At 32.1% G+C, this 58,568-nt stretch overlaps 1 protein-coding gene across 3 annotated transcripts; it reads right to left on the bottom strand.

Moving 5' to 3' along the window:
• Positions 1 to 7,389: 7,389 nt before the first annotated feature.
• Positions 7,390 to 57,280, bottom strand: LOC133335949 (kinase D-interacting substrate of 220 kDa-like). 3 transcript variants are annotated; one of them, XM_061544242.1, is made up of 12 exons: positions 33,752 to 33,889; positions 23,503 to 23,835; positions 20,834 to 23,441; positions 20,587 to 20,752; positions 19,579 to 19,757; positions 19,253 to 19,497; positions 18,786 to 18,956; positions 18,496 to 18,723; positions 17,776 to 17,805; positions 15,794 to 15,977; positions 7,684 to 7,857; positions 7,390 to 7,622 (listed from the first exon to the last, which is right to left on the bottom strand). In XM_061544242.1, the coding sequence occupies exons 1-12, from the start codon at positions 33,845 to 33,847 to the stop codon at positions 7,423 to 7,425; spliced, it is 4,614 nt and encodes a 1,537-aa protein (XP_061400226.1). In that variant the 5' UTR covers positions 33,848 to 33,889; the 3' UTR covers positions 7,390 to 7,422. The 3 variants fall into 3 exon arrangements, with proteins under 3 accessions (XP_061400226.1, XP_061400228.1, XP_061400227.1); XM_061544244.1 differs by lacking the exons at positions 17,776 to 17,805; positions 33,752 to 33,889 and adding an exon at positions 57,130 to 57,280; XM_061544243.1 differs by lacking the exon at positions 17,776 to 17,805.
• Positions 57,281 to 58,568: the final 1,288 nt, after the last annotated feature.

Below are 58,568 nucleotides of genomic sequence, written 5' to 3'. Positions count from 1 at the left end.
AGAAAACCACGCCTCCTTTAGGCCTTGAAAAATTATTCTATAAGAAAACCATGCCTCCCTTAGGCCTTGAAAAAATATTCTTTAAGAAAACCACGTCTCCTTTAGGCCTTGAAAAAGTATTTGTTAAGAAAACCACGCCTCATTTAGGCCTTGAAAAAGTATTCTTTAAGAAAACCACGCCTCCTTTTGGCCTTGAAAAAATATTCTATAAGAAAACCATGCCTCCTTTAGGCCTTGAAAAAATATTATTTAAGAAAACCACGCCTCCTTTAGGCCTTGAAAAAATATTATTTAAGAAAACCACGCCTCCTTTAGGTCTTGAAAAAATATTCTTTAAGAAATCCACGCTTGATCCACCTTGAAAAATAATCTGTTAAAAAACAACACCTCTTTAAGGCCTGGGCAAAATATTCTTTAAGAAAACCACGCCTATTTTAGGCCATGAAAAAAATTATTTAAGAAATTCACGTCCCTTTTATGCTATGACAAAATATCCTTGATGAAATCTATGTCTCTTAAGGGCTTTAACAAATATTCTTTACCACCTCAGTCCCGATTTGGATTTTTTCTACATAAAAATCAGTCGATCTTATGTGTTTATAGGAAAATATCAGAAACCCCCTTAAAATGATTTTTCCCACAACCCCCAATGGCGAACCATGTCTAATATGTTTACTTTTTATTTATTTACTAATTTTTTGTTTATTTTTAAATTATTTTCTCGTTTCATTTTTTTTTGTTTTTCCGAGATGTCAGAGACCTTTTGATGATGAGATTGCAAAATAAACAAATTGATCGAATGAACGATCGACCAATTGGTTTGGCCGATTCTCGTGACATTTGTGTTTGAAGTGTTTGCCATTAAATTAAGGAAACACTTTCAGTTTTTTTGTTTTGTTATTTCTAACAAGAATTCACATGATTCTTTTTTTGAATTTGTCTTTCTTTTTCTATTTTGTAATTTTTTGGGTGATTTTCCTATTTTTTATAGAACTGACAATTTCAACAACCGCATACCAATGCAAAAGTCAATGTACTTGTGATATTTTTATTTGAGAATTGCATAAATAAAAGTTCTACAGATGTGTGATTTCGAGGAAGCAGTATGCAGATGTAGTATAAAAAATGGTGGACAATATGTGGCTAATGAATGGGAACTTTTAGTAAAATTTGGAATTATATAAAATATAAATATTAACAAATTTAAAGAAAAATATTCTTTAAGAAATCTAAGCTTTTAAGTCGTTAAAAATCCAATCCTTTTTATGTCTTGAAAAAATATTCTTTAAAAGATCCACGCCTCTTTTAGGCCTTAAAAATATTCTTTAAAAGATCTACGCCTCTTTTAGGCCTTAAAAATATTCGTTAATAAATCCACGCCTTTTTTAGACATTGAAAAAATATTCTTTAAGAAATCCACGGCTCTTTTAGGCCTTAAAAAATATTCTTTAAGAAATCCACGCCTCTTTTAGGCCTTAAAAAATATTCTTTAAGAAATCCACGCCTCTTTTAGGCCTTAAAAATATTCTTTAAGAAATCCACGCCTCTTTTAGGCTTTAAAAAATATTCTTTAAGAAATCCACGCCTCTTTTAGGCCTTAGGCCTTTAAGAAATCCACGCCTTTTTTAGGCCTTAAAAAATATTCTTTAAGAAATCCACGCCTCTTTTAGGCCTTAAAAAATATTCTTTAAGAAATCCACGCCTCTTTTAGGCCTTAAAAATATTCTTTAAGAAATCCACGCCTCATTTGGGCCTTAAAAAATATTCTTTAAGAAATCCACGCCTCTTTAAGGCCTTAAAAATATTATTTAAGAAATCCACGCCTCTTTTAGGCCTTAAAAAATATTCTTTAAGAAATCCACGCCTCTTTTATGCCTTAAAAAATATTCTTTAAGAAATCCAAGCCGCTTTTATTCATTAAAAAAAAGATTCTTTAAGAAATCCAAGCCGCTTTTATTCATTAAAAAAAAGATTCTTTAAGAAATCCACGCCTCTTTTAGGGCTTAAAAAATATTCTTGAAAAAAATACTCTTTAAGAAATCCACACCTCTGTTAGCCCTTAAACAAATTCTTTAAGAAATACACGCCTCTTTTAATCATTAAAAAAATATGCTTTAAGAAATCCACGCCTCTTTGAGGCCTTGAAAAAATATTCTTTAAGAAATCAACGCCTCTTTGAGGGCTTGATAAATATTCTTTAAGAAATCCGCGACTTTTTTAGGCCTTAAAAATATTCTTTAAGAAATCTACCTCTCTTTTAGGCTTTCAACAAATAACAAATTCAGGCTAAAAATGTTCTATAAAATGTCGGTCTAAAAATGGCATTAAACATATTCTTAACCAGTTATCGAAAAAATGTGTAGTCCAGACTCAGACTATACTGAGTCTGGACAACACATATATTTTTGCTCTCTCTGACCAATTATAGGTCAACAGATATACTTTATAACTCTGTCATATTTTCCAAATCTTGTTCCCGAGGTTAATATTCACGCTATAAAATAAAAATGTTGGTCACTTTAGGTTTTGGTTGATTTGACCCTCGGAGTATTGATCGATCATTAACTAAACAGCCGTTCCAAGTATTTGGTCAGATCCTCTTTTCCGTATAAAATATGTGATGTTCTGCATATAGTAATGGCCTCTAGATCGACTAGAAAATCTGACAAGAATAACGTTTTCGGTTCATTGCACCCCCTAAATGTAATCTCAACAGCATCAAAAATTATATGCGTCGTCCTTGACCATACACGGAACTTCATGGCATCATCAAAGCGATCAGCGCGACATTTTCGCCCTCTAGTGGGTAATAGGACATACAACAATATAATTGATATCAATTTAAGGGTCAACCACTCCTCTTGGATACTAGAACTTCTCGGGTCTACTTCAAGAGTAAATACAAAAAAATAATTAATTTTTCACACATTTGACCCTCTAATGCCATGCTTATTCTTTGGCCAGATTCTCGTTCTGGTGTAAAATTCGTGGTGTTCGGGCCATAATTGTGGTCTCTGGAGCGACAAGAAAAAACCGACAGTTTTTGGTCCATTTATATTAGCGGGGCCTTCTTTGACCAAAAACCATCCTACATGCAAAATTTCGTGAGGATTGGTACATAACTGTGGCCTGTATCGTGTTTACAAATTATAATGGACGAACAGCCGGACTGCCAGACGGCCACATATGTCGACATCGACTCAGTTAGTGGAGACATGGCGATCGGTATACTTATAGGCGGTTGGAGGACCAACATTTCGCGGCGTTACAAACTCTTTGGGCTGCACAAAGCTACAATACCCTGACAACATAGTTGTGTAGGGTATAAAAAATAAAAAAAATCAGCACGTAAGAAAAAATTCGAAAAACATCTTTAAACAACCAACCTTTTAGGCATTGAAAAAAATGATTAAAAAAATTAAAAACCAACGCCTGGGATAGCCCTTAAAAAATATATTTCAAATAGCCAAACATGTGTGATTTTTCTTAATATGTTTTAAATAGGCAACAAAGCATAACATTTTTTAAGTAATTTTTTTTTTTAATTTTTAAAACGATTTCCATGTTTTCCGATGTATTCAAAATATATTTGTAAAGATTCATTTGTCATGTATTTTTTAAAGTACAAATGTTTTTATAAGTGATCGTGGATGTTGGAAAATCATATCCAATGCTATTTTCAATACTTTTCAATAGACCCTCTGTAGCTGTAATACAGCTTTAAAGTCCACTAAAAATGTTCCAAAAATGTTCTAAAAATTTGTGTTTTTTTTAGTTCATATAGTTCTTAGGATATTCTATAAATATAAAATAGGTCATTTATATAAATAAAATATTCTATACATATTAAAAAAAATTCAGAAAAAAATATAAAAAATATTTTAAAACATTAAAAAAAAAAAAAAAAACTGAAAACAAAAACAATCCTGTCATAAAAAAAGTTTGTTTGCTATTTATTAGCATCGACTGTTTATTTACATGTTTTGTGGAGAGTAAAGCAGATTTAATTCTCTCTCAGAACAAAACTACTCCGAAAAAGTAATCAGTCAGCATCCAGTAAATTCACAAAAAAAAATCCGACTCACAGCTCTTTAATTTCTCTGTTGCTTAGTGTAATCATAACAATTGATAAGCGATTATTGTTTATTATTATTTTTTTTGTTATTTCAAGTTCATATTCTCGCTGCATAGATAACTAGTTTGACAGTTGCATACATATGTCGTGGGAGAGTGGGTGAGAATACAACACACGCCACTCAGCTGTAGTGCACTTTTTGAATATGCTTTGACACTCTCTTTTCGTAAATAAGTAACTGCAATCGAAAATGTAAGGTTATGATCGGCTATGGATTGCACAAACCCGTTATTATCGTTAAGGTGGTGTAACATTTAAAAAGGAAAGAAAAAGAAACTGTACAGGTGGATGCATTTTATTTACGACACTTTCACAAATTTTCACATTTTGTTAGTTGAACAAACCACAGAAAATTAATCACAATATTTTATTTGAAAAACAAAATATTTTAGTCACATAAGTTTCCATTCTGTTTTTTTTTTTTTGAGATACACATTTTTCACATTTATTTTGTCATTTTGATGGTTTATTTTTGTACACTTCCAGAATTTTTGGATGGATGGTGGGTGGGTGGTAAGAAACACGATTTATTTTTGTTCAATTTTTTATTTTTCTTTAAAATTTCAAATATTTTATTTTTCATATTTTCTTTATTTGGAAATTTACCTAGACCAAAAAAACACTTTTCGAACGACTTGAAGTGGCTGCAAAGAAAAATTAAACGCACACTCTCCGAAGGAATCGCTTTATAAAAATGAACTGAAATTCTTGGCTTCGCAACTTTTCAAGGTGACCTTTCGAACAGAGGAAATAAAATGTATTGCCTCTATTCGGATGAAACACTTTTATGCTTTTGAATGGGACGCCGCGAACGACAGCCAGAATAATCAACAACCACCACTCGCACCCGACGCCGTGAATAACAAAACTACGGTCCGACCCACAGCTGTTTCGATGTTGTGGCAGCTTTCCCCCAAAAAATAAAGATTTCAATTTTTTTCCTCCTCTCTACTTTCGCTCTCTCTCTCGCTTATCGGAACAACAAAAGAGGAAAATATGCCGAACATTTGGTTGCCACACACTCACACTTTGTTTTGAATGGTTTTTTGTTTTTATTTTCACATTCGTATCTGAGGGATTGTTTTGATGACGTCACAATGTCATACATATAACGCTGACTAGCTGGTTGGCTGGCAGACAATCATATGTTTTTATTTTTTCGATAAAGCCGGCAAAGTATGTTTGTAAACAAATGCCAGATTTTTGTTCTCTATACTTTGCGGAAGCTAAAATTTTTTTGGCGGATAACCATGACCGGTTTGGATACTCACGAGAGTTTTACTTTTTTCGAGAGACAATAAAGCTTTTTATATGAAAAAGCTTACAGAGTTGTATTTCATGGGGAAAAAATAGGTGTTAACAATTAAAAAATTGAAAAATCGCGTGGATTTTTTTTTTAATAATTTTTCAAGTACAAAAATAGGCGTTGCATTCTTTAAAGGTGTGTTAAGGTCTATTAAGGCGTGGATTTTTTAAAGAATGTTTTTTTAAGGTCTAAGGTAGGCGGGATTTTTTTAAAGAATATTTTTCAAGGTCTAAAGTAGGCGTGGATTTTTAAAAAATATTTTTTTCAAGGTTTTTCAAGGTCTAAAATAATCGTAGATTTTTTAAAGAATATTCTTTCGAGGATCTACCTACACAAGGCGTGGATTTTTTAAAGATTTTTTTTTTAAGGTCTATCCAAGGTGTGGATTTTTTAAAGAATTTTTTTCAAGGTCTATCCAAGGTGTGGATTTTTAAAGAATATTTTTTCAAGGATCTACAAAAGGCGTGGATTTTTTAAAGAATATTTTTGTAAGGTCCTACAAAAGGCGTGGATTTTTATTAAATATTTTTTCAAGGTCCTACACAAGGCGTGGATTTTTTAAAGAATACTTTTTCAAGGATCTACACAAGGCGTGGATTTTTTAAAGAATATCTTTTCAAGGATCTACACAAGGCGTGGATTTTTTAAAGAATATTTTTTCAAGGATCTACACATGGCGTGGATTTTTTTTAAGAATATTTTTACAAGGTCCTACAAAAGGCGTGGATTTTTTTAAGAATATTTTTTCAAGGTTTTACAAAAGGCGTGGATTTTTTAAAGAATATTTTTCAAGGTTTTACAAAAGGCGTGGATTTTTTAAAGAATATTTTTCCAAGGATTTTTTAATGAATATTTTTTTTATAATAGGTTCTTCAAAAAGCGTGGATTTTAAAAATATTTTTTCAAGGACTATAATAGGTCCTTCAAAAGGCGTGGATTTTAAATATATTTTAAAAACTCCACGCCCTGTAGGACCTTGAAAAAATTATTTTAGGAACTCCACGCCCTGTTGGACCTTGAACAAATTATTTTAGGAACTCCACGCCTCTGTAGGTCGATTAGAGGTCAAGAGCTCATATTTCTTACCCTTGCATCTTTTCCGAATTTGGTTTCCCCAGGGGTGAACTTCTACGCCATATCATTCAATTACATATTTGAATCATGTCCATCAATAGATGGCGCTGACGATGGACCATTACCATGATTGCCAAGATGCGAACAAATCATGTAAATTTTAGATTGTTTATAACTTTTGAACTATAAAAGGTATTTTTATGATATTGGTGTCACATGAAAGGTAAAAAGATCGTCTTTCTTATAATCCATAAAGACATTTAAAATATGTAAAAAAAACTCATTTATAAAATATTTTACAAATTTCTCAGGTTACTGTGTGTGTATGAATGTATAAAAAAATGTATGTATGTATTCACGCCATTGTACGGCGATATTTCGGTAGTACCAAACAACAGGTAGGTATTTTAAATTATATTTTGGACCAATAAAACATGACTTTTTAAATTTTTTTTTTTGTAATATTATACTTACACATCTATATACATTTTACAAAGTAAATACAACAATTTAATTTTTAAAATATATAATTTATTTTTTGTAGTTTCCAACTTTATTGTACGTGTGCTTTTCAATCCCAAAATATATAAGTTGTTCATTATCATTTTTAATTTTTTTTAAGAACATTCTAAAATCATTTTTTAACAAAATATATATTTTTTTAGTATAAATTCATTTGGGCACCTTTTTGTTCATAGTATTTAGAAGAATATCTATATATTTTTAATTAGTTTGAATATTGTACTATTTTGTTTTGTTTTTTTCTTTCTTTGTTTTGTATTTGGCTAAATATATTTTGTAAACGATTCTTCTACGGGAAATTTTTTTCTCTCTATAGAATATTAACTTAAAAGTATTTTATGAAATGAAAATAAATAAATATTAAAAAAGGGAAAATAAAATCGTGTCACTTGTGGACTGTAAATACTAGGGGAGCCGATTCATCTTCCTGCAGTTGTTCCAACAGGGTGCGATTTGTGGTTTGTCTTTGAATAGTTGTGGCATGTTGGGATTCGATGTCTTCATAGTCAATGGAAGAGGAACGCACCAATTTGAAATGGGAATTGCCATCGTTTTTGGTGATAACCAATGAGGCTGGGCGGGGTCCTGTGGGGGGAACATAAAAATATTATTATTGTTTTTTAGGAAATCAATCTCAAAACCTTACCTGATGGTGGTTTCACTTGTCTTTTCTTGGCACTGCCGCCACCCGCCGCAGCAATCGAGTTATCATTGGATTTCTCGGAAATATATTCCACATTCGATGAACTGGGACTGGCCCGTATTGAAACTCGTTTGTCGGTCTTAACACTGCCCTGTTGTTTAAGTATTGAATCACGTCGTGGTTGTACCGGTGATGTTGGCTGTGGTGGCATCAGACTGCCATTGATAGTCGATGATAATACCGAACTGCAACCCTGAATTTCAGTATCTGCAAAAATATATGGTTTTGTTTTGGGGTACGCAAACAAATGCACAGGTTTTTGTTGTTGTTGTAGTGGCGAAACAATGTTAAAAGAAAAGAAAAAAGAGTGATTTTGTAAAATTAGTAGGGATAACATTAAGGGGGGTGAGTGAGTTGAGGGGGAATATTTTCGGATTGGAATTAAAAAATATAGAGTAAAACAAATATTATTATAAAGAAGAAGAAATAGTAATGATAAGAATGTAATGTGAAACAAATGTATACAACAACAAAATAGAAAAAAATATAAAACAAACCACTTTGTAGAGCAACATTAAGGAGGAAAATAAATTATGAAGATATTTTGTATAGAATATTATTTGAGGTTATATTGAAAGTTAGTTTTATATCAGCAGCGAGATCACGTCATATGTGTGATTTTCAATATTTTGCAGATTTTTTTTTTTTGTTTGGACATAATAGCTTCATGCAACATAATTGATAATTGATAGAATATGGTATAGTCAATAATTTATATCCTTTAAATAAATACATTTATTTATACATAATTTTCAAAAAAATTTACAATTTCATATAAAAATTCAATATTGCAACAACGAGTTGGTTGCACAGAATATTAAAATAAGAAATGTATTTTTTAATGAATATTTTTGAAAACAAACCACAACCAAAAAATTTTTAAAGGATATTTTGTAATCAATAAGTCAGAATTTGATAAAGAATATTTTTTGAAGGATCTACAAATACGCGACTTATCATTAAGGATTCACGAAGGCGCGAAAGGATATAAAAAGACACATTGGAATTTGTTTCGGAATCAATTGCCGTATCTTTATACTTTTATGTCTTTGGTATATTTTTTTAAAGGGCTATTAGAGGCGTATATTTCTTAAAGAATATTTTTTTAAGGGCTATCAGGGGCGTGGATTTCTTAAAGAATATTGATACAGGGACCCACAAAGATTTTGAATTTTAAAAACTTATTTTTTCAGGGATCCATTAAAGAATATAAAAAGACACAGATTTTTTTGTCAAGGACATAAAAAGAAGAATTTTTTGAAGGATCTACAAGTACTTAAAGACTATTTTTCTAGGACCTACAAAGGGGTATAGGATATTTTTGTAAAGGTGTAGCTTTTTTAAAGACTATTTTTCCAGGTCCTTTAAAGACAATTTTTAAGGAACTTTAAGAGCGTACATTTGTTAAGGATTCTTTTTCAAGGACCTAAAGACGCGGAAATTATTAAATTTTTTAAAGGACGTATAAAGGTGTAGATTTTTTAAAGAATATTTATACCCTAGACAACTATGTTGTCAGGGTATTATAGCTTTGTGCGGCCCCAAGAGTTTGTAACGCCGCAAAATATTGGTCCTAGACAAACCTTTAAGTATACCGATTGTCATATCTCGACTAGCAAAGTCGATCCAGACATGTGTGTCCGTCTGTCAGTCTGTCCATTATAATTTGTAAACACGATACAGGCCACAGTAATGGACCAATCTTCACGAAATTTTGCATGTAGGAAGACCCCTAATGCTTTTGGTAAAGATCGGCTAATATTTAGGGGATGAAATGGACCAAATACTTAATTTTTGTCGGTTTTTCTGGTCGCTCCAGAGGCCACAATTATGGTCCAAACATCTCGAATTTTTACATGGAGAAAAGAAAGAAAATGAAGATTGGTCAATATTTAGCGGGTCAAATGGACCCTGACTTTTGTGTGAAAAATTACAAAATTTGTATTCTACAGCGTATATATTTACTCCTGAAGGCCATAGACCCAAGAAGTTGATAGTTGATAGGCAACAGGAGTGGCTGACCTTTAAATTGATACCAATTATATTGTCGTATGTACTCGGATGTGGGAGTTACACTCAAATATTTACAGGTGCTTACGTATTCAGATATTATTTAGTTACCCATTACCACACTATAGGGCGGAAATGTAGCGTTGATCGCTTTAAAATTTTCCATGAAGTTTTTAATTATGGTCAAGGACAAAGCCTATAATTTTCGGAGATCATCAGATTAAAATTTTGGGATGAAGTGGAGCGAAAACTTAATTTTTTGTTTTTTTTGAATCGATCTGTAGGCCACAAACCGAACAACACAAACCACGGTGAATATTTTCCAAGCTCAGAATATAGGACCACATGAAGTTAGATTTTCGTGGAAGTTGTGTAGGGTATCAGATGGTCGGCCCCGTCCGACTATACACTGCTTCGCACACTGGTTAAAAATGTTTTTTTCAAGAGCCACAGCAAGGGAAAATATTTTTTCAGGGACCAACATCGTCACATTTTTAAAGAATATTTTTTCAAAGATCTATAAAGGTGTTGATTATTTAACGATTTTTGGAAGAATATTTTTCCTTATATTTAATGAAACACCAATTCTATGCCTAATATGCTTCAGAACTAATTGAAAATTACTGAAACAAATCATTATTGCGTCATAGGGATTTTTTCAATATTAACGCATTTGACCTCCGAAAAAAGGGTATTATCAGTTCCTGATGAGCCGCTTAACCAACGGCGAAACGCGTCGCATAATGGTGGGTCCGTAGGTTCTTCTCTTGGCTTTCCTTTTCATTGCAAAACTTAGATCATCCAGCTCGACTCGAAAGAGTATAAATTATCACTTCAAATTACTTTCAAATGATCACTGCCCTTACAAGGCAAAATTAAATTAACAGAATTTTTTTCTATTAAAATGAAGATTTTTTTAAAAGAAAATTGTCTCAATTTCAAAGATTTTTTTTGCTTCAGAAAACCCATGCAGAGTGGCTTTCTTCTGTAAAACATTGTTGAACACCAGAGGAATTTTTTCTATAGAATAAATTACAGATCTGCTGTATTTTCGGCGATTTTTTCTATAGGAAAAAAATTGGCTGTTTTTACAGAATATAATTTTAGGGATATTTTTGAGGATTTTTTTGTAAAAAAAGTTTCAATAGAAAAAATTAATTTTCAGACATTTTTTTATTGAAAAAATTTCCTATGAATTGTCTGCACCAATTTTTTTTTGGGATGACATACCTTCAGTCAAATCGAAAGAGGATTTTTTTCTACAACATTTATCCTTCAAAATCGATTTCTTTGCATTTTTATTGCAACAGTGTGGTGTAGAGTATAAAAAGGGGTTTGAACCGGAATGAAAAAAAATCACCATTTCCATCTTATCTTTCAATAATCTAATTTTTTCTGGTGAGACATATACTATTTTGATTTGTACACTAAATTAATAGATAGAAAAAAAACATTTAATATATATTTTAATTTGTTAACAAAGCCAAAAAACCTTCCCCCTATTATTCAGTTAAACCGAAACCATAAAATTATTTAAATAAAAAATAATAATAAATGTTATGATTCATTATGTAAACACACAATATTAATAAAGCAAAATTACATCATTTAAAAAAAAAAGATTATTACAAAAAAATATATATACATCTATATACACAAAAAGGTAATATAAAATCGAAATAGAAGAAACCAGAAAAACGCCAAAAAAATTTGTTAATTTTTGTTTTCATTTTGCATTGCATTACAAGAATAGCATTTATTCAATTATTTTTGTTTTTATTGCTATTAACCTTATATAATATATAGTAATATATTTAAATATATATATCTTTATATTATTATCTATATAAATAATGGTTTGTTATTTATTATTATTTCTAGTTATTAGTATGCAAATATGTATTTGTCTTTCAATTGATTTTCGGGATGGGGTTAGTTAGTTTTTTTGTTCTTAATAAAAACTTGCTATAATTGGGTTTTACATGCTTTTGATTTTTTTTTCTTTTTTTGTATAGATTTTTTTCAATTTTTTTTTTTTAATATTTTTTTTTTTTTTAATTTTTTTTTCGTAATTACTAAACTAATTAAATTGTATATATTGTTGTTAAATACCTACAATAAATATGTGGTTGTTGTTGTTGTTGGTTTATTCGGGTTTGCGGGTTAGTAACAAAAATACAATACAGAGCAAAAAAGAAGAAAGCTTAAAAATTAATCCATTAAAACAGAGATATTGATGAAATTTTGACGGGAGGCGGCGGTAGTAGATATGGTTTATGGCCCATCTTTGTAGATCTGTTCCCCCAAAGTTCTTTTTTCTCGTATCATAATTCCATTATTATTTTTTTTTTCTCATTTCTTTTTTAATTCAAATATAAGAAATTTGAATTATGGTGGGTTGTTGTTCTTGTTGTATTGCATCTGTGTGTGTGTGTGTTTTTTTCAGTTTTCGTGTAAGGGAACAGAACATTAGTTTTTTGTTGTTGTGTGTGAAAGTGTGTAAAATAAAATATAACACTTTAATAAAAAAAAAACATATTTTCTCAAAGCAATTTAACAAACATTTAAACATTTTGATATCAAATAAAAGTGCAATAAAAGCCTTAAGCCACGAACAATAAAACAATGTGAACAAATTTCAGAAACATTTTTTTAAGCCTAAACTAAAATGAAGAAAACAATTTTTAATAAATAAATATAATTTTTCGATTTTTTTGTAAATACATACATATATTGTTCGAGGGGTGGTATACAGTGTAATTATGAATAATGACATTATGTGTGATTTGAAATTTATGATTTAATAAATTAATTTTTTATATAATAAGAATTCCCCTTTTTTATGAAAGCACTTTAATCAAGTTAAATCGAAAAAAAATAAATATTTGAAAATTGAAAACAAAAAATGTTTAAGTTCAATATCAAAGCCGGAGACGGTGGACTTTTGAAAATGTTATCTGTTCCGGTATATGCACTGAAACGTAGGATCTGTGGTGCTTCATTTACATTAAATAGGAAGAAATTGTATATACGAATTATATCATATAGGAGGCACATCGAAATCTGAACCGGACTTAAATTGATGTCCATAATAAAATGCCATATTATTCGTAAGAACGTGAATCATTTGGTGCACCATTTACATGAACTCGGACGAAGTTACATAGGGGAGCTATATGAAAATCTGAATCGATTTAAAACCAAACATAACACACGTCATCCCGGAATAAAATCGATGACCAAAACACAATTTTGTGCCTATCGGACATATGTAGTGTCAATGGAGCATCATTTACTTGAAATCGGATGAATTAAAATCTGAACACATTTCGACCAAATTTGACTCACATAATACTCGACTTAAACAGATGTACAAAGCAAAAATGTTGTGTCAATTGCATCATTTACATGAAATCATATTTGGGAGCTACATGAATATCTGAACTGATTTGTAGCAAAATTGGCAAACATCAATCTATACTAAATTCGGAAGACTATGGCAAATTTCGTATTAATCGGATGGAACTTTTTATAACCTCCACAATAAGGTAAAGCTTCACAATTAAATTACGGGAAATTTATCTTTGGTGATATGTCAAAACATTCGACCTCTATCGAAATTTTTCAGCAAAAATGTTCTTCATCCTCCAAAAACCCGAAATGCCAAAATTTGTTTAAATACCGACAATAGTTAAACTCCTTTTTTAGGGGGACTATGTCAAAACAACGACCAGAATCGAACATTGCCTTGGGGCGGAGAAGACATACCCAATTTTTATTGCTTTCTGGGAAGATGCACTTCTAGCTGATTGATAAAATCCGTCACCTCCCTCACAAATTGACCTTTTATGAGGGAGGTAACGTAAGGAGTGGACTACTGGATCCCATTTTAGGACTTCATATAGGGTTGGTAAAGATAATAGGTTGTGCAAGGTTTGGTTGAAATATGACATTCCATTCGCCTGATATTGGATTTACAAATATTGACCATTTTTGTCGGAGAGGTACTAGAAGGATTGGACCAATGGGTCAGATCTTCCTACTTGATCTAGGCTTGGTAAAAATAATAGGTAGTACAAAGTTTCATTAAAATCGGATAGTCCGTTTGAATGTTATTATAAAATTAATTTTTAGCACAATTTTGTCCATTTTGGGGGGAGGTACCAGAAAGAGTGGACCCATGTGTCCCATCTTCAAACATGATCGAGGCTCGGTAAAGATAATAGGTTGTGCAAAGTTTGGTTTAAATCGGGCATTCCATTAGTTTGATATTGGTATTATAAATATTGAAAATTTTGACCCTCTGTGGGGAAGGTACCAGAAGGAGTGGACCAATGGGTCCCAACTTCAAACATGATCTAGGCTTGGTAAAGATAATATATTGTACAAAGTTTCATTTAAATCGGATAGTCCGTTTGCATGTTATAATAAAATTAATTTTAGCACATTTGTAATCATTAAATAGAATTAAAACCCATTATTCAAAACTGTTTTTCCTATTCCCCATTCTTTTGAGGTTATGACAATTTTTTAATTAAAATATAAATTATTTGGTCATATGGTCAATGACAAATCAATAACACAAGAAGTGTTACCATATTGCTCTGAGATTAACCCTTGTCTAAGAAAGACTCCTTAATTGTGATTGATAGTCTTCAAAAGGTTTCAAATTAAAGATACAATTAATCATTTCTTCATTTTGGGTTTCATAATATATTTATATAGGGTCTGAAGAGCTTAAGGATAGAAAAATGTAAAACCTAATCTTTTTTAATTAGGAAATATTATTAAACTCCATAATCTAATAGTATTTTTTATAATCCCCTTTTGAAGTTATGAAAACAAATATTTCAAATGAAATATAAACTGTTTGATAATAGTTGTTCATCTAGGATATATTAAACCAATCCTTTTTTAATTATTAAATATATTTAAATAAATAGAATACAAAAGGATTCATAACTGTTTTTTCTATTCCCCTTTTTGAGGTTATGAAAACAAAAATTTCACTGGAAATATAAACCGTTGGGTAATTGTGTTTCTGTGTGGTCTTCTAGTATACCTGCATATATTTTAGTTTTACTATTTTTTTATATAACTATTTTACATTACTAAATATTATTGAAAATATAGCACGCATATATACAGTGCCTGGTTATTTTTTTGTAAATAAAATCGTTAAGTATTGAGTTTAAGAGTTTCGTTAAATTACTTGCTTTTGTGTTTTTCATTTTATTTGTGGATTAATTTTTCGTGTAGAGGTTTTACTCATTATTATTTTTTTAATATAGTAATATAAACTGTTGTTCTATATAAATAGCTATAATAAAATTGTATTTATCTGCTTCTTCTTCTACTTAAGATATGTTTGCATATTTCAGTTTACTTAAAAAAAAGAATGTTATTTAAATTTTCAGCATACAAATAAATGTTTTTTGTGTATTAGAAAAATGAAATAAATAGAATAAATTGAAATTGAAAATAATGAAAATTGAAAACTTTTATCATAACTGAAACCAACCCTTGCCCAACCAATTTAAATTCTATAATTTGGTATCATCGACCAAATGATGTGTAACATTATCAGCACCACCGCCGGCCGCACCATTTTCATTGGGTATAACCACAACAGTGGGTATGCCACTTGTTGTGATCGAGGGTGAACGCATTTGTGGCGTCATAGAACCCACAAGGACATCATCGCTAACCGAGGGATGACGACTACTTGGAGACAAGATTAAATTGTTACCAATACCACCACCACCACCACTAGGACTAGTACTATTATTTATTATGCCATTACCCAATATTTGCATGCCACCCGATAGGCTATGTAATGAATGTGAACTGGCACTGCGATTATAATCGCTGGTGGACAGTTTGTGCTGTTGCTGTTGTTGATGATGAGGATGATGATATTGTTGTTGTTGCGGTTGTTGTGTATTGGTATTGGTGGGTGTCGTTATCATATTCGGATTGTAATTGTTATTATTAATATTGTTGTTGTTGTATGGTATTAAATTGTTATTCAATTTTTGCTCATCGGATGGCGAACCGAATTCCGATGATTCTCGTATGGGTGCTAAATGCAGTTGTGCGGCTGCAGCAATCATCTCACCTGTTGGCATACCGGATGGACTGGGTCGTTCACTGCTGGCCACATCCTCAAAGGCATCTTCATTTAATGTCTGTAGGGCGCCGCAAATCATTTGCTCCTCCAAGGTGACCTGTAAATGGGGGGAAAACAATTAAATTTTTGTATTTATTTGGGAATTTCAAAGAATTTAAAAAAACTATTAAAGATAACTAATTGAACATCAATTAAAGTAATTAGAAGAGATAGAGAGAGAAAAATGTTAACAATGAATGTAAAAAAAATAATAACAACAATTGTGGCTGGTAAGTTTGATATTTTTAATTTGGGAAATACTACAAAATAATTGAAATACAATTAGGGTTTTTTAATTTAAATGAAATCCGTTTTATTTAATTTTTGGATGGGGGTCAATCTATAAATAAGTTCCCTATATTTATATCTTATGAATATTTTCCCTATGTCGAGCTAATATGGATTGTACTATGAGGTGGGCATTCAATATGCCTTATATGAGATTTATTAAAAAATGCAAAACTTTGTAGATCCTTCAAAAATATTTTTTTTTTTAAATTAACGGCTTTATCAGACCTTGAAAAAAAATAAAATACATGCCCTTGTAGGACCTTGAAAAAATATATTTTAAAAAATAATTTAAAACAATTCACGCCTTTATAGGACATTGCAATTTTTTTAACAGACGTCGCCTGTTCGAAGGAACATAGACGTGAAATTTAAGTTAAATATGTGATCTTTATCTATATGTAAAGCGACTAACATCAATCCCTAGACATGTCATTCTGCAACCGATGTTAAAATTTGTAAATTGATTTAAAGCAAACTTGACCCACGCTATTTGGTATGCTTCACTGTTTAAAATGTAATATCAATCAGGGACCCATTCATTATTTGGTGTACAATCAACATGAATAGGTAGAAATTATGTGGAAGCTATGCTATATCTAAATCTGAACCGATTTCAAGGAGACTTGCCAGAGATTAATTTATTTTAATATCAGTACGTTGTGTCAATCGGCAGCTATGGGTCTTTAACTCAGTATACAATGCAAACTATATGGACTTTGGTGCACAATTTACATAAAATCGGACAATTTACATGAGAAAATATTTGGTTAAAAAAATGTTCTTTAAAAAATCTACGCCTGTTTTGGTCCTTTAACAAATCTACGCCTGTTTTGGTCCTTTAAAAAATCTACGACTGTTTCGGTTAAAAAAAAAACATTCTTTAAAAAAAATCTACGCCTATTTTGGTCCTTGAAAAAATATTCTTTAAAAATCCACGCCTATTTTAGACCTTGAAAAGATATTCTTAAAAAACACGCCTTTTTGAGACAGTGAAAAAATGTTCTTTAAAAATCCACGCTTTAATAGACATTGAAAAAATATTCTTTAAAAATCCACGCCTTTATAGACATTGAAAAAATATTCTTTAAAAAAATTCACGCCTTTTGTAGGACCTTGAAAAAATATTCTTTAAAAAATCTTTTTTTACGCCTTGTTTTGGTATATCCTTGGAAAATATTTTTTAAAAAATTTAAATTTTAGGTCCTTGTTTTTTTACATCTACACCAGGTGTAGGCCATAGAAAAACTATTTTTATTATATTATTATTGAAAATATCCAAAATGTCCTTGCCTTTGGAAAATGCGTTGTTTGATTAAAAAAATATATTGTTTTAAAAATATGATCCGAATTATATTAAAAATACTCTATATTAATTTAAAAAAATTAAAGAGATTTGAATGGAACTAAAGGGGAGAACCAACTACAATTACTACATAAATTAAAAAATGGAAGTTATAAAACATTTATTAGGAAATAAAACAACGAATTTTAAAAAAATCAATGATAGCAACATCGATAAAAAAGGGTTGATATATTATGTGATTGGATTTCATTTTATTTTTTACCTGTAGATAATCGTATTCATGGACTTTAGACTGAATTTGGTTTGATGCAGATAAAATGTGAATGTTTTTTTTTGTTTTGGGTTGTTGTTGAAAAATAAATAAATAAAATGTTTATTTATATAAAAAATTTGATTTCACATTAACACAATGATTGATTGTGAAGATGGTGTAAGATGTATTTGTAACAAAAAAATGAAATAAAATAATTTTGTGTGAAATTGTCTATAACCTTAAAAGCTAATTGTATTGTGCTGGGATTTTTCTCTTTAAAAAAATTAGACTTTGCTGTTTACTAAAATAAATGTTTATTTGGTGGAGTAATTTGGAAATATTTCTCTATGAAACGAATCAAAGGCTAATCAGCAATATTTTTTAAATTTATTTTAAAGCAAAAATGTAGAGCTTTCCGAATTTTAGAGACCTGCTACCAACATTTTTTATTTATATAACAAAATACTGATTTAATAATAAATGAAGATATACGCCACTCCAATTCGCTTTATAAAGACCTGAGGTCTCTATACAGACCAGTTGGTTTTTTTAAGAGCTGTGGATCTCTATACAGACCAATTGTCCTTTATTAAGACCTGCGGTCTCTTTTACAGAAATACGTTTATGCTTTCTTGATTTTTTATATACCTTTCATAGAGAAATACTCGCTTATTTTTTCTAAATTTAAATTGATTTTTGTTTTCTTTAAATTATTTCCTAATAACTTACCTGTTTCTCCATGTGCGATGTGGTAGAATTTTTCCTTGAATGTGCTGGATTTGCCACTACCACCATTGAATGCGAATCATGGGTATCCTTTGAGATTGGTACACTATTGGCGGCAATTTCCGTTAACGCCGGTGTAGCCTTAAATTTACGCTGCATTTTTTCACAGTCACGCATTGTAGTGATGAGTAAACGGAATAGTTCCCAGTGACCAAAACTTAAATTGAGTTCCTAAAAATTAAAAATATATTAATTTAAATAAATTTAAAAAAAAATATTTTCCAATTATTTACCTTTTTCAAATCATTCAGTTCGCAGTACTTTAAGACGCGCCCATTTATGGCATTTTCTCTTAGGATGGGAGCTAATTTTGCTAATGCAGGTTTCAAATCTTCAATACGTTCTATTAAGCTGATGACACCCTCAACAGTGAGGTCGGAGAGTTTTGTTTGTAGAATATCATCCTGAAAGGAGAAAAAAGTCAAAATTAAAAATTAAAGCAAAGAAGAGCGGAAGTCAGGACAAATGTTTCATGAACAATATGAAATGGGATACCATTGCATATATCTGTGGAAAGACCTAAGAACCTTTATTGCGAGTAAATAAAGGACCGTACTTATAATAGAATTTAAGCTATAGAGTGTACTAAGCAAATACAAGGTCAGGATGTCTATAAAAGGTCGTTAAATTAGTAATAGGAATTGTAGGTTCCACATGATCTCTTCTCTTTTAGCTGGTTATTTGAATACTTGGAACTTACCCCAAACGATTCGACAGGTGAATTCAATAGCGGTGTCATTGGCGGTTCACTGCTGGAACTAAAGTTACGCTGGCGCAATTCCTGTACGGCCGAATATTCATTTTGCAAGAGTTGATATGGCGGATATGGTCCCATTGGCGAAGGCATATATGTGGTTGGTGTTGGTGGCATACGAACGGGATGTTGAACACTAGGACGATTTTGTAAGACCACTGAACCTTCATCCTCAATGGATTGTTGATCCTCTGTTGGATAGATATAGAGAGAAAAAGGACGAATTAATAAAATTAACAATTTGGATAATATTTTTTATCTCCGAAACCTACCCTTTAGCACCTTTCTGAGATAGGGATCTAAATTAATAGTGAAGGGTAAGAATATGCGCAAATCTGCTACCAATAAATCAGATTTATGCAATTGTAGGAAAGCATCTAATTTGCGTTCATCACGATCCAATTCGAGAAGGGGAGCAGCTTCACGTAAGCAGGCCAATTTGGGGCGGACTCTGGAGAAGAGAAAGAAGAATTATATAAATATTAAAGATCCGAGGTTTATAAAGACCATTTGGTCTGTATAGAGACAGACAGGGCTGTATAGAGACCACAGGTCTTTATAAAGACCAATTGGTCTGTATAGAGACCACAGGTCTTTAAAAAGACCTATTGGGCTGTATAGAGACCACAGGTCTTTATAAAGACCTATTGGGCTGTATCGAGACCCACAGTCTTTATAAACACCAATTGGTCTGTATAGAGACCACAGATCTTTATAAAGACCACAGATCTTTATAAAGACCAATTGGTCTGTATAAAGACCACATGTCTTTATAAAGACCAATTGGCCTGTATAGAGACCACAGGTCTTTTTAAAGACCAATTGGTCTGTATAGAGACCACAGGTCTTTATAAAGACCAATTGGTATGTATAGAGACCACAGGTCTTTATAAAGACCAATTGGTATGTATAGAGACCACAGGTCTTTATAAAGACCAATTGGTCTGTATAGAGACCACTGGTCTTTATAAAGACCTATTGGTCTGTATAGAGACCACAGGTCTTTATAAAGACCTATTGGTCTGTATAGAGACCACAGGTCTTTATAAAGACCAATTGATCTGTATAGAGACCACGGGTCTTTATAAAGACCAATTGGTATGTATAGAGACCACAGATCTTTATAAAGACCTATTGGTCTGTATAGAGACCATGAATAGGGATATGTATAGGGACCATAGGCGTATAAATAGACCAATAGGTCTTTATACTGATCATTGGCCCTTATAAAGTAAGCCTTTCTATTGTAGATCATTAAGAGACCTCATCTCGTAACTTACTTTTCATAGACCGCTTGGAGGGGAACGCTGTCATCGAATGATTCCATAAATTGATCATGATGCAGCACAATCATACTGGCTCTCAATGGCCATTGTTCAGTCAAATTAATCCAAGAACTTAGACGATACCAGCTAAAATCAATTTGGAATGCCTTGAGGAGACGAACTGAAAACAAAAAGAAAAACATATTAAATTAAATGAAAAATTAAAAAACTGTTCCCTCCCCTTCCTCTGCCGCACACTTACCCGTAATATAAATAACATTCATCAAACGTCTCATACTACGTGGATTAACATCACTAAAGTAATCATCGGTTAACATAATTCTCGACATATCCAAGACACCTTGAGGATTTTGACCCAAACGATGTAGATTCGAACCAATTGAACTGGCCACAGATTCGGAGAGCCGTAATGACTTCTTACCCGATGCAGCACCACGCCCACCTCCTAAGGGACCACGTAATTTCTCCTGACTTGACATAATTTCCGATGCATTCGATAGCCTTCTGGCCGAGACAGAATGACCCAATGTGGGTCCATCATCAGATTGTAATTCACCATAATTGCGCTTGAATAACAATGCTGTCATTTGAGCCCGTTGTACCTTACGTAATCCGGAATTTTGCAAATACACCGGCAAGTGAACCAAATTCCTTAGGAAATCATGACCACCAATACCACCCTCGGTAAAGAGACGACGACTATTTGCCTCTGCCGCCTTGGCAATAACATGTGGATCCACAGCAATCAGCATTACGAAGGGTCGATTTGGTGAAGAGAGCAATGTCTGTATGGCATTCAAAACGGAGAGGATCCGCTCGGTATCACAGGAATCTAAGGCATCCACAACACCCACTAGGCGACTTTGTTGATTGGTGAAAGCGTCGAGGCATTTAATCATATCTGTCATTAATGCCACTTCGGTGCCCAAGGCTGTAAGCGGTGCTCCTTCACTCGAACGAATGGTTCGCTTCAAATGTCGGCCCTGCGATGTGAAGAGGGCACCAACTGCTTTAGCCAATACATGCAGATTGGTACAGATAATTGTGACCAAAATGGCACAGATGACATAAATTGACATGAGGACATTGTTACTATCTACACTGGAACCATGGGCAAAGTAAGCCACAACCAAGGAAACGCCTGCAATGAGGGTTAGCAGGCCCATTTCAAAGATTACCACAATAGGAACACAACACATGCGACGCCAGCGCCAACCAGCTGTAACTTTCAGGGGTTTGGGGCGAAAAGCTCTGTAGAGACGAGTTGATAGCCAACCATAGTGGACCTCTATGGCCTCAAACAAGGAGGCTAACATATGGGCCACAGCTCCTTCACCTGTCGGCGATGCACTACTAGCCTCGGCAAAGTGAAAACGTACTGGCTTTGCTTGGCTATCCGCCTGAGCACCGGGTGGATGACAAAAGGCCACTTGGAAAATCAGTCTTAGACGTCCAATACGTTTCTGTATGCCATGATCGATCGAGTAGGCCCAGTACATATCCATTTGGTAGTTGCAATAGCGGATAATGGCAAGCAGCAGATATGTAAAGGCCAGGAAAATGGCACCCGCCACAGGTCCCCAGGTAAATGACCAGGTGCACAGGCCGACAATGGTGCCGAGGATAAGGGCCAGATGGAAAATAACTAGGAATAGCAGACCAGCTGTTCTTATCGGAGGTTCAGCCCATTGACGGGCAAAATTTGTCATTTCTTCTCTTAACTTGGTGAGCAGGAACGATTTGCCGCTGCCCCATTTGGCATAGAGACCCACGGTAATGGGTGTGGTGAGAGTGGGTTCACTTAGAACATCAGCCAAGGCCGAGGAGTATAGCTCATAGCCCAACATGCCTTCAGAATCTTCGTTCGTGTTCAAACGTCGTGAACCAAATACTTGACCCAATATTGTCTTCTGATGGGCTGTATCAATGGCATAGGGTGTCTCTCCCGACTTATTGGCCCGATATAGCAATTGACTGTTCTTCGGGTTCCTCAGCAAAGCCTCAACAATTGCCTTGGACCTGGCACGCATTGCTATGTGCAAACATGTATCACCACGTTTATCGCTAGCACCCACTTTAGCCTTACGATCTAATAACATTTGTACTATTTCCAAGTTGCGATTGCGTACCGCCCTCAACAGAGCCGTGTCGCCATCTTTGGTCGCAGCTTCGAGATCAGGATTTGTGTGCAGGAGGATTTTGACAATCTGATTGTGACCCTTCTCTACGGCGGTATAAATGGCGGTTTTACGATCTTTACCCTGGATATCGACATCAGCATGTTTCTTGAGTAGAGCTTCGACAACACTGCGATGTCCACCCTTAACGGCGTGTATAAGGGGTGTATCGCCTGCACGATCTTGTATATTGATATAGGCACCGGCAGCAATTAAAGCCGCAGCAATTTCCTGATAACCTTCTCTGGCGGCAATAGCCAATGCGGTCATGCCATCTTTATCCAAGGCATTAACATTAGGTTTCTTTTCCAAAACGGAGGTAACACAATCGGTGTGGCCACCAGAGGCCGCCACCAACAACGGTGTCCATGAATACATACCAGCTGTATCAACATTAGCACCAGCTTTCAAGAGGGTATCGACAATTTCTACATTGCCTTTGCGACAGGCCCACACGAGGGCAGTGGTGCCATATTTATCGCCCACATTTACCTTGGCACCGCGGGTTACTAACATTTCTACAATATCCTTAAAGCCACGGCCAGCGGCCCACAGCAATGGTCCCAAATGGTAATTACCATGGACATTGACATCGGCACCTTTCTCCAAGAAGAATCGAACCAATTCGGTGTGGCCACGATAGGCAGCCCACATCAATGAAGTCCAGCCTCCCTGAAAGAAGGAAATACAAATTAGAATGGAATTGAAATAGAAAATTGAAAATCTTCCTTACCATCTCACGATGTTCCAAATCGGCTCCATGATCTAACAACAACTGAGCAATCTCAAAATGCCCCGCCTTTGAGGCACACAACAGTGCCGTCCAATTGTCATTATCCTCGGCCTGAACATCAGCGCCCCGGGCCAATAGCTCACGCACAAAAGCCGTTAGACCTCGTGTCGATACAATCATCAACAATGTGGCACCATTTTCATCACGATCATCTACCGTCAGATGGCGACTATCTAAGATGGAACGCAAACCGGATATATCATTGGCGTCCACATATTGCAGAAGTGCTCGATGTCCCAGCGAACCCATAGAATCTCCAAACCGATTTAGGTTCTAAAGTTTTGAGAGAAAAACGAAAAGAGAAAAATAACGATAACGATTAGTAAGGTGATAAAGAGAAAGTGGGAGAGATAAAAACAAAAAAGGGGATTCATGCAGTTCCATCAAATCAATTTATAATAAAGCTGAAACACAAGCATATCCTGTAGCTAGTGTTAATATTTCCATTTAAAACAACAACAACATATTTTTTTATGATTTACAACAACATGAAAAAAACAAGTCAAACTGTGTAATATTATAAATATTTAGTATAGAAATTGTTGATAACTATAAGTCGTAGAAAAAATTGACTTCATGATAGAAGTCTGATCTAAAAAGCTTGCTGGGATATAATAAATATTAATTATATTATATATAAAAATATTAATAAATATTAAATATTAATAATATAAGTATGTATATATACAAATATAAAATACAAAAAAAAAACAGTAAAGTCGAACGGGGCCGACTATATATACCCTTCACCACTTTGGGTATATACAACAAATGAATCCTAAGTGTCGTCGCATTTTTGAAGGACCAGTAAAATGAAATTGGATCCATAAACATGTCATTCTGCAGCGTATACTAAATTTTTCATTTGCTCATATATAGAGTTGCTTCTTACCATTTACTTAACATCGGACGAAAATATATATAAACGCTATATCGAAATCTATATCTGAACCGATTTTCACGAAAATAAGCACACATCATTCTAGACTTAATTCAGTACGCTATGCCGAATTTCGTGCAATTCGAATCGTATATAGAGACTTTGGTGCACCATTTACATAAAATCTCACGAAAATATATATGGGAGCTCTATCTAAATATGAACCGATTTTCACGAAAATTAGAACACATCATTATACAATCAAGTCAGTACGCTATGCCGAGTTTCGTGTAAATCGAAAGATATATAGAGACTTTGGTGCATCATTTAAATTAAATCGGCCTAAATTATATATGGGAGCTATATCTAAATATGAACCGATTTTCACGAAAATTAGAACACATAATTATACACCCAAGTCAGTACGCTATGCCGAATTTCGTGCAAATCGAAAGATATATAGAGACTTTGGTGCACCATTTACATTAAATCGGCCGAAATTATATATGGGAGCTATATCTAAATCAGAACCGATTTCCACAAAACATAGCACACATCATTCTAGACATAATTCAGTACGCTATGCCGAATTTCGTGCAAATCGAAAGATATATGTAGGGACTTTGGTGCATCATTTACTTAAAATCGGACGAATATATATATATGGGACCTATATCTAATATCTGCACCGATTTCCTCCAATTTCAATAAGGTTCGTCCTTGGGCCAAATAAATTAGCTGTGCCAAATTTCATCCAATTCGAATCAAAGATGCGACCTGTACTTTGTTTACAATTTAACATCAACAGACGGACGGACATGCATAAATCGATTCAGAAAGTGATTCTATGCATATTCTTAAAAGGAACCACAGGTCTATCTCGATTGCTTTTGCCTTTCACAAACATATGCACAAAGACATAATACCCTGTGTCACAGTGTGGTGAAGGATGGACGTGAAAATAAAAACGATTTTAACTAGCGAAGACACAAACCGAAGTATACACGACTATACAGTATAACAGTTATATTGATCGGTATAACACAGTAGTGTGAAGTTAAAAACGAATTATAACAATGGAATTTAGTAAATTTATTTTGTGAATCCTATCATGCTAAATCAGGGAGGGAAGGTACCATTGGAAAGCGCACAGGGAGTACTTTACGAAAAAATTATACCCAGATTATTTCATATCGGAAATTTTGAAAAAAATATTTTTTTCAAGAAGTTATCAACGAATGCCACTGTGCAAAATCTGGGAGGGATAGGTCCATATGGAAGGTATCATTGCAAAACCCACAGGGAGTACTCTGAGAAAAAATTATACTCAGATCATTTCATATATTTTTTAATTTTTTTTTTTCAAGAAGTTATCAACGAATACCACTGTGCAAAATCTGGGAGGGATAGGTCCATATGGAAGGTATCATTGCAAAACCCACAGGGAGTACTCTAAGAAAAAATTATACCCAGATTATTTCATATCGGAAATTTTGAAAAAAAATAATTTCATTGGATCATTGGAAAGCCCACAGGGAGTACTCGAAGAAAAAATTATACTCAGATCATTTCATATATGAATTTTTTTGAAATAATATTTTAATAAATCCACGCCTATTATAGCCTTTGGAAAAAACATTTGTATATTATATAAATATTTATTATCTTTATAAATATTTTATTTTTATACCCTACACAACTATGTTGTCAGGGTATCATAGATTTGTGCAGCCTCAAGAGTTTGTAACGCCGCGAAATATTGGTCCTAGACCCACCTTTAAGTATACCGATCATCATATCTCGACTAGCTGATTCGATCTAGACATGTGTGTCCGTCCGTCTGTTCGTTTGTTCATTATAATTTGTAAACACGATACAGTCCACAGTTATCGACCAATCCTTACGAAATTTGGCATGTAGGAAGGGTTCGGCCCAATGAAGACCCCCATTTTTTTAGGTAAAGATCGTATAATAGTTAGGGGATGAAAATTACCAAATACTTAATTTTTGTCGATTTTTCTACATGGAGAAGGGGATTGGGCCAAAGAATAAGCATGCCTGTTTTGATAAAGATCGGTCAATATTTAGCGGGTCAAATGGACCCTGACTATTGTGAAAATTACAAAATTTGTATTCTATAGGAAATATATTTACTCCAGAAGGATATAGACCCGAGAAGTTGATAGTATATCCAAGAGGAGTGGTTGACCTTTAAATTGATACCAATTATATTGTCGTATGTACTCGGAGGTGAGAGGTACGCTTAAATATTTACAGGTGCTTACGTATGTGTGTGTGTTTTTTTTTTGAGTCAATCTATAGGCCAACATCATAACCCACGGAGAGGAGAATCTGGACAAGTACAGCCCTCGTCTACTGAATATTAAAATTATTTGTTGACAAGTCGGTCAAGAGGGTAAAAATATTGCGAAATATTGCCCAACTTCTGAATATAGAATCATAGAAAGTTAGATTTTCCTGGAAGTTGTGTAGATTATCATATGGTCGGTCCCGACCAGTTTTCACCCACAATGAATTTAAATATTTAGATAAATATTTTCATATTTCTTTCTATCACACAAGAACAAAAAAGCAAAACTAAATCCCTTTCATTATCCCAGTACAAATGGTGTGTTCATTTTCTTTCAAAAAAAAAAAAAAAAAAAAAAAAATTCCAAAACTTTTTGCTAAAAGACGAAAACATGTCTGCTTTAAAAGTTTAGAGAATGACTAATTAAAAAAATATGAACAAAATTGAAACATAAATTGTCTACGAATAATTAATACCTTATAAGACCTTAGCAACCTGTACAAGAAATTTGAAATGCGTGCACATTTCTAACACGTGAAATATATGTTTTGAATATTTTCGCCATTAAAAATAGAAAAAAAGATATCGCACATGTTTTTTGTTTTGATAGTAATGGGTCAATTTCTAGTCGAGCCCCCCAATTAATATTACAAAACAAACAATCGCCCAAAAAAAATATGCTTACTAATTGCCAGCCATGAGTATCATAGATGATGGAGTAGACAAACGACTAAAATAACTGTAAACTTGAAATATTTCTGTAAACAACAAAAAAGACACATTCGAAAAATGTGTAAACAAATTAAATGACATCGAGATGTATGTATATATTATGCATGACATGTGTTCGGACAAGCAAGGGTAAGTATTTGGATCTACTGCCTCTTGACTGCTGGGTAGGTAGGTAGACATGATGATTGATAATGGAAAAAAGTGTTGTGTTTTCTTTTAATTTTATCTTATCAGAAGAAATATATATAACGTTGCAATAGCTGTTGCTCTTCGAGTACCACACTCGTATGGGGGGTTTTAACCGAACTAAGCCATCACTGTAGTGTGGCATGGCTACTGTTAATTCTCACACCCCAACAAACAACAATAGTGGTAGTAATAGGGGGGCAAAATAAAACAACAACAATAACAAAAAAATAGTTGTTTTCAAAACACCTACTAACTGTCATTGTCATATTTCTCTGAAATGAATGTCACAGCATCCCTACTACTCATGGTTATCTACCGTGTGTGTGTGTTTGTGTGTATATACAACATCACATCTCTTTCCGTTTTTATGACACTGCATAATGACACAGACGACAGCGGAATATGCCAAACAAATATAAGAGGAATTAGTCATATAAATTATTTGTTATCTTAGTTTTATTTTAAGCGAAATTTAATTCAAATTATTTATTATTTTATTTTATTGTTGTGATATTTATTTAGTAAATGTTGGGATATTTTTGTTCTGTTGACATAAAGTACTTTGTTGTTGTTACTACTGTTTTCATTTATTATTTTTTTCTGCAAATGGTATTTAGTGAGATGCAGACTGAATTTTTGGAATTCCTTGACATATTTGGAATTCCTAATGATCTCATTTAATGTTTGGAGCGAAATCTCGATTTCGGACTTTTTATCGTTAATATTATGAAAAGGTATATAGGTATATGTGTACCCCCTTGACCGATATCATCAAATGAGCAACACATATGCCTTGGCCAGATTCCTTTCTTCGTGTAACATTTCGTGAAAATTGGTCCATAAGGTTAACCTGTAATTTGTGTATAGTCAAGGAGATCCAAAATCACAAAAAATCGACCGGCAGGGCTATGCCCAACAATCAGGTTAGAAAATTGGCCTAGGAGGACCTTGATGTAAAGAGGTCACAAAATGCCAAAAAAAAAAAAAAAAAAAAAAAACGCGCATTTCCTTATTCTATTTGTAAACTATAGACATTCGTGCCTAGGGCGGATCTTATATGGGCGCTATAATGAAAAATCGATTGACATTTTTGTTTCTTGGTGGAAGAATTTGTAGCCACCCAAGGATACCGTAATATATGAAATTAGAGGCAACTTACTTGGAAGATGTGTCGGAAATCCGCATTTGGTGGGTTATATGGGGGCTGGCTATATCAAACCGTAGGAAAATCAGACACCCAAGAAGAACATCAAATATCAAATTATAGATATTTCGGTTGAAAATAGTACCCAAAATCAGTATGGCAAAATATCGACATTTATGGTAGTGTGATACCATTATATGGGGACTCCCCGAAAAGGTGGTCCAATATCCAATATGGTTTAAAAACTTGCCAAAAATTCTCAAAGTACTAAATAAAGGTGTATACTGTTATGTGGCAGCTTCCCCAAAAACTTGAGCCAATATCGTTTTTAGTAGGGATATTCTCTACCCAATGAATCAAAAGTAAAATTTATAGCCAATTCTATTGAAAAAGGGACCCAAATTTCCCTTATATATGAAAATTACCGTTATATGAGGGCTATCCGATATCTAATGATAATCTAAAATACCAAATTAGAGTCAATTCGTTTGCAATTGAGATTTGGTATCCAATGAAAATCTGCAATACCGAATTTTAGCTAATTTGATTGAAAGATGTACCCAAACTCCCCAATATATAGATATATAGATCATTTTTGGAAGGGAAATTTGGTATCCAAAGAGAATCGAAAATTCCAAATTACAGCTAATTTGGTTTATAAACATTTCCAAAATCGTCAAAATGACGATTGGTTGAAAAAACATAGTAAAAATACTCAAAATCCCGAAATTTTCGAGGTACCGTTATATAGCGGACTATGCAAAAAAAAAAAAAAAAAAAAAAAATGGGAAAAATATTGATGATTTCTGGTAGGATGATTTCGTACCCGATGAGAACCCAAAATATCGAATTAGAGCCAATATGGTTAAACAAACTTCCTAAAATCCCGACAAATTGGGAAATACCGGTATATAGGGTACTACCTCAAATATAAAAAATGTTGGTAGGAAAAGTTGAAACCCAATGGTAACTCAGAATTCTCAATTACAACCAATTCGATTGAAAAACCAGTGAGCGGAGCTGCCGACCATATGTTACCCTACGGAACTCTAACTTTCTGCGAATTTGTATTTTTATAGTTACACACTCTTTACCGAACATCACAACACAACCCATGGTGAGGGAAAACTGGACAACTAATTAGAAGGGCTGTACTGAATACTAGTAATATTTGTTGGCCTCTAGTCGGTCAAGAGGGCGCAAATATCGCGAAATATTGCCCAAGCTCAGAATGTAGAACCACAGAAAGTATGTTTTTTGTGGAAGTTGTCTAGGGTATCATATAGTCGGCCCCGTCCGACTATACTGCTCCGCTTACAGGTTTTTTATATATTTTTTTCCAATTTAAGGATTTCCAATTAATTTTTTAATTTTTTATTAAATTATTTTTAAATTTCTTGCACAAAATTCTAATACACATAGAATATGATAATCAGTAGTTACAAGTATCTACGCGTGACGGCAATATCTGATGATCCACACCTATAATACCAAAAATAATCCCTCTTGAATATTAAAAAAATCACATAATCTATAAAAAAACCAAAAACAAAAAATCTCTACACTTCCTCATGCAACTTAAATAAATAATTGAAATTAAAAATAGAAAATTTGACAAAAAAAAATCAAAACTTATTATATAAAAATAAACTTTGCATTTTCAAGTGGGTGTATAGAGCGCGCAAGCACCCACATTATCGCCATTTTAGGGGAATTTTTAGGAAATCATGGCCGATTAAAATTTGTTTATGGATGGTGGGTGATCTTTGATGTCAATTGCAATTTGCCACTTAATATATCAAATGCAAAACAAATAATAAAAACAATAATAATAATTTACAATCGATGGAGTTTTGTTTGTTTTTTCAATATGATGACAGATACTGTCTACTGGACTTCTTATCACTCATTTTGACATTTGACGTCTTAGTATTTTTCTATATTCACAAATTTGTGAAGAGTGGAAATTTTTTGTTAGACATACAAATTGCTTTGGTCTTCTCAATAAATTATTGGATATTAATTTTTTTCTGTGAAAACAAAAAGAAAATCCTTTTTTTAATGTCTTCCTCATAACAACAATGTTGGCTAGTAATATGGCCTACAACAACAGCAACGGGAATATTGTCATGTCATGCCTAAAAATTATTTGAATTTAAGTCATTTCAATTTTCAAAATTGACTTGACGTGTTAAGAAATTACTTTTAATGTTTGTTAATGCCACTGTTTTGTGTTTCAATTTCATTTTTCTTCGAAATTAAGTGTCATTTTGGTGTCACCGCGAAAATAATCAAAGCTTCGGTATTTATCAAATGATTAAAAGGGTGTTTCATAGGTAGCCCATCACTGTTAATGCCAATATTTATTCGCGTTATTCAAAATATTCCACATTGTTAGGTGGCATTAAATTCTACTATAAATTGTGTACGACGCATAATTTATTAATAAGATTTTTTTTTGAAAAAGTGAACTATCGAAAGACATTTGTAGGGATATAATTTTTTACCAAATAAATACGAGGTTGGTAAAAAAATCAAAAAAATAATTTTTAATTTTTTTTTCTAAAATATTTTTTTTTATTCAAAATTTTTTTCAAAATAAAATTATAAATTATAAAAGTGTTCAATAATAAGTTTTTTAACATAAAATATAAAAAAAGATTTTAAAATGAGTAATTAATAAGTCCCATTTTCCATATTTATATTCGCATGATATTATGAAATATATTTTCAGGCAATGTTGACCATTTTGTGGGGAAGCTACCAAAAGGAGTGGTCCAATATTTTCCACCTTCGAACTATGTTTAAGTTTGAAAGTAGAATTGCGACGTACACAATTTTTATTAAAGCAGACTTCATCTTCGAACTTCAAAATATTATGTCTGAAAAAATTTCTGCAGTGACTAGCCGAAGTTTTTTTCTATGGAACCCGGTGTAAATTTTGTTAAAAGAAAAAAAAAAAAATCATTACAACCCGATGTTAATTTATTTTCTATAGAAAAAACTATCAGTCCCCTTGGTCCAATGCTTTCTCCTATAAAAAAAATCCATTAAGACCCTTGGTCAATTTTCTTCATATAAAAAAAATTCGTTAGGGCCCTTGGGGACCATATTTTCCGTATTGAAAAACATTCATCGGGAACCTTGTGTTAATTTTGTCTGTATAGGAAAACATTAATCAAGACCCTTGGGTCATTTTTTTTCTGTATAAAAATAAATCGTTAGGAACCAAAGTCCATTTATTTCCAAATAAAGAAAAATCGTACTGCCCTTTGGGCCAATTTTTTCCCATAGAAAAAAAAAATTGTCAGTGCCCTTGGTCCATAGAAAAAAAAAATTGATCAGGACCCTTGGTAAATTTTTCAGTAAAAGAAAACAATCGACATTTTTTCCGTATAAAAAAAAATAAATTCCTCATGAACCCTGGGCCATTTTTTCCAAATAACAAAGAATCGTATATGAAAAAAATCGTCAGCACCCTGTTCCATTTTTTCCATATAACAAAAACTTGTCAGGACCCCGGGGGAATTTTTTGGCCTATTTTTTCATTTTCCTCTATAGAAATAAATCTTCAGGACACTTGGTCAATTTTTCGGTATAGAAAAAAATTCGTTAAGGCACCCACGGGAAATTTTTTCCCTCTTTGGCGCTTTGGGCCAATTTTTTCTGTATGCATGTAAACCGTCAGGACACTTGAGCAAATTTTTTTCCTTATAGAAAAAAAAATTGTCAGGACCCCTGGGGAAAAATTTTCACGCATAAAATTGTCAGAATCCTTGGACCATTTCTTTTCCTATAACAAGAAATCGTCAGCACCTTTGGTAAATTTTTCCGTATAGATAAAAATTTGTTAGGGCCCATGGGGAATTTTTTTTCAGTATGGACAAATTAGTCTGATCCCTTGGGCCATATATTCGCCAGGTTTCTTCGGCCAATTTTTTCTGTATAGAAAAAAAAAATTGTCCGGACCCTTGGGAAAAAATGTTTCCCTATAGAACATAAAAAATGTCAAGATCCTTGGGCCATTTTCTTCCTTATGGAAAAATCATCAGCACCTTTGGTCAATAGAAAAAATTTGTCAGATACCTTGGTCCAATTTTGCGTCAGGACTCTTGAGCCAATTTTTTCTGTATAAAAATGAATCGTCAAGACCTTGTGTTCATTTTTTCCGCATATAAAAAAATTTTGGTTTGAAACTTTGGTCAATTTTTGGGTAAAGAAAAAAATTCGTTAGCGCCCCTGGCGATTTTTTTTTTTTGGCATAGAAAAAAATTTTCAGGTCCCCTGGGCCAATTAAGCGCCAGGACTTTTGGGCCAATTTTTTCTGTATAAAAATAAATCGTCAAGACTTTGGGAATTTTTTTTCTGTACCATGGACCATTTTTTCCGCTAAAAAATATAGTCAGTTACCTATGGTTCTGACTATATTTTTTTGGGTATAGAAAAATATTTTTTTTTTAATTTTCGAAATAAAAAAAAAATAAAAGACTCAACAAATAGTTAAGGACTTTTCTCGTACTGCCAAAAAAAGGTAAAAACTAGCAGATTTTTAATTAATGGAAATTCAAAAAAAAAAAAAAACATTTTGGAATTTTTTCAATTCTTTAAATTTTGTATCCCGAATTTCAAGGTGGGTCTGCCTCAAAAAAAAAAAAAAAAAAAAAAACTCTTTAAAACCCTTACACACATATTTTTTCAAGATTTTATTTTTTACTGAACTCAATATTGCCAACCTTTTTATTTTTAAAATTGTTACCACTATTTTTAAATTCAATTTCATAAATTTTTTCTCAATGGCCTTGATGATAGTTTATTTTTATATTTTTGTCACATTCTCACTTCTTAATTTGTTGTTTTTGTTAATTTTTTAAATTATTTGTATATGAATAATAATAAAAAACTATTTTTGTTTTTTTTTTTTTTGAATACTAACATTTTTACTTTTTTTCTTGCCGGGCGTGCGTAAATTATTTAAACTTAACCGCGACGCACTTAAAATTAATTCATCCCAACTCTTTGATAATTTCATACTAAACGGTTTAGTTGGACGGGTCACAACATTTATACACAACACAACACAAAATTAAATTAATTTTTTTATTTTCTTTTTGCGCGTTTTCCGTTCAAAACATTGGATAGTGATGAAGTGAAGATAATTATTTGTCTAGATGTCACGGTAGTTATCGTATGGCTGGATGGATGGATGGGTGATAACTTGGCCAGTTAGATATTGGCTGTTTCAAGTAGCGGTAATAAAACAACAATTCTGACAGCTATAACGCGGCATCAATGATATTGATGACAATGTCGAGGTTGGAGGTGGTGGTTGTTGTGGTGGTGGTATTGAACGTTATAAACATTTTTCCCGTTATATTAGGCGTATTTAAAAGGGCGAAACAAGACGTAACGGTTATTTTGTTTATTTTTTGTTGTTTTCTTTTCCTCGATCGCTCACTCACACACTTACTACCCCCTTTGTTGTGATTCCTTTTGGAGTAGAAGAGGGTACTCAAGTGGTGCTACGACGACGACGACGTTGATGATGATGATATCGTGGAAAGTCACGGTCTCCACTATATATTTATATGGGTGAAAAACAAACTGCAGCACTCTCGGCGATAGTATAGATTACAATACTACGCATACGACCAACCAACCGCTCGACCGACCGCTACACTCACACACACACAGCAAAAAAAACAAATTTTGAGATGAGTGACAGTTATTGGCTGTGCTTGTTAAAGGTGGCGTCAAACGCGATAAGACCCTTCCTAGGTGGCTTTTTTTCCTGCTACTGCTGTTCGACTGTCAAAAGGGGCTCATTGTTTTAAGACCTGGAGATTTTTTGACTTAAGCACACGAATATTTTTTTTATTTTCAAAAAAAAAAAAAAAAAACTTTTTTATTCAATTTTTTATTGGTAAACACACACACTCAGTAGTATGCACATATATCATTCCACTTGATTCGATATCATTTCATTTTAAATGACAGCTGAAAGTAGCTACCCAATTCCGCAAATTTCAAGGTAGATTGTAGAAGAGGCCCGCCGCCGTCTGATATTCGGGCATATTAACGTCTTTCTTCGATTATCTCAATTAAAAATTTATAATTAATTTGTTTTTAAATATTTGTTTATGATTGCTAACAGAAATGACGTAAAATATGACAACAACGACGACGGTGACAACCCGGCGATGAGGACGAGGACGAAGACGTCGCTGACAACATCAATCATTTGCCACTTATGTTTATTTATTTGATGGACAAGATTATGGTTAAGAGGTTTGGGTTGTTTTTGTTTTTGTTATTGTTGTTCTTATATTTTATTAACTGGGAGACACTGTATTCATTTTTAATCTTGTATTTATTTAATTTTTTGTTTTTATTTATTTTTTTATTTGTTAGATGCACACGCGCGCCACTTCAAAAAAATATTGAATGAATGAATTTCTTATTTTGCTTCTCTTCGCCTTCTTCTGGATTTGTTGCTTAAAATTAATAATATTTTTCTTTAAAAAAATTTATCCGAAACGCGTCCCGTGTTGTGATCACGTTCAAGGTACAATACGTTATGAATCGTTTATTATTTATTTATATTTTTTGTAATCATTATTATCATAAGTGTGCTGAGCAACATTATCATCATCGCCATCATCTGTTTGATGGCGGGTTTTGCAAAAAAAGGTAGCCGGCACAGCAGACCGCCACCTAAATGTGAATGTTTGTGTGTGTGTTTTGATTTGAAAATTTTTACGGAAGCCATACGGCATTTTTAAAGAGGTTGGGAGAATTGTTGCTTTTTTGAGTATAACAACAGAGAGCAACACACCATTGAGAAACGTGCTTGAAGAAATTGTTGTTGTTGTTGTTGCTTTTTGTCAACAAATTATAAACTAAGCATTTTAAATATTCAATATCGTGTGCTCGCTTCTCTTTTCTTAAATCGTTTCCTACGGTGGATTTTTAATTACCCTGACACACTTTTTATTAGGATTTTTTTTTTTGAGAATTCCTGATGTAAACTTAATTTATAGGAACTCCCTATATTTTTCTCGAGACCTCTAAACATATATTTTCTTATGGGCTCTCACTCTCTTCAACTTTAATTCTTGAGAAAAATATCTTTTGCATAATTTGTGTTCTCAATTTTTGAAAACAAAAATATTTTCTTTTAATTTTTGAAACTATAGAGAAATTTAGAAAAAATAACCAGTAAGCGGAGCAGTATATTCGACGGGCCGACCATACGATACCCTACACGGAACTATAACATTCTGCGTCAATATTTCCTGATATCTACACCCTGTTGTCCGATTAGGGGTCAACAGCACCTCTTCCTTACACTGACACATTTTCCTAATATTACTAATGTTCTGTACAGTTCTTCAAATGGCTTGTCGATATTCCCTTCACCGTGGGTTGTTTTGTGATGTACGACTTTCAATTGTGGCCGTTGTCGGTCCACTTCATCCCAAAATTATTATCTGATCATTGCCGAAAATTATAGGCGTTGTCCTTGACCATTACTGGATCCTCATGGAACATTTCAAAGCGATCATCGCTATTTTCCTCCCTCCAGTTTGGTAATGGGTTACTTAATAATATCTGAATACGTTAGCACCTGCAAATATTTAATATTGGTATCAATTTAAAGCCCAAACACTTCTATTGGACATACTATCAACTTCTCGGGTCTATTGTCTTCAGGAGTATATGCCATTTCATTTTTCACACAAAAGTTAGGGTCTATTTGACCCGCTAAATATTAACCGATCTTTATCAAAACAGCTATGCTTATTGTTTGGTCCATTTCATCCCTTAAATATAACTTTATTCTTTTCGATTTTTTTATTTTATTTTCCATATTTTTTTATTGTTAATTTTCCATATTTTTTAAATTTTTTTAGTTTTAATTTTCCATATTTAAAAATTTATTTTCCATATTTGTTATTCTTAATTTTCCATTTTTTTATTTTTAATTTTCCATATTTTTTTATTTTTAATTATCCATATTTTTATTTTTAATTTTCCATATTTTTAATTTTTTTTAGTTTTAATTTTCCATATTTTTTATTTTCAAGATTTTACATTTTTTTATTTTTATTCTCAAGATATATTTTTTTCTATTTCTAAATTTTCAAAATTAATTAATTTAATGTATTCTATCTAAATGTTATTAGCAAAAAATCGTTTTTTTTTACAAAGAATGAAACTTTTAATTCTCCTATTTTCTAAAACTGTTTTCAAAAATTCCGCATGCTTCACAAACCTTTTAAACATTTGCACTCCTTAAAAATGTTCACTCGCCAAACAAACTCGTTCATTTTGTTTAGTAAACATATTGCCGATTTAATAAACAAACCTCTATGCTTTATACCTGCTTCTCAAACCCTCTCCCATCCACCTTGTAACAACTCACATCCCTTGTTTATTAAACAAATCAACATTTTATATCTCCAATTTAATAAACAAACCACTAAATATCACCCTATATACCCAAAAACTGCCTATATGCTCTCTGCCATTAACACATATACCCATACTCCTTATTTAGTAAACAAACGTCTAAACGCTTAATTTCCAATGATTTCTGCCTTACAATCATACACCCACCAAAATTCAAATAAACAATCGTCTAAGCATCTGTCTTATTCTCATTTCAAATGGATCTCTCTATATTTTCCCTATACCACATGTACTCTTTATACTGGTTGTCTCTCACTACCACCCACCAAAATACTAATACTCCTTACTTGAAAATAAAAAACTACAACATTTAATTGTTTTTGATCTCTGCATAGACTCAGAATGGACTTAACATCTCCATCATTTATTTCTAATCTCTTTCTACTTCCTTATCCCTCATTTAGTAAACAAACCAATAAACATCTTTACATATACAATTCTCATACGGTTAAATTCTTATTGGGACTCTCTACCACCTACCACAATTGGTAAACAAAACAGCAACAAGTAAGCATCACCATTATTCCCTTTTCTAATTGATCTCTCTCTATATATATATATATATATTTCCCTCTCCTTTATTTAGTAAACAAACCAACAAACATCTCCGCATATACCATTCTCATACGGTTAAATTCTTATTGGGACTCTACTATAAACACTCAAGTAAGCATCACCATCATTCCCTTTTCTAATTGATCTCTCTCTCTCTCTCTCTCTCTCTCTCTATGTATTACCATATCACCTGTTTAGTAAACAAACCAACAAACATATCCGCTAAAACTATTCTCAAATAGTTATTTTTCTTACTGGCTCTCTCTGGCACACACAACCACCCACCTAACTAACTATACTCCCTACCTTAGTAAACAAAAAAACACGACAAAGCATCATAAGGCATTCTCAAACATTTACCGTAAGAGTAATACCGTGAGATTAGTAGTTGAGTACTCTCATTGTAGTTGTACTAAGCTCATAACAAAAACCATCGTGCATTTGTTTACACATGTAGACTCTCTGCTTTATGGGGACTGTAAATAATGAAGATATAGTAATTTGAGAGACAAGTACCCATATACAGTTGTTTTTGTTGTTTTACTGTTATTGCCGTTTATAATCGTATCGGTAATCTTAATGAGTATAATGAGAAGTACTTTAGAGCGTATGATTTATATCAATCAATCAACAATAAAGACGTATTTAATTGGAAGGCCCTTTGAATGGTTTCTAATTTACTATGGAAAATGTAAAACAAAGTAAATTAAAAAAATAAAAATAGGCAATTGCTTATTGTTGTTGTTCGTGTATTGCCTTTGTTGTACATAATAATGATCATCTTTATGATGAGCATTTTAATGAGTAGGCATACTGCAGAGCGTATGATTTATATCAATCAACAATAAAGACCTAATTTATATGAAATTATTAGAATATTTAAATTTCTTTAGAGTTTTTCTTTTAATTAAAATTATGAATTTATAATATATAACGATTCTGCAACTGATGAAGATCAAATAATGTGAAAGACATATAATGTATGTGTATCATTATTATTATTATTATTTTTTTAATTTTTTTGAGTAGGGCGTATGATTTATATCAATCAACAATAAAGGCAAACACATTACATATATGAAATTATTTGAATAATTGGACTTCATTGAGTTATTTTCTTGTTTGATTTACATTCGATAAAACCAATAAATCATATAGTCGTCTAGTAAACATACAAAAACGTGCGCGTTTGGCACCAGCAAAAGCGAACTCAATCGATCTTGTGGTAATTTATCATAATTGAAAAATTACGGAAGAAATTTATTCAATCATTAATTGATCGTATTTCTAGTATTTTCGGTTTGTATGATAATATATAGTTGCGATAATAAAGAAAACAGAAGTTAATAACGAAATATATTTGAAATACATATTTATAAGGAATGATATTGGTTAGGTATTGAAAAATGTGTCTAAAAGAAGGGGGTTGTGCCTACTAAGGAAAGATTTTAATGGCAAAAAAACAGATCCTGGGATAACGAAATGTATTTGAAATATTTATCCCTATTATAATAATGAATTTGAAATCAAATTACCCAAGATCGAAAATATGTCTAATAGGGGTGATTTATCTCAATCCTGTAAAGGCATCAAAAAGAGAATTTATTGGCCATCCTAATTCCCTCAATTTTTCCTACAGAGAAATTGTTTTTCTATGGGAGAAATATTCACACGTTTTCCCTTGTTTATATAAACAATTTCTCCACAGATTTTGGAAAATATGTTTCCCTTTTATTTTTTCTAAAAGAATATCTCTCCTCAATTCCTGCAATTTTTTGTAGAAAAGTCCCGCCTAAGGACTTCATGATTTTTTTTCTCAGAAAAATCCCTCCACAAGAAAAATTATTCTTTGTCTGGAAAATTTGTTTCCTCAAGTTCCTGACGAAACTGTTGTTTTTAAAGATAAAATCGATCTTCAGTTTCGTGACAAACTTTTTTTTCTAAAGAAAAAATACATTCTAAGGTTCCTGACAAATTTTTTTTCTATAGAAAAAAATCTTTCCTTTGGTTCCTGACAAAATTTTCTTCCACAGAAAAAATGTTTCCTCATGGTCCCTGGCGAAATATTTTCTTATACAAAATCCTGACGAATATTTTTCATATTCAGAAAACCAGTAGTTTTTTTCGGGTCTTGTGGACGAAATTTTTATGTTTTCAAAATGTGTTCTGCTGCAAAAATTGTTTATATAGACAAATATCTCCACAGGTATTGACGAATAGTTTTCCCTCCTCAGCTAAAGGGTATTTTTTCCTATAGGGAAATCTCTCCTCAAGTCCTGCGTTTTTTCCTTTTTATAGAAAAGTCCCGCCTCATGTCTTGAGGAATTTTTAACTCAGAAAAATCTATCCACAAGAAAAAAATTTCTTGTTTTTTATTTAAAAAATATAACCTAAGGGTTCTGACAATTTTTTTTTTTTCAGAATAATCTTTCCGCAAGAAAAAAAATGTTCTTCATCTGGAAAAAAAATTTTCTCAGGACTGTGGCGAAATTTGTTTTATTGAAAAAATAGTTCCTATGGATCCTGACGAAATTTTTTCTATAGATAAAAATAGTGCCTCCGGATCCTGATAAAGTTTTTCTATAGAAAAAATAGTTCCTCAGTTTCCTGACGACATTTTTTCTATACATAAATTGTTATTCAGCTTCCAAACAAAGTTTTTTTATAGAAGAGATCGTTCCGGAGGTTACTGTTGAATTTTTTCAATAGAAAAAAATAGAAAATCTTCAAGAACTTGAGGAACGACTTTTTTATAGAAAAAATTTCGTCAGGAAAAAATAGTTCCTCAGTTTCCTGACGACATTGTTTCTATAGAAAAAATTATTACTCAGGTTTTTGACGAAGTTTTTTATAGAAGAAATCGTTCTTGAGGTATCTGTTGAATTTTTTCAATAGGAAAAAAAATAGAAAATCTTCCAAAAACTCCTCAGATTTTTTTTTCATTTTCGTCAAGAACCTGAGGAACGATTTTTTTCTATAGAACAAATTTCGTCAGGAAAAAACTAGTAAGGAGAAAAAAAGAAAATCTTCCCAAAATTCCTTAGATTTTTTTTTTTCATTTTTGAGCTGATTCCTCCGATTCTGAGCATTTGATGAATTTTTTTTCACAGTGTATTTCTGACAAAAAAATTGAATTTGATTATCTTTTAAAATAAAAATCATTAGCAGCACCCATCAAACATCAAATTCACCATATAATAACGACAGACATCAACATTTTTCTTTGATGTAAACACAAGAACAACAAAAACATAAACAAAATATCGGTCATATTTAAGTGGAAATTTATTATGGCCCGCCGCTGCCAGCCACCATTCTAACCGATCTTTTAAGTCATAATAATAAAACGTGAGCAGTTGGTGAGACCACAAAATTGCAGCAGCAGCAACAACAACAACAAAAATTTTGTTCAAATCAAAACACACATTAAAACGCATTTAATTTTTTTTTTCGATGTTTTGCATTCAACACAAAAAAGCCCCTCCGAATCGCAACGAAAAGCCAAATCAAACCAAGCAACGAAAAGAAGAAGAAAAAAATATAACAACAACAAAATACTACATAATCTCACGTTAATTAACACATTCTTGTTTGGGTTGTTGTTGTTGCTATTTTTGTTATTATTACAACTCTTTTTAGGTTCAAATATTTGTTGCAGTTTTTTAGTTTGGATTTTAAGCAAAAAAAAAAATCGGGGTGAAGAAGAAGACGCAGGCGAGAAAAAAATTGCAATGTAAACAAAGCTCACTGAAACGCACACACACACAAACACCACGAAACGACGCGTGAAGGCGCGTAAAACTATTTTTTTTTGTTTTGTTTTTATTTTTTGTTATTTAATTGTCAAGTCGCCGTCGTTGTCATATTGAAGCTTCGTGATATTTTTCTTGAATAGACACGCACGCACTCGCTCGTTTCGATTTTCTTAGTCACCAAACAACCTACGATGCCAAAGTTTGTCTTGAAACTAACTTGGCTAAATTATGTTGGCCCATGGAAAAGCGTTGCTGCTCTCCATTTCTCTCTCTCTCACTCTCTATGTGTGTGATTTGCAGTGACTGCACGCAAATGCAGTGCAGAAAAGATGCAAAAACCAAAAACAACAACAAAACAGCAGTAGAAACTGCAGCAAAACAAACTGCTGCTGTTGCCTCTGTTTGTCCATCTACAACAAGTTATCAACAACAACAACAATTTTGATGGCCGTGGGGTCAATTCAAATTGGTGGGCTCGACTCTTGCCAGACAACTCTAAAAATAGAGATTAATTTTCTTAAAAAAAATAGACAAATGAGTAACGACAAACGAGAGAGTGAGGGAGAGAGAAAATAATATAAGAACAAATTCTTTAGGAACCTGGAAAACGATTTGTTTCTATAGAAACATTTTTCCTCACATGCCTTATCTAATTTGTATCTATAGAAAAATCTTGACGAATTTTTTTTATAGAAAAAACTTGAGGGACGACTTTTTTCTATAAAAAAATTTCATCAGTGAAAAAATTTCTTCTGAAACCATAGGAACCATTTTTCAATAGAAAAATTTTCGTCAGGAACCTGATGAACGATTTTTTCTATAGAAAAAAATTTGTCAGGGACCTGAGGAATGACTTTTTTCTATAGAAAAAAAATCGTCAGGAACCTGAAGAACGACTTTTTTCCATAGAAAAAATTTCATCAGGAACCTTAGGAACGTTTTTTATAGAAAAACTTCATCAGGGAACCCGAGGAACAATTTTTTTCTATAAAAAAAAATTTCATCAAGGAATGACTTTTTTCTATAGAAAAAATTTCATCAGGGAATGACTTTTTTCTATAGAAAAAATTTCATCAGGGAATGACTTTTTTCTATAGAAAAAAATTCATCAGGGAACCTGAGGAATGACTTTTTTCTATAGAAAAAATTTCATCAGGGAACCTGAGGAATGACTTTTTTCTATAGAAAAAATTTCATCAGGGAACCTGAGGAATGACTTTTTTCTATAGAAAAAAATTCATCAGGGAACCTGAGGAATGACTTTTTTCTATAGAAAAAATTTCATCAGGGAACCTGAGGAATGACTTTTTTCTATAGAAAAAATTTCATCAGGGAACCTGAGGAATGACTTTTTTCTATAGAAAAAAATTCATCAGGGAACCTGAGGAATGACTTTTTTCTATAGAAAAAAATTCATCAGGGAACCTGAAGAACGACTTTTTTTCTATAGAAAAAATTTCATCAGGGAATGACTTTTTTCTAAAGAAAAAAATTCATCAGGGAACCTGAGGAATGACTTTTTTCTATAGAAAAAATTTCATCAGGGAACCTGAGGAATGTCTTTTTTCTATAGAAAAAATTTCATCAGGGAACCTGAGGAATGACTTTTTTCTATAGAAAAAAATTCATCAGGGAACCTGAGGAATGACTTTTTTCTATAGAAAAAAATTCATCAGGGAACCTGAAGAACGACTTTTTTTCTATAGAAAAAATTTCATCAGGGAATGACTTTTTTCTAAAGAAAAAAATTCATCAGGGAACCTGAGGAATGACTTTTTTCTATAGAAAAAATTTCATCAGGGAACCTGAGGAATGACTTTTTTCTATAGAAAAAATTTCATCAGGGAACCTGAGGAATGACTTTTTTCTATAGAAAAAAATTCATCAGGGAACCTGAGGAATGACTTTTTTCTATAGAAAAAAATTCATCAGGGAACCTGAAGAACGACTTTTTTTCTATAGAAAAAATTTCATCAGGGAATGACTTTTTTCTAAAGAAAAAAATTCATCAGGGAACCTGAGGAATGACTTTTTTCTATAGAAAAAAAGATTTTTCTATAGAAAGAACGATTTTCTATAGAAAAAAGATTTTTCTGTAGAAAAAAAGATTTTTCTATACAAAAAAAAAAGATTTTTCTACAGAAAAAAATATTTTTCTATAGAAAAAGATCTTTCTATAGAAAGAAGACTTTCCTATAAAAAAAAGCATTTTTTTTTATAGAAAAAGATCCTTCTATAGAAAAAATGATTTTTTTATAGCAAAAAAGATTTTTTTATAGAAGAAAGGATTTTTCTACAGAAAAAAAGATTTTTCCACAGAAAAAAAGATTTTTCCATAGAAAAAAAGATTTTTCCATAGAAAAAAGATTTTTCTATAGAAAAAAGATCTTTCTATAGAAAGAAGACTTTCCTATAGAAAAAAAACAATTTTTTTCTATAGAAAAAAGATCCTTCTATAGAAAAAAAGATTTTTTTATAGAAAACAAAAGATTTTTTATAGAAGAAAGGATTTTTCTACAGAAAAAAAGATTTTTCCATAGAAAAAAAGATTTTTCCATAGAAAAAAGATTTTTCCATAGAAAAAATATTTTTCCATAGAAAAAAGATTTTTCTATAGAAAAAAGATTTTTTTTATAGAAAAAAAGGTTTTTCTATAGAAAAAAGATTTTTTTATAGAAAAAAAGGTTTTTCTATAGAAAAATGGGTTTTCTATAGAAAAAGCGGTTTTCTATAAAAAAAAGGTTTTTCTATAGAAAAAAAGGTTTTTCTATAGAAAAAAGGGTTTTCTATAGGAAAAAGGCAAATCTATAGAAAAAAGATCTTTCTATAGAAAGAAGACTTTCCTATAGAAAAAAAAAGATTTTTCCATAGAAAAAAGTTTTTTCCATAGAAAAAGATTTTTCCATAGAAAAAAGATTTTTCCATAGAAAAAAGGTTTTTCTATAGAAAAAGGGTTTTTCTATAAAAAAAAGGTTTTTCTATAGAAAAAATGTTTTTCTATTAGAAAAAAGATTATTCTATAGAAAAAAGATTTTTCTATAGAAAAAAAGACTTTGCTATAGAAAAAAGTTTTTCTATGAAAAAAGGTTTTGCTATAGGCTTCTGAAGTTTTTCAATAGAAAATTCTGCTTTAGGAAAAAATTGCTCAGGCCCCTGAGCAAAGATTTTTCTCTAAAAAAAGATTTTTCTATATAATAAACCTTGCCCCCGAAAAAAGCTTATCGTCGGATAGAAAAAAGTATCGAAAAATATTTGTTATTGAATCAATATCTTGTCTTGTAGCATAGAGCAATGTTTTGCCATTTTCGCTCTCTTTCTGCCTCCCTTTTAATCTCTATTATTTGCCTCATTCTCAATGCTATTTGTGGTTATTTTTCTTAGAGAAAATTATTGTCAATAACAAATAATTTTTGTTTTTTTTTCACAAAAATTAATTGAAGCTTAACAAAATGGCTTTTAGCGGGTATTGACAAACAACATTAATTGATGTGCCTCTCTCTCGCTCTTCTAATAACTCCCCATTAAAAATATGCATCTCAAATAAGAAGCATTGGCGTAGAAGAGGCATCCGAGAGTATAGAAAAATGTCACCAAGAATATTTAATTTTGCAGAGTTTCAAATTTAAACTAGAAATTTCAATGAAATATTTCTCCCCAGGATATGAAATCAAAGTATCCGTTCTCTCCGCCTCTTATGTCTCAAATATACATTTCATTATAATTAAGTTATTAAAATGGCAATCGCATAATTGTTGCAGTTCGTTGTTGTTGTTTTTGGTGTTTCTATTGCAATTGTCGATTTTCACCAGAGCATGGTCAGAGAGCAGCATGGTAACGATGTTGTGTTCATAATTATTATGAACGGAGACGGCGGCTGGCTAAGGGGATTTTTTATTTGTTTTTAATAAAATCTTGAGTGCACACCAGACGGGAAATATTTTATTATTTGTCAAAATATTGTTGTTGTTGTGGTAGTTGTTTAAAAAACACCTTTTCAAAACTTCGTAATATACATCTTTAGAAACATGTATCCTCAGATTTTGTAAATATAACTTCAGGAACTAAGGAATTTTATTCTATAGGAAAAATGTATCCTCAAACATTAATCAAACAGTGTAAAGGGTATTCTAACATGTTGGAAGTTGATTTAATTTTTTTTAAATCTTATATAACTTCAGATTCATATTCTTAAAAAAAATATTTTTTATTAATGAAATATATTTTTTATTTTCTTTTTTTACTTCCCCCATATATATGAATGAAATCTTTGCTCCGTCATAAACTTAGATAGCAGCCGTAAGAATGACTTGCATTTAGGGGGTTTTTTATTGATGAATGTCGTCAGTTGGTCCAATGCAAAATTAATGTGATTGCCCTTCATGAGTCTGAACAAAGAAGGTCAACAATTATATTTTTGAAAATTAATAATTAATTATAAAATGCAAACAAAATTTCAAAAATCAAAAGGAGTATTGACCTATCAGTCACTCGTTAATTCCGCTTTTAAATTACGGATCTTTCCTCAGATCGAATTCCACTGCAACTAAGGATGGTTTATTTCCTCAGGAACTGAGGATGGTTTTTTCTATAGAAAAAAAAAAAATCCCCATGAATTGAGGAGGGTTTTTTTCTAAACAAAAAAAAATTCCAAGTAACCGAGTATAGTTTTTTCTATAGAAAAATATTTGCTCAGTTCCCCTGAGGAAAGATTTTTCTATAGAAAAAAATTTGCTCAGTTCCCCTGAGGAAAGATTTTTATATAGAAAAAAATTTGCTCAGTTCCCCTGAGGAAAGATTTTTCTATAGAAAAAAATTTGCTCAGGTACCCCGAGGAAAGATTTTTCTATAGAAAAAAATTTGCTCAGATCCCCTGATGAGGAAAGATTTTTCTATAGAAAAAAATTTGCTCAGGTCCCCTAATGAGGAAAGATTTTTCTATAGAAAAAAATTTGCTCAGGTCCCCTGAGGAAAGATTTTTCTATAGAAAAACATTTGCTCAGGTCCCCTGAGGAAAGATTTTTCTATAGAAAAAAAATTTGCTCAGGTCCCCTGAGGAAAGATTTTTCTATAGAAAAAAATTTGCTCAGGTCCCCTGATGAGGAAAGATTTTTCTTTAGAAAAAAATTTGCTCAGGTCCCCTGATGAGGAAAGATTTTTCTATAGAAAAAAATTTGCTCAGGTCCCCTGAGGAAAGATTTTTCTATAGAAAAAAATTTGCTCAGGTCCCCTGATGAGGAAAGATTTTTCTATAGAAAAAAATTTGCTCAGGTCCACTGATGAGGAAAGATTTTTCTATAGAAAAAAATTTGCTCAGGTCCCCTGATGAGGAAAGATTTTTCTATAGAAAACAATTTGCTTAGGCTTCTGAGGTTTTTCAATAGAAAATCTTCCTATAGGAAAACATTGCTCTGGCCTCTGAGGAAAGTTTTTTTTTCTATAGAAAAAATTTGCCCAAGCCCCTGAGGATGGTTTTTTACTATAGAATAAAATTTTCTCAGTAACTGAAGATGTGTTTTCTATATACTAAAAATTTCCTCAAGAACTGATGATGGTTTTTTTCTATAGAAAAAAATTTCCTGGTTATGGTTTTTTCTATAATAAAAATGTCCTCAGTGGGTTTTTCTATAGAAAAAAATGTCCTTAGGAACTGAAGAGGGTTTTTTATAGAAAAAAAAAATTCCTCAGGAACTGAGTAGGGTTTTTTCTATAGACAAAAATTTCCTCAGGAGCTGAGGTTGGGTTTGTTCTGTAGAAAAAAATCCTCAGGAAATGAGTAGGGTTTTTTCTATAGACAAAAATTTCCTCAGGGACTGAGGTTGGGTTTTTTCTATAGAAAAAAATCCTCAGGAACTGAGTAGGGTTTTTTCTATAGAAAAAAATTTCCTCAGGAACTGAGGATGGTTTTTTCTATAGAGAAAAATTTCCTCAGGAACTGAGTATGGTTTTTTCTATAGAAAAAAATTTCCTCAGGAATTTATGAGGGTTTTTTCTATAAAAAAACTAAGGACGATTTTTTTATAGAAAAAAATATCTTAGGTACTGAGGAGGGTTTTTCTATAGAAAAAAATCCTGAGGGACTGAGGATAGTTTTTTTGGTAAAGAAAAAATGTCGTCAGGAACGGATGATAGTTTTTTTTCCTGTAAAAAAAATTGTTTAGAACTGTGGATGGCTTTTCATTCAATAAACAAAATTGATCCGTAACTTAGGAAGGTTTTTTTTAGAAAACAAATTTCCTTAGTAACAGAGGGCCGATTTTTATATATGTTATTTTTTTCTATAGAAAAAATTTCCTCAAGAATTGAGGACGGTTTTTATATAAAAAAAATTATCTATAAACTGAAGCTGCGGACTTTTTTAAGTTTTTGCCTATTAGGGCGCAGGTCGTTGGATGATTTTATTTGGTTTTTCGCTTTCAAGTTGAAATTATCGAAATGTTTTCTTTTTATAGAAACAAATACACAGACCTATATTATTTTGGGAAGAAGCAACTCTGGCCCAAAACATAAATGATACTATAGAAATATATCCTAAAGACCTGAATATTTTTTTGCTCAGGTTCAGTAATTTTTTTCCTTAAAAATGTTAAAAATACTTTTTCCCATAAAATGTAGGGCCTGAAAATAACAATCAGAATAAGTCGAGGATGTTTCCATAAACATTTCATTGGACCTGAGAAAGAAATTTTAGGAAACAAAATCCTCAAGACATACGAAGAAAATATTTTTGTAGGTCATGAGGAATAATTTCTTTCAGGAAAATTTTCTATAGCAAAAAATTTCCTTGGTTCTGACATACAGTGGTGGTCACAGAATTAAAACATTTACTGTGGTAAACATATTTTGATCAGCCCTCGATTCGTTTGAAGTATTTTTGAAAATTTTTTAATTCAGAACACTTCGATATACTGCCCCTAAGAGATTTTGTGTGAAAATGGAAAATTAATGCATGCAATTTTTCCATAAATAACGGGTTTTATGAAAATACATCGACTTTGAAGTGGCCATATAATTAAAACATTGTGTGATTTTTTACTTTACTGTATTTTTTGAAAATATTTTTAAAAATGCTCTTTAATTTAGTTAAATTATGTAAACTAAGCACCGATAAAATTATTTACTGATAAAAATTTTTGAAAAAATCTGTAAAATCTATCTAAATTGTCAAAAATTTGTACAGTACACCTTACATTTAGAAAATAACCCTTATTATCGAAAATAAAGTTCCGAATGCACCAGAAATTGCTAGAATTAGTAGAAAACTATATACTATTCTAAGAATAAATAAATATTTGAAATAAAAACTGAAAAAATGGGAATTAAGCTAAAAGAACGACTCAATTTCGAAAGCCTTTATTGAAGAAGGCCGGAATATTCTTGCAGTATGTGAGGAAATATCGATTGATATTGGCATTTATTATATCAAATCGATTGTTCGAGTAGTACAGAATATATTTTATCAAAAAATATATCAGTCACAACAGAAAGAACAGAGATCATCGCCTATGTTGACGAGTAAAAGTTTCTGCCACACAGCAGCATTTTTGATGCTCAACACAAGACTTTTAATATTTGTCAAATTGTAAATTGTTTCTTTCTTTTAGGCTAAAATAGATTAAATGGACATTATTCTATTCAAAAAATATTATTTTGGAAAGATATTATTATGTTCAATAGATTTTAAGGTTCAAGAGTTAACCATCAAACATGCTGCTGTGTACCAGAATCGTTTTCTCGTCAGCATAGGTGTTGATCTCTGTTCGTTCTGTTGTGACTGATATATTTTTTGATGAAATATATTCTGTACTACTCGAACAATCGATTTGATATAATAAATGCCAATATCAATCGATATTTCCTCACATACTGCAAGAATATTCAGGCCTTCTTCAATAAAGGCTTTCGAAATTGAGTCGTTCTTTTAGCTTAATTCCCATTTTTTATTTCAAATATTTATTTATTCTGAGAATTATTTATAGTTTTCTACTAATTCTGGCAATTTCTGGTGCATTCGGAACTTTATTTTCTATAATAAGGGTTATTTTCTGAATGTAAGGTGTACTGTACAAATTTTTGGCGATTTTGATATTTTACAGATTTTTTTCAAAAATTTTTATCAGTAAATGACTTTATCGCTGCTTAGTTTACATATTTTAACTAAATTAAAGAGCTTTTTCAAAAATATTTTCAAAAAATGCAGTAAAGTATAAAAACACACAGTGTTTTAATTATATGGCCACTTAAAAGTCGATGTATTTTCATAAAAACCGTTATTTATGGAAAAATTGCATGCAATAATTTTCCATTTTCACACTAAATCTATTAAGTACAGTATATCGAAGTGTTCTGAATTAAAAAATTTTCAAAAATACTTCAAACGAATCAAGGGCTGATCAAAAAATGTTTACCACAGTAAATGTTTTAATTCTGTGACCACCACTGTATATGAAAAAAATCATGTTTATATTTAATTAATTTTAATACCCACCCCTCTTATACTAATTATTTAAAAAAATATTAAAATACTTAGGTATCTTAAAAACAAACTTATGTCTAACAAACCTGTTCGGCATTTTCATTACCTAAATTATAATTAATTAATATGTATATCACAATAGAAAATATTATAATTTAAATATTGAGCGATACAAAGTGTTAACATTTAGTAGTGGGTTTAAAAAAAAAAAAAAAACAATTCGTATCCAAGACAAAAAGTGTTAATTTAATAACCAAACTAAGGTTAACCGGAACTTTCAATTTAGTTTTTTTGTTTTGTATTTTTTTTTAAATTTTTTTTTTGTAGTCTTAGTCTTTACGTCTAATATTAGTGGTAGCATGTAAATCACATTTTTATTACTTTTTTTAATTACATATCAAAAAAGCCGGTTTGATTATTTATTGCAAAAATGAATAATAAGTTCAGCATCGTTTAATCGATAAAGTTGTTTGTTAGGTCTATGCGGTACGCATGCGTATTGGGGCTGCCAGAATGGTAATAGTAATACAACAACATAAACAGCAACAACACGAAAGCAAATGTAATCTCTGAACACAAGACAATGTTCAGCAGTAACATTATTGTAACGTCCAACAAGAACGATCACATTGGCGGAGCAGAACAACCAAAAAAGTTAATGGTCAGCGACAGATCATTCAACTCTGAAGATGAACTTTAGAGAACATCAACAACAATGCCAAGAACAACAACAAGCATGCAACAATAGGCCATGGCCAAAAAAAACAAGGATCCAAACATGAAGCAACAATCATCCAGAGAGAGAGAGAGAGAGAGAGAGAGAGAGAGGGAGAGTTGCATGGATGCTAGACCCTTGGGAACTGTTTACAGATCACAAGGAGTTCTTTTTTGTTTTCCCTCTTAGAACAAGAAACAAGTATTATAACAACAAGAACAACAACAAAACTAAATGAAAGAAAAACCAAAACAAATCGGCAACAACAACATCAATAAGGCCAAAAGCTCAAGAAGTTTAATAACCACAATTGGCTATTTTTATAACAAAATAGCAACAACAACAACAAAATTAACAAATCATGCATGCATCCAACAACCATCAATGTTTTAGACCATGAAAAAGAATAGAAGAGAAGAAGGAGAGCAGTGGAAGCAAAGAAGATAGAGCAGAGCATAGAAAAAAAAGCATCAAGAGATGGAGTAATGTTGCCGATGCGATGCTGATGACGATGTTGTTGGTGATCATCAAATTGCTGTTGTGTTCTGTTCTGTATTTTTTAGATGTTGTGCGGAGTGTGAACAAAAATAGAAATGACCACAAAAAGGAAGAAAGAAGAAATTCAATGTAAGGAGATCGATGTCGTATGCAAGATGATAGCTGAAGAAAAGCATGTGAAAAAGCCATGAGACAGAAGAGTCAATTATTATGTGGATAAAATCTGAACATATGGATAACTTACTCAAATTGGATAATATGGAAGGGTATTTCACATTTTTTTTTTTTTTTGATAACATTGATACAAGTTGTCGATGGATAAATATACCACATCTTTAAGAAAAAAATATAATTAACACTGTGGATAAAAAATACTGGAAACATTTTGGATAACGCGAATAAGCATTACACACCACTATCCGAATATTGATTATATGCGGATAATGTAAATATACATATTAGTTTGGGGAAAAAGAAATCCATTAGGGCGGTTGTCGAAAATGTCGATAAAATCGGAGAAATGATCGAAGTTGACCGGCATGTTAGCAGTCGTAACATCGCCCAGGAGCTAAAAATCGACCACAAAACTATTTTAAACCATTTGCCCACAATTTGAATTCAAAAATAAGCTCGATATTTGAGTGTCGCACCAATTAACAGAAAAACAAGTGAAAAAGCGTTAAGTTCGGCCGGGCCGAACTTTGGACATCCTCCACCATATATATACTGACAGGTACTAGAAATGAAAATATAGGGAACATACCAAAAAGTGGACCTATACCGACATGTCTAAAAACGGATTATGTAAACCATAATACAAATTTCAGAAATTTTTAATTGATAATTCAAATTCGAAGATGGGGAATATCGGTCCACTCCTTCTGAAACCTCCACACAGGGGCTAGGTCTAAATGCGGCTATAGTTCATTATCGAACCTTAGGTTCTAATTTTCTATCTCGCTATCCTCCGCAGGTGAAATTATTACAACAGAGTCTTAGAACCAAATTCAAATCGCGGAACAAATCAGATAACTATTTTAATATAAAAAAGGGGGTTATATGGGGACTACCCCAAAAATGGGGCGAATATTAATCATTTTTGGTAGGGAGATTTGTTACCATATACGACTACAAAATACCAAATTGCAGCGAATTCGGTTGAAAAACGTGCTCAAGAACCCCAAAATACCGAAAATTGGGGTTACCCTTATATGGGGGCTATCCGAAAATATGGACCTATATTCATAATTTTTTGTGGAGATATTTTGTACCTATTAAGAACTCAAAATACTAAATTACAGCTAATTCGGCGGAAAAATACGAGCAAAACTCCCAAAATACTGCGAAATACTGCGAGGTACCGTTATATGGGGGGCTACCAGAAAAAGTGGACCTATATTTATAATTTTTTGTGAAGATATTAAGTACCCAATAAGAACCCAATGTAGCAAATTTCACCGAATTCGGTTGAAAACGCGCTCAAGAACCCCAAAATACCGAAAATTTGGGGATACCCTTATATGGGAACTATGCCTAAACGTGGACCGATAAAGCCCACCTTCGAACTTGACCTGCCTGCAGACAAAAGACAACTCTATGCAAAATTTTGGCGATCTATATCCATTCGTTTAGACGCTAGAGTGATTACAACAGACAGACGGACATGGCTATATCGTCATAGAATTTTACGCTGATCAAGAATATATATACTTTATAGGGTTGGAAATGATTATTTCGATGTGTTACAAACGGAAAAACAAAATTAATATACCCTGCATACTATGGTGGAGGGTATCAAAAAATAGATCGATGGATCGAATTTCCATCTGCGAAGCCTTGGCCAAATGTAATGAGATAGGCCCATTTCTTAAACGGATGGTGACTGGAGATGAGAAATGGATCATATACGATAACCCTGTGCGAAAGCGATCGTTGTCAAAGAGCGGTGAAGCACCTCAAACGGTGGCCAAACCAGGACTAATGGCCAGGAAGATTCTGCTATGCATTTTGTGTGACTGGAAGGGGATTATTTTGTTATGAGTTGCTTCCACATGGCCAAACGCTAAATTCTGATCTTTACTGTCAACAACTGGACAGTTTGAAGATAGCAATTGAGCAGAAACGTCCAAAATTGGTTGCATAGTTGGCCCAAATCGGACATTCCGAAGCATGTTAAATAAAGTCCTATAGTTCATATACAAATAATGGATTTCTTTTTCTCCCACCTAATATTTTTGTTTTACTCCATTAGTGTTACTCAGATAGTGCTTTCACAATTGTTTGGATAATGCGGATAATAGTTGTACATCATAAAATCATATAAATTAGTCATTTACAACATGGATAATATTATCCACGCTGGAAAAAAACAAATTTTGATAATGCGGATAAACATTCCATATTTTTGGATAACGCGGATAAACCCCTTATCACATTTGGATAATTGGGATAAGCTAATTAAGCCATTATACAACAATAGCTATGAATTCCACATCATTTGGATAACGCGGATAACAATTTTATCTATGCATTTAATTATTTCATATAATTGGAATAACGTGGATTAGCTTTTCAGTTTATTTGGAGAGCTTCCCTTCGATAAACATTTCTCTTTAATTTAATATGACGGATACACGTTGTTCGTCATTTGGATAATGCGGATAAGCCACTCATTGCATTTGGATAATGTGGATAAGCAATCTGCAATGTAGATTAAATTATTCACATTGTAAATAACAAATTAGGATAACTTGGATAACACAGATAAACATTTGACTTCATTTCAAGGACACGGATAAGTCCACCTCATCATTTGGATAATATCGATAAAAATATTTTCTTTGTTCGGATAAAATGTATAAGAACTGCACATAATTGGGATAATGTGGGCAAGCAATAGTGAGAATATTATCTAAGCCATGTTATCTATCATATTTTAGCAACAAAACGAATTTATCTATAACATTTATATTATGCGGATAAGTTATCTATATTTTTCGGATAAAGTGGATAAGTTTTCTATAATGTTTGGATGATTTGGCATAAATTATCTATGACTTTTGGATAATGTGGGTAATTTTTTTTTTTTTGGTTAAATTAGATACATTATCTGTGATATTTCAAAAAGATGGATAATTTATCCATGCAATTTGAATAAGTCAGATACATTATTTATGATATTTGGATTATGTCGATAAATTTTCTATAAAATTTATATATTATTTCGGGTAACTATCTAGGGTACTTTTGTAATGTAAATAAGTTATCTGCAATGTGTTGGTAATGTAGAGATAAATTATCTATATTATTCTGATAACGTGGATAAGTTATCTATGATGTTTGGATATCTATGATTTTGTGGATAGTGTCTGCAAATTATATATGCACTTTGTATTAGATAGATACGTTATCTATGATATTTCAATAATACGGATAAATTATCTATGAAATTTGGATAAGTTAGAAACGTTATGTATGATATTTGGATAATGTGGATACATTATCTATAATTTTTAGATTATTTCAATATGTATCTTTGGTATTTTGATAATGTAAATCTGTTATCTCAATGTCTGGATAATGTAGATAAATTATCTATGATATTTTGATAGCGTATATAAATCATATTTAATGTATATATAATGTGGATAAATTATCTACCAATTTTGAATAGCGTAAATAAGCATTCGTCGATATTTGCATCATAGATAAACCATTTACGATATCTGGATAACGTAGATAAATCATCATAAGTTATATACCGGGGTTAGATGGCGTAAATATGTATTCTTCGATATTTGCATCATATATAAACTATTTACGATGTCTGGATAGCATAGATAATTCATCTGTTTGGGTTATTTACATTTTATACAACATAAATACATTATCTATGATGTTTGATTATCGTGGATAAATTATCTAATATGTTTAGAGACATAAATAACATATTTTCCATATTTGTATAATGTGGATCAGTTATCTGTGAAGTTTGGATAACATAGATAAGCTATAAACAACATAACTTATCTAAAATATTTGAAAAAATAGTGTATAGATTATCTACGATGTTTTTATAACGTAAAGATACGTCAGCTTCGATGTTTAAATAATGTAGGCAAATTATCTAGGATATCTGGATAACAAGGATAAGTGATATAAGAAAAAAATGAAGATAACAGGTATATGTTATCTGAGATATTTGAAAGAAATATTTATATAAAATAGATTTATTATCTATGAAATTTTAGAGTGGATAAGTCATCTATGAAGTTCAGATAATATGTGACAATTTTCTACAATATTTGGATAAAGTAGATGTGTTACCTACAATATTTGAATAACGTGGATAATTTATCTACAATGTTTGTATAATGTGGGTAAGTTATCTACGATGTTTTGATAAATTGAATAAGTTATCTTCGATGTTTGGAAAATGTGGATAAATTATCTACCATGTGTTGATAACGTCGAGAAGTTATGTGTCGAGTTTGAATAACGTAGATAATCTATGCACGACATTTAGATAATATGTATAGATTATATAAGTCATTTCGGTAACGAAGTCTGGATATTGCAGATAGATTATCTATGGAAGTATGTTATCTACGATATTTAAATAACATGGATAAGCTGTATTCAATATTAGGATAACATGGATATATTATCCATGATATTTGCGCGTGAGATATTTACTTTTGATATAGTAGATAAGATATCTATGACATTTTGATAACGTGGATAAGCTATACAATATATTTGGATAACGCGGATAAGTTATCTATGATATTTTGTTAGCATAGATAAGTTATATGTGATATTAGCATAATAATCCATGATATTTGATTATCGCTGATATGTTATCTATGATATTAAATGAGCAAATGGTATATTTTTTGGATTCCGTGGATAAGTTATCTACGAGTTTTACACAACCTGGATAACTTATCTATAATATTTAAATAGCATGGATAAGTTATCTCCGATATTTTAAAGATATGAATTAATTATCTGTGGCATTCAAAATAGCTTGGATAAATTATGTACGATATTTAGAAATCGTGGATAAACTATCTGGAACATTTTGATGGCCAGAATAAGTTATCTATGATATTTGGATAACATGGATAATTTATCTACACGAATAATGGGGCTATCCTCGTTATTTAGATGTGTTTTATAATGCGAACAAATGTTAAAAAAAAATTAGGATAAATTATCTATGATATTTAGAAATCATGGATACGTTATCTGGAATATTTAGGTGACCAGGATAAGTTATCTACGATATTTGAATAACATGGATAATTTATCTACGAGGGTACAAGGATTATCCTCGTTATTTTGATGTGGTTTATAATGCGAACAAAAGTTAAAAAATGTGGATAAATTATCTGTGATATTTAGAAATCGTGGATATGTTATCTGGAACATTTTTAAGGCCACGATAAGTTATCTACGATATTTAGATAACATGGATAATTTATCTACAAGAATACTGGGATTATCTTAGTTATTTAGATGTATTTTATAATGGGAAAAAAATGTATCCAAGTTTTTAGGACCTTCTGAGAAACTTCACCATATATCCAAGAGAGTAAAATATGAGAGTAAAAAGATGATTGTATTCTCAGAGCGAAAGAAGCGGTTAGACAGAGAGAGCATGCCAGCCAGCCAGGCAGTCAAGTCAAGCAAAGGATTAATGCAAACAACAATGAATTTATAGAACATATCGAAATGTGGAGCGGAAGGTTAGAGATAGAGAGAAGTTGTGGGTGCACGAAAGAGAGTGGGAGAAAAACATTTGCAACGATTCGAACATTGAAAAAAAGTGTTTAGATCTATACCGTGGCATTGTGGGCGTGTGAAAATCGTCTCAAATGGAAATTGAATTGACTGAAACGCCGACCAGGACTTGTCGGTATATCCGAATCGTGTAACTTCTGACCATTACTATCACAATTATTATTATCGATGGCTGGATCAATTTGAACAATAAGACGTGGCAGGGATGAATGTGGTGACAATTCCGATACGGGATGATGATGCTTCCCAGTTGGTGAGTGGTGGTGATGTTGGAGAAGATGGAAATTTAATAACGACGATCTATGGGTAATATTCTTTGTTTCTTCATCCGTTACTGCGGTCGGAGCAGAAGATTTATTTTTACGTTCCGCAACATCTTCTTCATCTTCCTCCTCATCGTCCGTGTGAAACAAAGGTAAATGCAGGGTATGTATGTCACGATGGCCCGTCTGGTGAAGACCTCGGACGAGGGCACTAATCGTTGGTGCATTATAGCTGCGAGCTGTATCGCTATGTGGAACATGACCACTACGCACTTTATGAATGGATGGTGATAATACCGTAGCAGAATCTGTTTTACCTTTCACATTTGGGGGTGAGGAGTGCAGATCTTCCTCTTCTTTCTGTTGTTGTTTTGGGGATTTTGGGTTATTCGCATCATCATCATTCTTCTTCATGTCTGGCCGGCGGTGATTAATAATATTTAATTTTTCGGATTATGAAGTTGTTGTTTGGTTTTGTGTGTGTGTCTTTTATTGTTTCGTTGCTGAATTTTGATTGGTATTAATTGTGGTTCGATTGCTTGGTAGGTTATTTCTTTATGAAGGTGTTGTCACCGTCCTGCAGTGCAGAAGAAATTTAGTTGGCAGTAGTGGTGGTGGTGGTGATGTCCCATAAACTGTCATCTGATTTTTTTGTTGCCAGATAAAGAAAGGATGCATTGTTTATGGCCAATGTTGGTGTATATGCGAGGAATATATGCGGCGAAGAGAAGTGTTACGCCGAACAAGAAAGAAAGAAAAAAGAGCAAGAAGAAGATGAAGAAATTGAAGACACGATTTCATTTTCAGTTTTTTAGTTGGTGGGGTTATTTTTAGTTTTGCACGAATCAAAACAACAGAACAAGGGAATTCAAATCTTCTTTGTAAACTCAAAATTTCGATACAAATTGAAATTTGTGATATTGTTTCAGCAAAGAAGTAAAATACAAGAAACGTACACCCATAAACACTGAGAGAAAAATTGAAGGTAATTAATAAAATTGTGTTAATTTGTATTGTAATTTATTCAATATCGTAATTAGGGGGGATAAATTATCGGCAAACCTGCTACAATATTAAGATATGGCGCATAAGATATCTATGATATTTAGATATGGCGCATAAGATATCTATGATATTTAGATAACACGGATAAATTATCTATGATATTTGGATAAAGTTGAAATGTCTTGGGGATGTGAATATATTATTTATGTTAT

The sequence above is a fragment of the Musca vetustissima genome, unplaced genomic scaffold (assembly GCF_032173495.1).
Source record: "Musca vetustissima isolate MV318-11 ecotype Yass unplaced genomic scaffold, APGP_CSIRO_Mvet_v1 utg58325, whole genome shotgun sequence".
In the NCBI taxonomy this organism is placed as follows: Eukaryota; Metazoa; Arthropoda; class Insecta; order Diptera; family Muscidae; genus Musca; species Musca vetustissima.
This window is presented reverse-complemented; position numbering and strand designations above follow the sequence as displayed.

Bases quoted from the DNA above. Each gene is read 5' to 3' on its own strand.
- LOC133335949 (XM_061544242.1), bottom strand. From the start codon at position 33,847: ATGAAATTATCAAAGAGTTGGGATGAATTAATTTTAAGTGCGTCGCGG. The intron at 18,724-18,785 runs GTAAATAATTGG...TTTAATTTTTAG, and splicing joins AACTGAATGATTTGAAAAAG to GAACTCAATTTAAGTTTTGG. The intron at 7,623-7,683 runs GTAAGGTTTTGA...TTCCCCCCACAG, and splicing joins ACAAGTGAAACCACCATCAG to GACCCCGCCCAGCCTCATTG.